General features: G+C 36.3%; 1 pseudogene; it reads right to left on the bottom strand.

Annotated features, from left to right (window-relative positions):
* Nucleotides 1-13,904: 13,904 nt before the first annotated feature.
* LOC101677893 lies at nt 13,905-14,412 on the bottom strand (annotated as a pseudogene).
* Nucleotides 14,413-60,948: the final 46,536 nt, after the last annotated feature.

Below are 60,948 nucleotides of genomic sequence, written 5' to 3'. Positions count from 1 at the left end.
GCTGCCTCATCTGTAAAATGTGAATAGTAACAGTATTTATCTTCTGGGGTGATTTTGAGGATTAAATAAGTTGATAAATGTAAGACCTTAGAATAATGTCTGATATTTAGTAAGCATTATCATAATTGTTGCTATTATTATTATTTTTATTGCCAAATCCTTTTTTTAATACAAATATTTGTTATTTGAATTTTTACTGTCATATCTCTAACTTCTTTAAAAACCCTCACAAACCTTAGTTTATGATATAAATGTGATATAAATGTATAAGTACATTTATACAAGTATTTATTTGAATTTTTACTATCATATCTTTAATTCTTTAAAAGCCCTCACAAACCTTCCCTAAACTTAATTTGCAATATTTTCTTCTCTACATAAACTAATAATTTGATTTTCTCCTTTTCCTTCTCCTACATTTTGGAAATGAGTTAGTCTATGTCCCTCATCCCTACAACTCAACTCTGCTTTGTTTTTACCCATTTTATGCTGTTTGTGCATAAATATCTGAGTTCTGGACTCAGATAAGACTTTGGGGACTTTGTAGAATCTAGAACATCAGAAGATCACATAACGGTTCTTTTGTTGTGGGCTCTGGTCTTGGCTGTGTGACGTTGTGAAAGTGTTCAAATACCTTGTGAGAGTGTTCAAATACCTTGATCCCCAGTTTTCTTCAACTATAAAATGGAACTAAGTAGTGTTACCTCATAGAGCTACCTCATAGGGCTACCAATTTAATGAATGAATGAATGAATTAAATTTAGATCTAATTGACATATAACATTATATTAACTTCAGGTGTACAATATAGTGGCTTGATATTTGTGCTTATAGCAAAATGATCACCATCATAAGTCTAGTTAACATCTATCACCACACAGAGTTACCACAATTTTCTTCTGATGAGAATGCTTAAGATATACAGTCTAAGCAACTTGCAAATGTATGGTATGGTATTGTTAACTATACCATGTTGTACATTGTATTCCCTATTTATTTGTTTATTTATTATTTATTTTTTTAATAACTGGAAGTCTGTACTTTTTAACCCTCTTCAACAAGTTCACTTACCCCACCACCTCCAGTTCTTACAACTACCAATCTATTTTCTGTATTCATGAACTCATTTATTTGTTTTTGTTTTTTGGTTTTTTTTTTTTTAGATTCCACTCATAAGTGGGATCAAGTGAGATTTTTCTTTTTCTTGTCCAACTTATTTCACCAAACATAATGTTTTTAAGTTCTATCCAAGTTGTTGCAAATGGCAAGATTTAACATTCTTTTTTGTGGCTGAGTAATATTCCATTGCATGTATATAACACACCTCCTTTATCCATTCATCTAACAATGAACACTGAGCTGTTTCCATATCTTGGCTATGATAAATAATGTTGCAATGAACATGGCGGTGAATAGGTCTTTTCAAATTACTGTTTTCATTTTCTTCAGTTAAATACCCAGAAGTGGAATTGTTGGATCATATGGTATTTTGTTTTTTAACTTTTTGAGGAAACTCCATACTGTTTTCTACAGTGGCTGCTCTAATTTACATTCCCATCAAAAGTACACAAGGGTTCCCTTTTCTCCACATCCTTGCCAATAGTTGTTATTTCTTATCTTTTTGATGATAGCCATTCTAACTTGTGTGAGGTGACATCTCACTGTAGTTTTGACTTACATTTCTCTGATGATGAGTGATGTTAAGCACTTTTTATGTACCTGTCAGCTATCTGGATGTCTTCTCTGGAAAAAGACCTATTCAGATCTTCTGTTCATTCTTTCTTTCTTTCTTTTTTTTTTTTTTTTTAAGATTTATTTATTTATTTATTTGACAGAGAGATGGAGAGCACAAGTAAGCAGAGCAGCAGGCAGAGAGAGAGAGAGAGAGATAAGCAGGCTCTCTGCTGAGCAGGCAGCCCGATGCGGGGCTCGATCCCAGGACCCTGGAATGATGACCTGAGCCGAAGGCAGCTGCTTAACCACCAACCCAGCTGCTTAACCAATTGAGCCACCCAGGCACCCCTCTTCTGTTCATTTTTAAATTGGACTGGTTTTTTGCTATTGATTTGTATGAGTTCTTTACGTATTTCAGACATTAACTCCATATCAGATATATGATTTGCACATATTTTCTCCCATTTAGTGGTTGCTCTTTCAGTTTGTTGGTGGTTTCCTTTAGTGTGCAGAACTTTTTAGTTTATTTTTACTTTTATTGCTTTGCTTTTGATTTCAAATCTAAAAAATCATTGCCAAGATCAGTATCAAGGAGCTTACTGCCTATATTTTTTTGTAGGATTTTTATGTTTTCATGTTTAAGATTAAATCTTTGATCCATTTTGAGTTAGTTTTTATTTATGGTGTAAGATAGTAGTTTGCTTTCATTCTTTTGCATGTGGCTCTCCAGTTTTCCCGACAACATTTATTGATGACTGTCCTTTCTTCTTTGTTATAAATTAATTTGCTATATATATATGGATTTATTTCCAGCCTTGCTATTCTATTCCATTGATCTGTGTGTGTTATGTGTCATTTAAATGAGACAATTTCTTAGAACACTTAGCACAATGCCCAAAAAATGTTAGTTATGATTATGATTATGATACAAAACTGGAGGGGTTGATTCTAGCTTCCTCTCTTTTAACTTTCTTCTCTCCCTCAGATGTTTTTCTTCCAGATCTTAAATAGTAGTTCTAATGCTGAGAAAAATGACTATATGCAGCTTCAAAAAGTTAGTGTTTGTGGAGAAAAAACTACAATATTGGATGTTTTAGAGGGATATGTGAATTTAGGATTGTGGAGTCCATGACTGACAACTACTGAGAGCCAGTATAATGTTTTTAGGAGGGTAGAATCTGGAGCCATACAGCCTGGGTTTTAATCCTTGTTTTTCTGCTCCCTAGTTTGTGTGATCTTGGGCAAGTTACTTAACCTCTCTGTGCATCAGTTTCTTTATGTATAAAGTGGGTTTGAAATATCAGAATATTTAATAAATAGTTATTTTGTAAGACTGTTGTGAGAATTCAATAAGTTAAAATACGTAAAAGAATTAAGATGGGGGCCTAGCCTTTAGTAAGCACTGTACACATGTAAGTTCTTCAACTACTGATCTTTAATGGCTTTTCCATCAGCATGGGAGGTTTTCCTGTGACCACAATCAAAGTGTTCTTATTTCCTTTATACTCAAAATGTTCTTTTCCTTTACACTTAGAAAGTTAAATTTTTATAGTATATGAATTATGTATATATTATAATGACATACATATTACACAATTATATTATTTATATAATAATTTTTTTACTTATCCATTTTACTGACACAATATGATTGATTGTGGTATAGGAGAAACTTTTTCTCTTTAGCCTCTATCTGTATGAATAAGTGAGATGGGAATAGAACCAAAGCACATCTCTGATGTGATTCATTGGGGAATGTCTAGATGGCTGAGAAGCAGTGATCGATGTTTCCCTTTTTCCTCCACGTGACTCAGATGCTTAAACAGGCATGGAGAACTGAGTCAACTGAATGTTTTGGCTCAGTCCATTTTGTTTGTGGCATAAAATCCCACACAGTCTCTTAAATCTCTGGTGCTGTTTTCTTCTGTTTAGTGCACCTGAGGTTAAAGTTTTATATTTTAGACTGAAAGTCACTAGCAAAAGAGATTTTTTTGAATGGGTTTCAAACTGTTTTCATATAATACCTTTTTTTTTTTTTGCAAAGTTTTTTGTTTATTTTAGATAAATTAGGCTTTGGATATAATCACTTTTTAAAACATAGATTATAATTAATATCTGTTCAGATTTATTATTATTATTAATTTTTTATTAACATGTAATATGTTATTTTCCCCAGGGGTACAGGTCTGTGAGTCATCAGGCTTACACATTTCACAGCACTCACCATATTATATATCCTTCTCAATGTCCAACACCCAACTACCCTCTCCATACCCATCCTCCTCCCAGCAAACCATAAGAGACTCTTAATCTCAAAAAACAATCTGAGTATTCAGATTCTTTTTAAGAGACAGCATGGAATAATAAAAAAATTCATTTATTAAACAAATGTATTTTAAGCTTCTAATAAATGTCAGCCAACTGTGCTGGGTGAAGAAAGTATATGTGCATACACACATTGCTGCCCCCTCCCGCTCTTGATGAAAAGATATTTCTTCTCTTATAACGTCTGGTGGAGAGACAGATATTAATTTAAGAGTCATGTAGATAGAAGCATAATTATAATTGGGGTAATAACATGGTATTGGAGAATATATAATTGTATATTAGGAGAAGCCAAAGAAGTCTTCCTGGAGGCGGTGGCCCTTGAGCTGAGATCTGAAGGATGAACAGATAATAACACTGAAGAGGAGTCAGGGACTTAAGGAAGGAGATTATTGCAGACGGGGCATCTATATGCAAAAGTTTTTGGCAGGAGGGAGCATGGACTGGGTTCTGGAGAGCCCAAAGAAGGTGAGAATTGCCAGAGTTCAGAGGCAAGAAGGAGTGTCGTGAAATAATGAGGCTATAGAAGGAGTGTCGTGAAATAATGAGGCTATAGAATTAATTTAGACAGGAGCCCAGAGCAATTAGGGCCTTGTGGGCCATATTAAGTACCCATGTTATCCCAAGTTCCCTGGGAAGGGACCCCTCAGATATTGAGAGAAGCTTAGGCCTTGGATTCTAGTAGATGGAAAGAAATGAAGAAATGCTAAAAACAAAAAAAAAAACAAAAAAAAAAACCCCCAAAGTCCCCTAATAATTAGGGCTATAATATTTATACTCTCAAAATATAAAAAATGCAATTCAGTATAAGCATTATATTCACAAGAAAGTTACAGAATTTACCAAAGATCAGTTTAAAGTATACCTCAGATGGTATGGGTTGGTAAAAGGACACCAGTTTAAAGTTGTATGATGAGCTATCTTCTCTCAATCCTGGCACTATGTCTCTGTGACTATATATAGATCCTCATTTGGAGGTAGGGCCAAACTTTCAATCTGTGGCTTTTTATGAATGTGAGGCCATGTGGTCTCTGTGACAGGTTGTGAATAAGTAACTATTGACATGTCCCGCACAACGGAAAGGGATGCAGCCAGATGTGTGTATTAAAAAAACCCTCTAATTAGTACTGTATGTTGGCTACTTGAATTTAAACAAAACAAAACAAAAGTGCTCGATAAAAATGGACCCGATTTTAGAGGGACCAGCAAGAATCCAGAGTTCTCATTTAGGAGACTATGGCAGTGGTCCTGACAGGAAAGGCATGTTGTGGCTGATGGTTGTGGAGTTGTAAAGACACAGATAGCTTAGTTAGGTCTTTGTTTAGGATGAATGATAGTGAGCAACCACGATTTTGGACTTCATGGAACCAAATCCCCAAATTAGAACTAGAATTAGGGAAATTGACTGAAAGGTAAACAAAAATCACTAAATGACACCAACATAGTGATTCTTTTTTTTCTCCATATAAAAAAATCTTTTTATGTTTATATATCTGGATATATTTTAAACTTTTCATTTTCCAGACAACTATTTGTATGTATAAATAATCACCTGAGTATGGAAATAACACAATTTACACACGTCAGTCCTAACACAGACTAACTCTTTGGTTTTGTTTTCAATGCAGAAATTTAACAGAATTTGCCAACAAATATTTATTGAGCACCTACTATGCACCAGGTAATAACAGATTTTAGCTTATGATCTGTAAATTTTTATCCCCACCCCCATACCTTTATAACATGAGTGGTAATTCTGAAAAAATTTAAACCACTTCAACTTCATTTTGAATAACTTGGAAGTTAAAAGTATTAAAAACATGAAAGGAAAAAGAAGTTACTTTTTTTAGTTTTTGAATATTGTATGCCAGCTGTCCTAAATGTTTTAAGAATCCTTTTAGCCTTTTCACCCTGCCTTCCCTCTGTGTGCCCAGAATAATTGATTATCCGTGTGTGATCCTACAAGCATTGCAGCAAAAAGGACAGAAAACAATGAACAAAGATAATGGGTTCTCACATTTTGCCCTGCCTACCTTTTTCTTTCAAACTAACTTAAGTTAATAAAACTTCCCATGAAAGCCTTTGAAATTTCATCATGGGTTTTGTGAAAGAGGTGAAAGTTGACCTAGAAGGGCCTGACCTATAACTTGACAGCTACTGGAAGTCTAGCCTCATAATTCAGAGGTCCAGGGACAGCTTTGCCTATAAACTCAAGTCTTCATTTCACTGACATTTTCAGGTTTAGTCTCCTTGAAAATGCTAACAAAAGTGAAGCATATCATTTCTCTGCTTGGGATAGCAATGGTGATGTTTATGGAACCATTTGCTGTCTCAGGGGTAATCTCCCGGATAATTTGGATTAACCTTATCGGGTCTCTAGATACCACATTACTCAGGGTGGATGATCTCCAGAATAACCTTTCCAGATCCTAAAGTTTTAACCCCAGCACCATGTTTTATCAAAAAACTTTCAACAGAAATCCATTGAAAACTACCCACCCAGGCTTACTTCAACCCTTTTGGTCTGAAGTGGCCTTCAGGCAGGCAAGAAAACATAATGTTTTCTGTGAGTAATTCTAATTAGAAAGTAGGGCAACCTGACATTTTCCTCTATTGACTTTTTCCATGAGACAGTTGTTATGTATCAATGTGCCTCACTCCTCCTATTTGTCTGGGTTTTGAAATTGATTACCTGCAAAAGGGGGATGTAGTACTTTTGTTAGTTTATTAGCTGGTGGAGAGAATTTACTTAAAGGAGTGAAGAATTTTCCCCAAGGAAGAATTTGTCTTTTGGAGAGGCAAGTGAGAGAATCTTTTACGTGTATTGATCAAAAGTCCTTCTGGACTTTTTTGTTGTTGTTGTTAAGGAAAGAGAGAGGTTAGATGCCTTCTGAAGCTGGGATCAACCCTGAAATTCTGTCACAGTCAAGACTTCTACATCCTAATTAAGCTTGCTTTTGTGAAATCTAATTATGTTCATAATTACTTTCTAGTCTTATAAAGCTAGAGCTTAGAGTTCCAGTGTAAGACTATGAATTTCACTATCTCAAAACTGAAAAATAGTAATTACAACAATGAATTTATTTTATTTTTCTGTTTTTTAGAAAGTGCAGGCCCAGGTGAATCACTACAGTTTTTCAGGAAAATATTCATCCCATTTGAATCAGTTTAAAGAGGGAGAGCAGAATAGCAGCAGCTAATAAAATTAATGTCATATCTGTAATTGATAAGAGTACTTACGGTCTCAATTGAATGGGATAATAGAAGGAAAAAAATCACTTTGCATTCTTTATATTGAAACTTGTCCTTCTGAAAGTGAGATTGTATATATACATTTACCCGATGCTCATTATTTTCTAAAATTAATCTGATTAGGGTCCATTTAAACATAGGGCGAAGGAAAGTATTAAGGTTGTCTGTGCTCAAAAAACAAGATCCTATTGCTGATTTACTTTATAAAATAGCTTGAACTGACAAAGTTATGAGATCCAACAGTTTAACCTTAGAAGGGACAGACAAAACACTTTTTTCAAAATAATGATAGTTTCTATTTCCCTTTGTGCTTGAGGGTTTGCATGTATAGTCTCATCAATCCTGACAACATTGTAAACTATATATTATCATCTCCATTTTGTAAAGGAGAAAAACTGAGACTCAGACTCAGGAAACCAAGACACCTGCCTGGGTTCACCTATCTGGGTTGAAATTCTGCAGTGGAGGAACTGCCATTGTAACCTTGTCTGTCTCTGATGCTCATATTCTTTCCACTATGCACCACGCCTACAAAATGCTTGGTTGCTTTCTGCTGTATCTACTTGAGAAGAAAACTAGAGAGGTTCACGGGAAAGGCCAAAATATGGGGATGGGAAATGGAAATGATTATGGGTGCAGTGGTGTTTTCACTGGAGAGTTACATATTTGGATAATAATGTGTAGAGCTTTAGCCAGGCAATTAGAGGATGAACCACTTAAGCTAGCTAAAGGAATTTCCATTGAGCTTGGGAGTACAATTTATTAGAAAGATTAAAGACTGGTTGGACCATTTCCTTGTCTCAGACCAATGGAATAATGGAAAGAAATTTTGCATTCCAACAACAGAACAATTCCCTGCTAAAACTGGAGTGTGATATTTAAATAAATAATAAGAATGATAGTTCTCATTTATGGGACTCATCCTAAGTATGAAGCTTTTTAGAAATGCAATATTTTTAACCTTACAACATCCTTGTTTTATTATTTCTGTTTTACAGTTGGGAGAAAAACAAAGAAATCAAGTATCCAGGAGTTTCCCTTAGGCTGACAAATATGTTCATCTTGATCTTGAGTCTGCATTCTTTTTCTCCAAAGAGAATATTTGATATACTTCCTTACCCATTGCAGGTTAATATATCTGAGAAGAAAAGCTTTAAAACTATATTTTAAGAGTAACAAGTTTTGCATATCATATTGGAGGTACTGGCAAGGTCACCAGCATGTTAGGTGGGATAGAGTAGATCTTAGAGAGGAGAAAACTTTTCTGATTTTACTTTTGTATCTTAAGCTAGTATGGTCCAGAAACAGTGGTGGAAACTTTGGAGGACCACTTTTGCTTTGAGGTAGGCAAATGGTCTTAGACAAGTCATGTAACTTTGCTGGGCCCCAATTTTCTTTGCCTACTTCAGTGCTTGGCATATAGCAGGAATGAAAATGATACATGATATAATTAAGCTCAGATTGCTAATTTTTGGAGTTTCTTTGAGTTCTAAATTCTGTTACTCAGGCATAGTAGCTTTGGTTTCTTTATTCTTTCAAAGAGGAAAATTGTGCCAACCTATTTGGCAAGGTTATCATGGGAATTAACTAGTGTATTTTCCAAGTTATGGAGGTCCTACAGAAAAAGATAAGAAGAGCACATCTTCTTTCCTTTTAAATAGTTATGATAACTTTTATTTTTTTATTTTTATTTTTTTAAAATTTTTTATTTCTTTTCAGCATAACAGTATTCATTGTTTTTGTACCACACCCAGTGCTCCATGCAATCCGTGCCCTCTCTAGTGCCCACCACCTGGTTCCCCCAATCTCCCACCCCCGCCCCTTCAAAACCCTCAGATTGTTTTTCAGAATCCATAGTCTCTCATGGTTCACCTCCCCTTCCAATTTCCCCCAACTCCCTTCTCTTCTCTATCTCCCCTTGTCCTCCATGTTATTTGTTATGCTCTACAAATAAGTGAAACCATATGATAATTAACTCTCTCTGCTTGACTTATTTCACTCAGCATAATCTTTTCCAGTCCCATCCATGTTGCTGCAAAAGTTGGGTATTCATCCTTTCTGATGGAGGCATAATACTCCATAGCGTATATGGACCACATATACATTTGTCTGCTGAAGGGCATCTTGGTTCTTTCCACAGTTTGGCGACCGTGGCCATTGCAGCTATAAACATTGGGGTACAGATGGCCCTTCTTTTCACTACATCTGTATCTTTGGGGTAAATACCCAGGAGTGCAATTGCAGGGTCATAGGGAAGTTCTATTTTTTAAATTCTTGAGGAATCTCCACACTGTTCTCCAAAGAGGCTGCACCAACTTGCATTTCCACCAACAGTGTAAGAGGGTTCCCCTTTCTCCACATCCTCTCCAACACATGTTGTTTTCTGTCTTGCTACTTTTGGCCATTCTAACTGGTATAGGTGATATCTCAATGTGGTTTTAATTTGAATCTCCCTGATGGCTAGTGATGATGAACATTTTTTCATGTGTCTGATAGCCATTTGTGTGTCTTCATTGGAGAAGTGTCTGTTCATATCTTTTTTAAAGATATGAGCATTTTAAAAATATGACTGTCTGTTTTGTGTGTGTTGAGATTGAGGAGTTCTTTATAGATCCTGGATATCAACCTTTTGTCTGTACTGTCATTTGCAAATATCTTCTCCCATTCCGTGGGTTGCCTCTTTATTTTGTTGACTATTTCCTTTGCTGTGCAGAAGCTTTTGATCTTGATGAAGTTATGATAACTTTTATTAATATTTTGCATTGATCAGATGTTACAAATGTGTCAGGTTAACTATAGAGAAAATAGAACCTTCCCAGCAAGTTCAAAATCTGAATACTCTAGTAATGACACTAGTATTAGTAACCGAGTTTATTATTTTTTAAAAATTTATTTATTTAATTTGAGAGAGAGCAGAGTAAACAAGAACACAAGTAGGGGGAGAGAGGCAGAGGGAGAGGGAGAAGCAGGATCTCTACTAAGCAGGATCTCTACTAAACAGGCAGCCCAATGTGGGGCTCAATCCCAGGACCCTCATGACCTGAACCAAAGGCAGATGCTTAACTGACTGAGACACCCAGGTGCCCAGTGACTGAGTGTAAAATGTGACTTCATGCCAATGTTTGAGAGAATCTGGTCACATATATTGTAGCACAGGAAAGAATCAGACTGGCATCAGCCCAGACACGGCTAGAAGGAAGAGAATTCTCGGAAACCTTGTTCTATTAGTGGGATTTTCATACTGCTCCTTGTCTTTGTGGTTTGGGATGATAGCCATTGTTGCATGGTCTCATAAAAGATGGAAGTCAGATGTTTTGTGCACTAGGCTTGTAGTTTGCTGTATGAAGGTCAATCATCCATCTTGCTTCCCATTTTATTAATTTTTTGAAAAGTTGATAACTTTTCAAACTACCATCTGTTTATTGTGGAGATTGATAATGACTATACAATCATCTGAGAAAGTTCTATTTCTAAGACAACTATATGGAAATTACATATTTGCTAAGCCTCTGAAAGATCAAAATAAATTAGAGGCTCATATTAATAAAATGTTCCAAGTGGAACTTATATGATTTTATCACTCTTTTCTTTCCTAAAAGCCTTATGAACAAAAGAAAAGAAAAGAGAAATAAGGAGAAGACTGTTTCTCTGTTGGCAATGAGAAGTGTGTCATTTGCAAAATCTCCTGAAAACATGGTATTTTCTTAAACCACGAGAGTGGACTTTTGTAGAAGTGTTAGTGGATTTCCCAGATTTGTACTAATAACATGCAGTGATTCCAAATTATCATTATACATTTACATGTAGAGAAAATGAATCAACAAAAACAATGTTATATGGGAAAAATACAATAGTCAGATATTGGGTGATGATTTTCCATTAATTAAATATTCATTTATTCATCAATGCATTTATTCATTCAACCAGTAGTAAGCTCCTAGTACTGAGCTAGGTGATGAGGATAAAAAGATAACTAGTTTCATGTTTTTTCATTTAATTTGTTCCTAATTAAAATTTATAAAATTTACTTTGATAAATAACTTACAAAAGTTAAAAATAAGCTATCCCTATATTTCTGTTAATATGCACATTTCTCTTTATTTATGAATTTATTCTCTGCCAGAAATCCCTATGAATGGGGGAGAACCTTGAGTACTCTGAAGTATCTATAATGAGAAATATACATAAATTAAGAAATAATAAGATACTAACACAAAAGCATGGTGCTTGCTAGAGACTCTCCCCATTGCAAATGCAAGAATATTTTAATATTGAAACATGAGCTATGTGACTGTAGTATTGACTCTCCTCAAATATTTAAAAGGGTAAACCATGAGTGTATCTTAGATTAATACTTTAGAAAAAAACTTTCTTTTATTTAAGAACTGGCTTAAGAAAAAAGAAAAAGAGAGGATTGGCTCCATATCTGAAAAGTCAAGACCTTCACTCACATGGTCTGATCCAGGGACTCAAATGACTCAAAGGTTATCTTTCTTTCTTGGGTCTGCTTCTGTGTATTGGCCCCATTTTTTGAGCAGGTGCCTCCCTCATGGTGATAAAATAGCTATCAGTAGTTCTAGATTTAGGTCCTATTGTGCCAACAATTCAAGTGTAAGGGATTTTTTTTTTTTCCAGTAGTTCCAACCAAAGTGTAAGGATTGAGTTTCAGTGGCTCTGGTTTATCTGTCTTGGGTCACATGCCCATCCATGGAGCTGGTTAGTGTCAGTCTCATCCAAACTACACGAGGATGAGGAATATCAGACTTCTATTACTAGAAGGAGAAGGCAGTAATACCATGTCCATTATCTTATTTTTAGCAATATGTAGTATCTAGAAAGAGCCTATCTGTTCTCTGCCTTACATCACAGCAGAGGATTCCACGGTCAGCTGCCTCTCTCTCACCCCAGTGCATTAATTTTTCGCTATCTTACACATTTGGGTTTGCTCATTAGTCTCTTTATGAGACCATGGTTTACAACCAGGGATTTTCAGGACTGTGAAATCCTTAAGTAGAGAATGTTTCCATTTATAGAAGAAAAATTGGTCTGTGCTATTTGGCCATATGGACTGCCTTAGTGAAAGACATATATTATGTCATCAAAATCCCTTGATATTGATATAAAATCAACTTATATAGAGCAGGATATATATTTTGCATCCTCTTTATAAAGAACATTTAATACTATGTATCCTCAAAGAAAAAGCATCATGAAGTTGTATAAACTACATTAGAAATCATTTTTCATTTGGAAATTAAATTTTGCATCCAACTGGGTGGTTATACTTAATCTAATGATTTCTGAGTGTTTAAAATAGTAACATCTGCCAGTGGACTCATAAAGGAATCTATACATCATAAGAATCAGAGCAGTATGAAACTTTTAAATTTAACTTCCCATGAGGATGCAAGATTGGTATACTCCATTAAATAATATATATAAGGAATTATTCAATGAAGTTTCATTATATTGGTGACCACCCACTACTATTTTATTTTTGCATGAGTTTCTGAAGTCTGAAAGATTAAAACTCTTTATTTAAACTAGCCCTTGTTATAATGTGAGACCCTCAGGATTAAAAAAAACCCATTATTTAATATTAACTATAAAATGCTTATTGGGGGTAGTAGAAACTAAGCTAGATTCCTAGTATATCAATAAACCATTAACATATAGGAAGAAAAACTCAGGAGGACTTAAATAGAGCATAGGAGGCACAAAAACACCTCAAAATATATAACACAGGAATAGTTACAACACAATATAAAAGCAATACTCTTAGAGTGGTATGAATTCCATACTCTGAAATAAAGCTAAATTATCTGAAAGCATTCATACTACCTGAACTTTTAGAATTACTGGGGAGTAATTGGAAGTAGGAGCCTCAGAAAGTTTACTATTGTTTATCAGAATATTTATTCTTAGCAAGCGGGTGGGTGGGTAAATACCCTTTTTTTTGATTCTCACGTAGATTTGGGTTTTAGTTTAATCTCTCTAGCATGAAAAATGGTCCCTAGTTTATATCAATAAAAATTTCTGCTTTGAAGTAATCTGGACAACCTTACTATAAAAACTCCCTAAAACAAAGAAATCCTTTAAGCAACACAAATTCCAGAAGACTGCTTGGAACTTTCAGGAATGAGAACTGCGATTTAAGAAAAGCCATGAGTAACAACTTCACTAGGAAACTTTGATTTCGTGAGTCTGAAACTATGTCTTGCATTGGATTGTCTTACAGGGACAACTTTGTCAGCAGAATTTGTCTCAAATTCATTGTGATGTTTTCCATTTTGTTTTTCAATGGAGTTGATTTTAGGAAGTGACTGCTAGTTCTCATTATCATAAAGAATGATCAGTCATAGGATATTATTTCCCTTTTCCAGTTTTATTTCCTATTTGTTTGACTTTTTAAAAATTATCTTGTGCTTTTTACAATGTGTGCTCTGTGTGTGTGTGTAGTGTGTGATAATACTGCAGCTATTCTGAGTTCTGGACTATGCAGCATTCCAACCAATAATGCAGAATTGATATATGATGAATACAAATTTTATTATTATTGCATATATAATAATTATTATTTTCACCATTTTTTTCAGTATGAAAGTAGTCATTTATTAAATGACCAGATTATAAAAATAATCATGGTAGATACTTTAGTTCATCCTTCTAATATGCCTATTGATCTGGTCTTCCCTGTTACCAGCATGTCTACCTTCTGTAAAATGGGTGGTCTTTTTCCTTCATTCCCTTTTGAGGAGAAGATAGCTTGAAGGTCAATAAAAAGTTGTTTGCTTCTTCGAAATATTTTCCAGCCGTACGGATCTGCTGAATCAGATCCTCCATGCAGATGATGCCATACTTACCAAGATATTGAGCAATCACTGTATCACCTGTCAGGGCAACTCACTTGTTGATTTTGCCTTCACCACACTCTTAGATCAATTCATTTACCACTTCAGGGGTGGGTCCCCCCATGCTATATATGGTTCCACAGTTCTGAGCATGTTAACTGAAGCTTTGTTGAGCTTAACAAAGGTGCCATTGAAGAAGCTGCAACACCTCTGGAACCTTTGGGCTCACACCACTGCTACCTCTGATCCTGATGACAAGCACCAATATGGGTTCTGCAGGTACATAGGAGTTTCCAACTTTTCTTGCCATCCTGACCTTTTGAATCTCAGTTCTCTAGATCTGCCTATATTCTTTGTGGTAATGCTTAGCTTTTTGATAAATAGGGTTTCTCCTTGCTTTTCTTTTCTTTTTTTCTCCTTTTCTCTCTCTCTGTCTCTCTCTCTCTTTCTTTCTTTTTCTTTTTCTTTTTTTTTTTTTTAAGATTTTGTTTATTTATTTGACACAGAGAGAGAGAGAGACAGCGAGAGAGAGAACACAAGCACAGGGAGTGTGAAAGTGAAACAGGCTTCCTGATGAGCTGGAAGCCCAATGTGGGGCTATATCCCGGGACCCCAGGACCATGACCTGAGCCAAAGGCAGACACTTAACAATGGAGCCACCCAGGTGCCCCTCTCCTTGCTTTTCGAAGCATTTTTTGAGCAAACTACTTTCTCAGACATTTGATCTTCAACTCTGAGAAATTGCTTTGCTTTTTTCTTAAGGATTTCTGGCACCATAGAAATCCTCTTTTTCTTCTCTTCTGCATCCTCTGTGGTTCCAGCTGGAAAAGACTATTTTTACCATTTAAAAAAAGATTTTATTTATTTATTTAATTTTCAGAGAGAGAGAGAGAGAGAGAGCGAGCACACAAGCAGGCAGAGTGTCAGGCAGAGGCAGAGAGAGAAACAGGCTCCCTGCCAAGCAAGGAACCTCATGCGGGACTCGATCCCAGGACCCTGGGATCAGGACCTGAGCCGAAAGCAGCAGCTTAACTGACTGAGCCACCCAGGCATCCCTATTTTCACCATTCTTAATGCACTATGCTAATAACTTTAACTTTCATAATAAATCTAAAAGGCAAATATTTATATCCTCATTTTACAGACTAGATAATTAAGACTTGGATAATTTGGATTAAAACTTGGGTAAGTATTATGTTAGCTACAGATTTTTTGTAGATGTCCTTTATCAGGTAGAGGACATTCTCTTCTGTTCCCACTTTGCAGAGAATTTTTATCATGAGTGGATGTTGACTCCTGTAAAAGTATTCCTTTTTTCATTGAGATTATCTATGTTTAAAAAAATTCTTAATAATGAATTACATTGATTGATTTTAAATATTGAACCAGCTTTCTATTCCTTGAATAAACCCCAGTTTGTTTATAATGTATTATATTTTTATATATTACTGAATATGATTTGTTAGAATTTTGTTGATGATTTAGGCATTTGTGGTCACATGGATATTGGTCTGTAGTTTCTTATAATGTCTTATTTCTAGTTTTGGTATCATTGTGATGGCAGCTCTTAAAATAAGTTGGGAAGTGTTTTCTCAATTCATTTTCTGGAAGAGATAACATAAAATTGATATTTTTTCCTAGAAATGTTTGATAAATATGTTAGGTAGAAATCTCCCGTGAAACCATCTGGGCCAGGAGTTTCCTTTGTGGGAAGGTTTTCAATTTCTTTAATAATATAGGAATATTCAGGTTATTTATTTCTTTTTCAGTGAGTTCTGTTCATTAAAGTCCTGGCCCATTTGATTTAAGTTCTTGAAATCACGAGCATAGAATTGTTTGTTGTATTTCCTTATTATCCTTTTAATGTCTGTAGGATCTCTTATGCCTGCTACTGGTGATTTATATCTTCTCTTTTTTCTTGGTCAGTCTGTCGAGAGGTTTACAAATATTATTGATCTTTTCAAAGAACCATATTTTAGTTTCATCAAATTTCTGATTAAAATTTTGTTGATTTTTGTTCTTAGATTTGGCTTTTTCTAGTCTCTATTTGGTTTGGGTTTACTTTTTTCTTCCTTTTCCACTTTCATTATCGAGACCTTTTTGTTTCTTTCTTTTCAAAGACTTTATTTATTTGGAAGAGAGAGATCACAAGCAGGCAGAGCAGCAGGCAGAGGGAGAGCGAGAAGCGGGTTCCCACTCAGCTGGGAGCAGGTTCAGTCCTGGGACCCCAGGATCATGACCTGAACAGAAGGCAGATGCTTAACCAACTAGACCACCCAGGTGCCCTGAGACCTTTTTTTTCTAACATAAGATTTAATGTTATACATATCCCTTTAAGAACTCTTAGCTGCATGCTGTAATAGTTTTGATATTTTATCTTTTCATTTTCATTCAGTCAAAATATTTTCTAATTTCCCCTGAGACTTCCTCTTTCACCCATGGTTTATTTAGAAGTGTGTTGTCTACATTTTACAAATTGAGGGTTTTCTGTTTTTTTTAATTAAAAATCCTATTTACTTATTTGTTGGAGGGGTGGGGAACAATCAGGGGAGCCCCAAGCAGAGGAATAAGCAGGCTCCCCACTAAGTAAGGACTTCAGTGCAGGACTTTAATGTTAGGACCCTGTGATCACAACCTGAGCTGAATTCAGGCAGATGCTTAACGGACTGAACCACCCAGGAATTCCTATTTCTCTTTAGATTATACAGTTTAATATCTAGTTAATCATAGTTCAAGAACATACATTGTAAGATTTCTATCCTTTTAAAGTTGTTATTGTTTTAGATTATCATTTTTTCTTTAGCTAAGAATGTCCTTATTTTGTCATCATTCGTGAAGGGTATTTTTGCTGGATGTAGAACTCAACAGTTCTTTTCTTTCTATGCTTTAAAGATGTCCTGCTTTAAGGATGTCTTAGCTTCTTTGTCTTTTAAGGAGAATTCTGAAGTCAAAATTTTGTTCTCCTATATGTAATATATCATTTTTCTGTGGCTGCTTTCAAGATTTTAAAATTTATCTTTGTCATACAGTTACTTGGTTGCTATTTGTGCAAGCTTTTCTTTGAGTTTATGCTGTTTAGGGTCTGCTGAGCTTCATGAATCTCTAAATATATGGCTTTCAACAAATTTCTTCAAATTTTTCTTTCTGCATCAATCTCTTTCTTCTCTCCTCCAGGGAGTTTAATGACATAAAACAAGAGAAAAACAAGTAAGAATAAATGGGTGTCTCTCATACTCTTCAACTCACTGTGATCCCTTTTCCCAGTCTTCTCCCCAGAAAGATAGGTTTTCTCAGAGGTTTTGCTGCCTGTATCCATCCTCAGTTTTGCATTGGCGGTCACTCTTGGGTCAAAGCTGGATGATAAAGGAGGAAATAAGATGGCAAAACTTACTCCTATTATAGATCATTCTTTAAGCCTTGGTTCCCTTGTATAATTTTTCACAGTTGCCTTCTAGTTGCTTTTTAATTCATATAGAGTTTTTAGTTACACTAGTGGGAGAGAGAGCTGTAGTAGGGTTACTCCATTTTGGCTGGAGTTGTCATCTTTGATTTCTAAAAATTTACATCTTGCAGATGCTTCTATATCAACACATACCAGTTTGCTTATTTATTTTAAAGTGACAGAATACTCCAATTTATAAATGTGTCATAGTTTATTTAAGAAGTTGTTTATATATATTTTTTGTTATTAACAAAAATGAGACAACTTTTTATCCATGTGTTTTGGAATATTTTGGGGAGTATATCTGTAAGGAAAATTGCTAGTTAGGGAATACCTTCACCTTGACAAACAGTTGGAGAATGCCCATTTCTGCACAGTCATGCTCAACTAGAAACCTAAAAATTTTTGCAGTTTGATAAGTGAAAAAGCTATCTTGTTTTGATTTACATTTCTTTGTATAATGGTCCAAGTTGAACATTCTTTCATAAGAACAATAAAGCCACTGTGTGCCTTTTTCTAATAACTGCTTGAGGTTTCTGTTTAGTTAGAAGGGTCAGTTCCTCCCCACCCTCAACCCCACCCAGATTTTAAATAAAGCCACTCAGACCTTCCTCTGGTTTATTTATGATTTTATTTAGTGTACATTTTTCACCATTGGCAGCCAATGGAAAAATGGTGTATTAAGGGTGTATTGGCTCATGCACCCTTCAGTAGAGTTTTCCTACCTGTCTGACAGGACTAAGTATAATTCTGGAATAGAAAGAACTTGATTATGTGATTCCCAGACTTGAGCATGTTATTAAACTGTATAGAATATTCCATGAGGACTGACAAAGTGAGATGAAAAAAAAAAAAATCCCACATCACATTAACTTCTGTGCATGCATGTAGTCACCTTTCAGTTCTGGGACTAAAAGAAGGGACACTGGGGGGTGTATTTTCAAGGCCATGCTGCTCTCTCCATTTGCTGACCTGAGGTGATTTCTGAACCTACTTGATGGCTACAGTGAATATTGGCTACACAAGCCATTGGTTGAAAAGTAAACACTTATCTACATAAATTATCTACCATTAACCTTAAATGGTGAATTGAGGAAAGTAGAGAAGATGGGTTTGTTTCTCCTTTCTGGTTCCTTCTGAAATGTTAGCTCAAGAAAAATGGGGAGAATAAATGTGTTCCCTTTAATAGACATGATTTTCTGTAGTGATGTCTATATAAAGGGTATATCCCTTTCTCTGATGAATGTAAGAAAACTTAGAAAGTTTTCTAAGATATTAGATTTATAAGTATACAGTATTTAAGATTTCTTATTTTAAAATTTACATACAGTAGGTTGGTTTATTTACCTTAGACTTTTTGAGTGATTGCAGAATCTTGGCATTAAATATTCCTTTTTTTTTTTTAAGATTTTATTTATTTATTTGACAGAGAGAAATCACAAGTAGATGGAGAGGCAGGCAGAGAGAGAGAGAGGGAAGCAGGCTCCCTGCTGAGCAGAGAGCCTGATGCGGGCCTCGATCCCAGGACCCTGAGATCATGACCTGAGCCGAAGGCAGCAGCTTAACCCACTGAGCCACCCAGGCGCCCGGCATTAAATATTCTTGACTGAAACTGAAGTCTCAGCCTCCAACAGAACTGCATTTCTTAGTTAACTTTTTATAACAAAGATTTTTTTTGTTCAATTACTTTTGCCATCAAAATTGTCTTCAAAACTTGCTTCCTTTTGTATACTTCATTTTGATATTACCTGTTTTTTTCTTTTACCCTATATATTCTCTGTGTCAAGTATTCTTAATTTTTACTTCTTCTAAGGGTCCTATTTAGCTTTCATTTGTACATTTAATCAAAAAGAGTGCATTTCATTTGGCAGTTAGAGCTTTGAGTTAACAATTAGAAAACAACATGGATTATCTTTATGTAATATTAGGAAGTTACTACTGATCTAACCAAGTCTTATCTTCTTGTCAGTTCTGTATGTCAACCCAGTTTATTCTAAAAATGATTAACTATTAATATTTTAAAAGGTTTACATGCAATAAAATGAGCTCTTTTTGGTGCACAGCTCAAAGAGTTTGACAAATGTATAATTTTGTAGTTCTGTCACCCCCCTCAAGTTTCTCTGTGCTGTCCCTTAGTTGTCAATCCTTTCCCCATTTTCAACCTAAACAACTGATGATCTGTTGTCTTACAGCTTTGCCTTTGTCAGAATCATGTGCAACATTTAAAAACTAAGATGTGAAGCATGCTAACACGTTTCAGTCACCATTTCCCATCAAAGTCACTATGCTCTGTCTACTTGAGACCTATAAGGTTTCTAGTTGGAGTTCCACAGATTGTTTCATCTCTGGCCAATCTCTGTGGACTCAAATGCTTTCTCAAGAAGTCAGCCATCTTAGATCTTTGATCAAAGCATTGTCATTATGTTGTTTTGTATAAAAGTTGAAGCGGCTAAAAACCATTAATAGTAATAGAATAGGTTGCACTTCTTATTTTACATTGCTTTTCCAAAATCAGATATGCCTTTATGGCAGTCTAGGCTGACACCATACCCATTGCCATGACTAAGGATTTTCTATAGAGTAATGTACCCATATATGGAGAATTCCTCCCATTTTCTCCACCTTCCCTTTTTCTTCTTGTCTCCACAACAGCATATGTACCCTGAAGAAAGGTAGAAAATATTGATGAGCATAGCAGAGTTGGGAGGGGAACATAATCTCATTAGTATCAACTCTTGAACAGTATAGGAATAGTTACTTGTCTGTGATTGATATCTAGATTTACTTTAGGCACCACAGTAATAATTTGGGAATGGTTGTTGCTTTTTCTTATACATAAACATGACCTCTAACTTAAGTCTATTTTGATCTTTATCACTTATTTAAAAGATCACATCATATTTATTCTTTGCTTTGTAAGTTTTGCAGACCCTTAGCCAAAAATATAATATTCTGATATAACTTCATTTGACTATTTGAATTAGCTTAAATGCTAAAAATAGATTTATAAAATAATTTCTGCCAGAGTTAAAAGGAAGCTATTATTTCAGAAAATTGCGTAACTAAAAATTGACTTTTAATGGCAATTGTCTTGTAATTTATTTATAATTTTCTCTTAATTTTTTGTAATATTATTAATCTCTGGAGGTCCAGTTGAAGTGAAACCTACATTTTGGTGCAAGTAGATGAGGCCCATTTTTCAAAAGTTTTCTGTGGCACTGAAATGAACATAAACTATTTCTCAAGTACCTTGTATGGAGACTGCTTCAATGAGGAGTACTTAGTCATGCATTTATACAGTAAACTGTTACTGAATATCTTTATGGCATCAGGTTTAATACTAGGTACTGGGGATATGGAAAGATTTCATTCATTGCCTTCAAGGAGTTCATAATAATAACAATTCTAAAATCCGTGTTTTTAAATCCATATAATCTTTCTTTCCTTCACCAATCACACCTAAACATCCCAATAGTTTATTTTTGCTTTTGTTTCCCTTGCCTCTGGAGATGTATCTAGAAGGAATTTGCTATGGCCCATATCAAAGTGGTTACTGCCTGTGTTCTGTTCTAGGATTTTTATGGGTTCATTCAGATCTTTAATCCATTTTAAATTTCTTTTTGTGTTTGGTATAAATTTCTAATTTGTGTTTAGTGTAAAAAAGTGTTTTGTGTTTTGTGTTTGGTCCAGTTTCATTCTTTTGCATGTTTCTGTCCAGGTTTTCCAACACCATTTGTTGAAGAGATTGACTTTTTTCTATTGTGTACTCTTCCATGCTATGTTGGAGGTTAATTGACCATATAGTTATGGGTTCATTTCTGGGTTTTCTATTCTGTTGTGTTGAGCTGTGGGTTTACCTTTGTGTTAGTATCATACTGTTTTGATTACTACAGCTTTGTAGTATATCTTGAAATCTAGGATTGTAATACTTTTAGTCTTGTTCATTCTCAAGTTTGCTTTGACTATTTGAGATCTTTTGTGGTTCCAAACAAACTTCAGGATTGCTTGTTCTAGGTGTATAAAAAATGCTGTTCATATTTTGATAGGGGTTGCATTAAATCTGTAGACTGCTTTGGGTAGTATAGACATTTTAACAATATTTGTTTTTCCAATTCATGAGCATGGAATGTCTTTCCATCTCTTTGTGTCATCTTTAATTTCTATCATCAATATTTTATAGTTTATAGAGTACAGGTTTCTCACCTCTTTGGTTAGGTTTGTTCCTAGGTATCTTACTGCTTTTGGTGAAACTATAAATAGGATTGTTTTCTTAATTATTTTTGCTTCTTCATTATGTTGTACAAAAATTCAGTGGATTTCTGTACGTTGATTTTGAATCCTAAGCCTTTACTGAATTTATCAGTTCTAGCAGCTTCTTAGTAGTTTTTGGATATTTTATATAGCGTGTCATGTCTTCTACAAAGAGTGAAAATTTGAATTCTTTCTTAACCATTTGGATACCTTTTATTTCTTTTTGTTGTGTGATTGCTGAGGTTAGGACTTACAGTAAATACTATGTTAACTAACAGTGGTGGGATTGGACATCCCTGTCTTGTTCCTGATTGTAGAGGAAAAGCCCTCAGTTTTTGACCATTCAGGATGATATTTGCTGTGGGCTCTTCATAGCTGGCCTATATTATGTTGAGGTATATTCCTTCTAAACCTATTTTGTTAAGGGTTTCTATCATGAATGATATTGTATTTGGTTAAATTTTCTCTGCATCTATTGAAATGATCATATGGTTCTTAACACTTTCTTTTAGTAATATGGTATATCACATTGATTGATTTGTAAATATTGAACTGTTTTTTGCAATCCAGGAATAAATCCAGGCTATTGTGGTGAGTGATTTTTTTAAATGTATTGTTAGATTTGGTTTACTAGTATTTTATTGATAGTTTCTGCATCCATGTTTATCAGGGATATTGGCTTATAGTTCTCATTCTTGGTAGAGTCTTTATCTGGTTTTGGTATCAGGCTAATGTAGGCCTCAGAATAAGTTTGGAAGTTTTCCATCCTTTTCTATTTTTTAGAATAGTTTGAGAAGAATAGTTAGCTTTAAATGTTTGGTAGACTTCATCTGTGAAGCTATCTGGCCTTGGACTTATGGTTTTTGGGAACTTTTTGATTACTGATTCAATTTCTTTGGTGGTTATTGGTCTGTTCAAGATTTCTATTCCTTCCTGTTTCAGTTTTGGTAGTGTACACATGTTTAAGAATTTGTCCATTTCTTCCAGGTTGTCTAAGTCCAACTATGTTGGCATATAGTTTTCATATTTTATATTTTCATATTTATATTTCCACAGTTTATATTTCTGTGGCATTGGTTGTTATTTCTCCTCTCTCATTTGTGACTTCATTTATTTAGGTACTTTCTCTTTTTTTTTTTGATAAGTCTGGTTAGAACTTTATCAATTTTATTATTTTTTTCAAAGAACCAGCTCCTGGTTTCCTCAATCTGTTCTGTTGCTCTGTTTTTTAGTTTCTATATCACTTATTTCTGTGCTGATCTTTATTATTTCTTTCCTTCTGCTGGCTTTAGGCTTCATTTGTTATTCTTTTTCTACCTTTTTTTTTTTTTTTTGGGTGTAAGGTTAGGTTGTTTATTTGAGGTTTTTCTTGCTTCTTGAAATAACATCTGCAATGTCTTTTCACAACAGTGCCTTGAATAGTATGTGATTGAATAGCCAGGGAATGAGAATCTTGAGGGAGATCTTTAGAATTGTGCCTACCTAAGGCCCAAATTACCTGATTTTTAAACAAAAGTGCTATTCATCATTATTTATTTCCTAATACAAGTTTGTTTTTCTTGGTATTAAGTAATTTTTAACACATCCCTTTTTTACATAACTTACAAACATACCACACACACACCTCATATATGAGATAATACATATTTAACATATCTTTTTGGTAGAAGAGTTATTAGGGCCATCTCTGTTAATTCATCACATGTTTATTAGATATATACATTGTGCCAATAATTCTAGTTCTGAGTGCTGAGGACACAGTGATGTAAAAGTTGGAAATTTTACATACAAAGGACACATACTTTTGTCTGTCTATCACATATTTATCTAAGACTTATGTGTTAGGGACTCTTCTAGGTTATTGAAATACAATGGTGAAATAAGACACATTGCTGTCATGGAGTGTATATCATATGTGGGAAATCTGAAACTAAACATGAACAAATGAATAGAACATACTTTTTTGGGTGATTATTAATACCATGAGAAAAAGTAAAGCAGAGTAAAAGAAGAGAAAGTGATAAGGTCAGGGAGTGCTGTTTTAGGTAGGATAGCAAGGGAAGGTTTTTAAAGGTAGAGACTTGAGTAAAGTTAGAAAATTTTAGTGAAGACAGAAAATAGGCCAATGGTGACCACACAGTGAGATAAAAGCTATGAGAGAAGTGAAGATATATATGAGAGAGTAGGGGCATGCAGGGCGCTAGCATCTACATCAGAGGCCAGGGAAGCCTGAAGGAGGAGTTGATACCTAGGTCAACAACTGAAAGATGGGTGTGAATTAGTAAGACACTTGGATAGAGGAAAAGCATTTTCAAGGCAAGTGAGCAGCACATGGGAAAGCATATATGTTAGAAGAGGCAGAAAGAAAATTGTATATGGTTCAGAATGACTGTGCTTGTAGAGGTTTTATAAGATTACTGGAAGCAGTGTGAAATATGAATATGCAAATGGAAAGACTAAAGGAAGGGAGAAGAACTACAGCCACACTATATGAAGACTAGACCAAGGTGGCTCTGATGGGGATAGAAGGAGGGGCAGAATCTTGAGATAATATGGACATGCAATCAATAGGATTTAAAAGTCTTCTGGATGTGGACACTGAAAGGAATGGAATCAGTTGTCTGTCATGGGTGACTTGTTATAGTAATTCATGGAGATAGGAAATATTGGAGGAAGAATAGACTTGGGGTAAAAGTTAAGGAGTTTGGTTTTTGACATCTTGAATCGGGTTCTCAAGGAATAAAATTTTTAAAAGATTTTATTTATTTAATAGAGAGAGCAAGAGAGTGAGTGCACAAACAGGGTAGGTGGCAGAGGTAGAGGGAGAAGCAGATTCTCTGCTAAGTGAGGAGCCTGACATGGGACTCCATCCCAGGGGCCTGGATTCATGACCTAAGCTGAAGGCAAACACTTAACCAACTGAGTCACCCAGGTGGCCCTCTTGAGGGCTAATTTAATGAACATTTTCAACAGGCAATTGGATATTCTTGTTTGGAGCTCAGACTAAAAAATTAGAGATTGTCATCATATTAATGGTAGTTGAAACCACAGGCATAAATGAGATCACCCAGGGAAAATGAACAGAACAGGGAGAGAAAATGGGTTAAAAAGAGGGGTGAGGGATGAGACCCTGAAAGGGAAGCTAAGAATTGACTTAAGAGGTAAGTAGTATCACAGAAGCCAAGAAAATTCCCTAATTATTTCCTTTTAATACCTTAAAAAATCTACTATATCTTCTGACATGACAAAGTAATTAAACAAAAAGATTAAGCAATTAAATGCAAGTAACAAACAATACCATTCTTGCCCTGACTTCTCACTCCACTGTCCCAAAATAATATAGATCAGTGGAAAGTTTTGTAGCACACACAAAACATAAGAACTCATGGAAAATTAAAAATCACCAAAATGAATGTATCATGAGTGTTTTCTCAAGAGTGATAGAAGATCAATTGCATTACAACCAGTTGAGGTATCTGTGAAAATGAACATTCCCAATATTTATCCCAAGTCTGCTGAGCCAGAATTTTTGCTGTGAGCAAGAAGTTTTAATCAAGTTTCTCATGTGATGTTTATGTACATTTTTGTTTTTCAATTGAGAACCAATGGTCTTCAAGAAACAACTTTTCAAATGTTGAAAACCTTCTGGGGCACCTGAGTGGCTCAGTTGTTTAAACCTCCATCTCTTGATTTAGGTTCAGGTAATGAATTCAAGGTGATGAGATAAATCCCCTTGTGGGGCTCTAGGCTGTGTGCAGTCTGCTGGGGATTTTCTCTCTCCCTCTACCCTTCCCCCTCTCATGATCTGTCTCTGTCTCTCTCTCTAAATAAATAAAATCTTAAAAAAAAAAAAAGAAAATCTCAGAGAATAGAGGGAAAAACAAAATAGATATTGAGGTTAGCTGCAATTGGTAATTATTAGAAGTAAGAACATCACTGAAGTGGAATATAAATCTGATATATAATTATATACCTAATAGGTTTATATAACAATGCATAATAATAACACATATTTTAGAAGAAGAAAAATGACATGGAATTTATGAAAAATGTAGGAGAGAAAAATTTCCAGTAATCAAAAAACTATTAACTACGGATAGAAGGGTCGTAGAATCTTTGTTCATACTATTTTTTTGCATTTTTTATTGAGTTCAGCATACATGAAAAACACTAATAACAAAGACACAACTCAATGAATTGTTACAAAGTGATACACCTGTTGTCAGATCATGAAAGAAAGATCAGGAAAGAAAATATTACCAGCTCCCAAATCTTCTACATAGGGTCATCCCTAGTCCCAAGTTTTTCTCCTCCACAAAGGTAACTACTTTGACTTCTAAAACCATGGGCTATTTTGCTTATTTTGGAACTGCATATAGATGGTATCATATAGTATGCATTCTTTTATTGTACATATTCTCTTATGTCTGTTTTCTGACATTCATCATTATTTTTGAATTTTATCTATGTTGTGTATAATAATAGTTTCATAGCTGATAGTATTACTTGTATCAGTATACTATAATTTATTATGCCGTTGGTAGACACATGAGTTTTTTTCAGTTTTCGATAACTATTACACTCTGACATTTAAAAACATATTTTGGTGATCATATGTACATATTTTTCTTGACATATACGAGGCAGTAGGAGTACTGAGTCATAGAATATACATGTATTTAGTTTTAGTAGATACTGACAATTTTTCAAAGTGGCTATACCAATTTATACTTCTATTAGTAATATATATAAATTCCAGTTGTTTTGGATACTAGTTAATATTTACAGGGGCGTCTGGGTGGCTCAGTGAGTTAAAGCCTCTGCCTTCAGCTCAGGTCATGATCTCGGGGTCCTAGGATCAAGCCCTGCATCAGGCTCTCTGCTCAGCGGGGGGCCTGCTTCCTCCTCCCTCTCTACCTGCCTCTCTGCCTACTTGTGATCTCTGTCAAATAAATAAATAAAATCTTTAAGAAATTTTTTTTTTTACATTGTCAGCCTTTTTTTTTTTTTTAAGTGAATGAGATGGAGGAGTGTGGGGAGAGGCAGAAAGAGGTGGACAGAGAATCTTAAGCCGACTTCATGCCTAATGTAGAACCTGATGCGGGGCTTGATCATCTCACAACCCTGATATCATGAGCTGAGCCAAAATCAAAAGTCAGACACTTAAACTACTGAGGCACCTAGGTGCCCCTACATTGTCAGTTTTTAATTTTAAGATCTGGTGGGTGGTATCTGTTCGGTTGTTATCTTATTGTGGCTTTGATTTTTGTTTCCCTTTTGATTTATGAAGTTTATTGGCCATTTGGATATCCTGTTTTGTGAAGTGGATTACACAAATCTTTTGCCCACTTTCTGTTGGATTGTTTTGCTTCTACTGATTTTTAGGAACTCTTTTTATGTTAGGAATATCTACCTTTGATTGGATACATGTATTACAAATGTCTTATCTCATTTACTAGCTTGCCTTTTTACTATCTTAATGGTGTCTTTTAATAAAAAGAAATCCCGGGGCACCTGGTTGGCTCACTGGGTTAAAGCCTCTGTCTTCGGCTCAGGTCATGATCCCAGGGTCTTGGGATCGAGCCCTGCATCGGGCTCTCTGCTCAGTGGGGAGTCGGCTTCCTCCTCTCTCTCTCTGCCTGCCTCTCTGCCTACTTGTTATCTGTCAAATAAATAAATAAAAATATATTTAAAAAAATAAAAAGAAATCCCAATTTCAATTAAGTCAAATTTATAAATCTTTTCTCTCATGGTTACCGTTTCTGTAACTAGTATAAAAAGTGTTTTCCTGTCTTGAGGACATGAAGGTATTTTCTAGTATTACCTTTTAAAAGACTGATTTTTATTGTCTTTTACACTATTCTACATTCCATTTAGAATGGTTTTTCTGTATAGTGTGAAGTAGGGATACTCATTTCTTTTTAAATTAATATTTAATTGATTTAGCACATTCACCATCCATTCTTTATTGCACCACAGCACCAGTTTAGAAAAATCAAGTGATTACATAGTTATGAGCTTTTTCTGTATTCTTTATTCTGTTCCCTTGATTTATTTTTTGAGCATGGATGGGAAACTGCCTGGGAATACCAAGTAGTGTAGGTTTAAAAATTGACTCTATTTTAATTATTGTAGCTTTATAATAAGCCTTGATATATGATAGTATAAATCCTCCAACATCATTTTCCTTCTTCAAGATTATCTTGGTCATCCTTGGCTTTTGGAATTTCTATAAAAATTTTAGAATCATTTCCACAAAATATCTTGTTGGATTTTGAATTGGCATTGTAGTCATTTAATAGATAAATTTGTTAACTAACCTTTTTTTTTTTTTTTTTTTATAACATTGAGACTTCCAATCCATGAACGGGATATATCCTTCAATTTATTTAAATCTTTTTCTTTCTTTCCTTCTTTCTTCCTTGCTTTCCTTCCTTTCTCCCTCTTCTCTTTCTTTTTATTTCTTTTTTAATTTAAGTATAATTAACTTTCAGAGTTACACTAGTTTCAGGTACAGAGTATAATGATTCAACAATCCTACACATTTCTCAAGGCTCAGCAAGATGAATGTACTTGTAACCCCCTTTATTTCTTTCACTTATCCTCTCACCCACCTGCCCTCTGGCAAACACCAGTTTGTTCTCTGTAATTAAGTCTGTTATTTTGTTTGTTCTCTCTTTTTTTTTTCATTTTTGTTTCTTAAAATTCCATATATGAGGGAAATCACATGGTATTTGTCTTTCTCAGACTGGCTTGTTTTCCCGAGCATTATACCCTGTAGCTCCATCCACCTTGTTGTAAATGGCATGATCTCATTCATTTTTATGGCTGAGTAATATTCCATTATATATTTATACAAATAAATCACATCTTGTTCATCCTTTCATCTATAGATAGGCACTTGTGTTGCTTCCACACCTTGGCTAATGTAAATAATGCTGCAATAAATATAGGGGTCCACACAACCTTTTTTTAATTAGTCTTACTGTTTTCTTTGAGTAAATACTAGATAGTAGAATTTACTTGATCATATGATAATTCTATGTTTACGTTTTTGAGAAATATTTATACTATTTGCTATGGTGATGCACCAATTTGCATTCACACCAGTCATGTATGAAGGTTCCTTTCTCTCTACATCCTTACCAACACTTGTTATTTCTTGTGTTTTTTTTTTTAATTTTAGCTATTCTGACAAGCATAAATTAATATCTCATTGTGCTTTCAATTTGCATTTCCCTGATGGTTAGTGATATTGAGCATCTTTCCAGATTTCTGTCGACCATCTGTATATCATTTTTGGAGAAATATCCTTTCAGGTCTTCTGCACAAGACCTGTGCAGATAAATAAATAATCTGGTTATTTATTTATTAAAATACTTTTTATTATTTATTTATTTATTTATTTTTATCTTTACCATTTTGAGTTGTGTAAGTTATTTATATTTTGATGTTAACTTTAATTGTATATATCATTTGCCCACATCTTCTCCCATCCAGTAGATAGTCTTTTTTTTTTTTTTTTGTATTTTTCCTTCACCATACAAAAGCTTTATTTTGGTGTAGTCCTAATAGTTTAATTTTACTTTTTTTTTCCTTGCTAGAGGAGACATATCTAGAGAAAATGTTTCTATGGCTGATGTCAAAGAAGTTACGTTTTCTCCTAGGACTCATGGTTTCCGGTCTCACGTGTGGGTCTTTAATCCATTTTAAGTTTATTTTTGCATGTAGTGTAAGAAAGTGGTCCAGTTTCATTTTTTGCCTATAGCTGCCCAGTTTCCCCAGCACTACTTATTGAAGAGACTGTCATTTTCCCATTGTATATTCTTGCTTCCTTTGTCATAGATAAATTGACCATAAAAGTATGAGGTTATTTCTGGACTCTCTATTCTGTTCCATTGATCTTTGTATCTATTTTTTGTGCTAGTACCATACTGTTTTGATTACTACAGCTTTGTAGTGCATCTTGAAATCTGGGATTGTGATACCTCCAGCTTTGTTTTTCTTAAGATTTCTTTTGTTATTTGGGGTCTTTTGTGGTTGCATAAAATTTTAGTATTATTCTAGTTTTATGAAAAATGTTGGTATTTTGATACGGATTGCATTAAACTTGTAGATTGTTTTGGGCAGTATGGACTTTTTAACAATACTCATTCTTCTAATCCATGAGAATGGAATATCTTTCCATTTTTTAGTGTCATCTTTAGTTTCTTTCATCAATGTTTTATAGTTCTCAGAGTACAGATCTTTCACCTCTTTGCTTAAGTTTATTACTAGGTGTTTCATTATTTTTGGTGCAGTTGTAAGTGGGATTGTTTTCTTAATTTCCCTTTCTGCTACTTCATTATTAATATATAGAAATATAACAAATTTCTCTATATTAATTTTGTATCCTATGACTTTACTGAATTTATTTTTCAGTTTTGGTAATTTTTTGTTCTAGTCTTTAGAGTTTTTGCTATATAATATCATGTCATCAGCAAATGGTGGACAATTTTACTTCTTCTTTACTAACTTGGATGTCTTTTTGTTGTCTGATTCCTGTGCCTAGGACTTCCAGTAACATGTTGAATAAAAGTGGTGAGAGTTGACATCCTCGTTTCTGATCTTAGAAGAAATGTTCTCAGTTTTTTACCATTAAGTATGATGTTAGTTATGAGATTTTCACATACGGTCTTTATTATGTTGAGATATGTTCTATCTAAACCTACTTTGTTGAGAGTCTTTATTATGAATGGATGTCGTACTTTGTCAAATGCTTTTTCAGCATCTATTGAGATGATCCTATGGCTTTTATCCTCTCTTTTGTTAAAGTGATGTATCACATTGACTGATTTGTGAATATTGAACCCAACTCTTGCATCCCTGAAATAAATACCACTTGATTGTGGTGAATTATTTCTTATAATGTATTGTTGTATTCAGTTTGCTAATATTTTGTTGTGGATTTTTGCATTTATGTTCATTGGAGATACTGGCCTGTAGTTTTCTTTCCTTTTGCTTTCTTTCTTTCTTTCTTTTTTTTTAAATTGCATCCAAGGTTGGTGTTCTTTTTTTTAAAAATTAAATTTATTTATTTTCAGCATAACAGTATTCATTATTTTTTCACCACACTCAGTGCTCCATGCAATCCGTGTCCTCTATAATACCCACCACCTGGTACCCCAACCTCCCACCCCCCCCCCCGCCCCTTCAAAACCCTCAGGTTGTTTTTCAGAGTCCATAGTCTCTCATGGTTCACCTCCCCTTCCAATTTCCCCCAACTCCCTTCTCCTCTCTAACTCCCCATGTCCTCCATGCTATTTGTTATGCTCCACAAATAAGTGAAACCATATGACAATTGACTCTCTCTGCTTGACTTATTTTCACTCAGCATAATCTCTTCCAGTCCCATCCATGTTGCTACAAAAGTTGGGTATTCGTCCTTTCTGATGGAGGCATAATACTCCATAGTGTATATGGACCACATCTTCCTTATCCATTCGTCCGTTGAAGGGCATCTTGGTTCTTTCCATAGTTTGGCGACCGTGGCCATTGTTGCTATAAATATTGGGGTACAGATGGCTCTTCTTTTCACTACATCTGTATCTTTGGGGTAAATACCCAGGAGTGCAATTGCAGGGTCATAGGGAAGTTCTATTTTTAATTTCTTGAGGAATCTCCACACTGTTCTCCAAAGAGGCTGCACCAACCTGCATTCCCACCAACAGTGTAAGAGGGTTCCCCTTTCTCCACATCCCCTCCAACACATGTTGTTTCCTGTCTTGTTAATTTTGGCCATTCTAACTGGTGTAAGGTGATATCTCAATGTGGTTTTAATTTGAATCTCCCTGATGGCTAGTGATGAACATTTTTTCATGTGTCTGATAGCCATTTATTTGTTTGCTTGTTTCTTTCTTTCTTTCATTTTTCTTCCTTTCTTTTAGTGTCTTTATCTGGTTTTGGTATCGGGGTAATGCTGATCTCATAGAAGGAATTTTGAAGTTTTCCTTCCTCTTCTGTTTTTTGGAATAGTTTGAGAATAATAGGTATTAACTCTTCTTTAAATGTTTGATAGAATTCACCTGTCAACCTATCTCCATCCTGGAGTTTTGTTTGTTGGGAATTTTTGGACTGCTGATTAAATTTCATTTCTAGTAATCAGTCTGTTCAATTTTCTATTTCTTCCTGTTTCAATTTTTGAAAGTTCTATGTTTCTAGATGTATCCATTTCTTCTAGGCTATCCAATTTTTTTTTGTATATAATTTTTCATAATATTATCTTATAATTCTTTGTATTTCTATGGTGTCAGTTGTTATCTCTCTTCCTTTACTTCTGATTTAGTTTATTTTAGTCCTCCTTTAATATTGGTTTATCAATTTTGTTGATCTTTCAAAGAACCAACTTCTGGTTTCATTGATCAGTTCTCTTTGTTTTTATGAGTCTGTATTTCATTTATTTCTGTTCTAATCTCTATTATTTCCTTTTTTCTGCTGGTTTTGGTCTTGTTTGTTCTTCTTTTTCTAGGTCTTTTAGGTATAAAGTTAGGTTGTTCATTTGAGATTTTTCTTGCTTCTTGAGGTAGGCCTATATTGTTACAATCTTCCTTCTTAGAACAGCTTTTGCTGCATCCCAGAATTTTTGAACCATTGTATTTTAATTTTAATTTGTCGCTATGTATTTTTTATTCCTCTTTGATTCTTTGGTTGAACTATTCATTGTTTAGTAGCATGTTATTTAACCTCCATGTATTTGTGTCCTTTCCAGATTTTTTCTTATGACTATTTCCAGTTTCATACCCATTCTAAAAGCATTATATTTCCCCCCACCATGTTTCAGGTATATGATAGCATATTTTACATCTTTTAATTTTGTGAATCCCTTGATTGATTTCTATAGCTATAACTGATTTTGCTGCTTTTGTGCTTTAATCTCCATACTGTTTTTTTTTAAAAGATTTTATTTATTTATTTGACAGAGAGAGATCACAAGTAGATGGAGAGGCAGGCAGAGAGAGAGAGAGAGAGGGAAGCAGGCTCCCTGCTGAGCAGAGAGCCTGATGCGGGACTCGATCCCAGGACCCTGAGATCATGACCTGAGCTGAAGGCAGTGGCTTAACCCACTGAGCCACCCAGGCACCCTCCATACTGGTTTTATATCTACTATTTTTATTATGTTTGTATTTACCCATGAAATTTTTGCCTTCCATAATTTTCTTACTGCTGATAATAGCCTTTTCTTTCCAGTCCAGGAATGCCCTTTAATGTTTTTTGTAAGACTGGTTTAGTGTTGATGAACTACTTTAGATTTTATTTATCTGGGAAACTCTTTATCTTTTCTTCTATTCCTAATGATAGACTTGCTGGATAGAGTATTCTCAGTTATAGGTATTTTTCCTTTCAGCATTTTGAATACATCACGCCAATCTCTCCTGGTTTACAAAATTTCTGCTAAAAATGAGCTGATATCACTTCTATGTAACTATTTTCTTTTCTATCATGCCTTTAAAAGTTCTTTCATTACTTTTTGCTATTTTAATTATTATGTGTCTTGGTATGGACCTCTTTGGGTTGATTTTATTGGGGGCTGTCTGTGCATCCTGGATTTGGATGACTATTTCCTTCCCTGAATTAGGGAAGTTTTCAGCTGTTTTTCTTTTTTTTTTTTTTATTTTTAACTTAATTCTTAATTTTTAAAAAAGATTTTATTTATTTATTTGACATAGATCACAAGTAGGCAGAGAGGCAGGTAGAGAGAGGGAGAAGCAGGCAGAAAGCCCAGTGTGGGGCTTGTTCCCAGGACCCTGAGATCATGATCTGAGCTGAAGGCAGAGGCTTAACCCACTGAGCCACCCAGGCCTCCCTGTGTTTTTTTTTTTTTTTTTTTTTTTTTTTTTTTAATAAACTTGCTATCCCTTTTTCTCTCTCTTCTTCTGGGATCTCTATAATGTGAATGTTATTATGTTTGATGATGTCACTGAGTTCCTCTAACCTATTTTCATTTCTTATTATTCTTTTTTAGTTTTGCTGTTCAGCTCTGTCTTCCAGGTCTTCAGCTTCCTCTAAACTACTATTGATTCCCCCTAGTGCATTTTTAATTTTAATTTTAAATTGAATTCTTTATCACTGATTTGTTCTTTTTTATATTTTCTATGTCTTTGTTGAAGGTCTCATGGAGATCCTCCAATCTTTTCTCAAGTCCAGTAAATATCTTTATGACCATTACTTTGGATTCTTTATCAGGCATATAGTTTATCTTCATTTCATTTAAATTTTATGCTATGGTTTTGTCCTGTTCTTTAATTTGAGATATATTCCCTTGTCTCCTCATTTTGTCTAAGATGCTATGTTTATTTCTACTTATTATGAAAGTCAGCTATGTCTCCTGATCTTGAAAGTAGTGGCCTTATGAATAAGAAGTCCTGTGCTGCCTTGCAGTGCAATACCTCCTCTTCACCAGAACCAGGTGCTTCAGGGGTATCTCTCCTATGTGGGTTGTGTGCACCCCAGTGTTGTGGCTGAGCCTTGTTGCCTTCAGTTCAGTCAGCTGCAGTGGCCCACTTTGCATGTTGTGGGTGCACCAGCAGAATTTGGTCCCTGTGCTGTTAAAGGGCTAGTCTGGGGCTATGTGGGCTTATATTTGAGTGGTATCAGCAGTCAGATCAGATGCCTACCCTTAGCCATGGTCACACACATCAATCTACAGATATTCTCCCTGTGCTGCCCCCTGAGAGATTTTTGTTGGTGGGCAGGGCCAGCAGTCAGATTGTATGTTTGCTCCCAGTTTGTCTTCTGGGACTTCAGTGGAACTGGTATGTGTGGTTATCTTTCCTCTCTCGGGACAAGGTTTCTTTGGAGTAGTGCTTGTCCCTAAGGGGCTGCTTATAGAATGATAGAACCCCTTTGGGGGGGGACTCACTCCTGCTAAGTGGTTGGATCTGCAGGAGAATGTGAGTACAGATAATGCAGTGTTAGCAAGATAGGAGGAGGGTGTTCATACTGGTTCTAGCAAGTGTTCCACTATCTAGGCTAGGGGTAGGGAAGAGATATGCTAATAACTCCATTTTTGGGGAGAAGTTTCCTAAAGGTTCCAGCCTCTGCTGCACATGTTCTGAAATTAATAAATAAATCTTCTCATATATCCCAGGCACTTTTTAAACTTTTGTTTCTATACATATCTCTGGCAGGGTTATTTGTTATACTGCTTTGTTAAGGACATGGACTCAGTTTCCTGTCACCCTCTGGTTCTCCTAGAATGAAGACTGTTGATTTTTAAAGTACCCAGAGTTAAACCCTGCTGATTGGAAAACCTCCTGAAGTTAAGACCCACTCATTTTAAAAGCAAAATGCTAAGGCACTCATCTTCCCATTGTAGGTCCCCCATGTCTGGGATGCCTGGCATAGATTCTGCTCCTCTCCCTTCTCTGTGCTTGTGGTATCCCTCCTGTTTGTGGTTAGTCTCTCCATGAGTTTGGTTCTGACCACATCTCCACCCCTCCTACCCTTTGCTATGTGGCTTCCTCTTTACAATTAACTGCGGAAATCCGTTTTGCAAGTCCTTGGGTATTTTCTGGGTTGGTTGCACTAATGTGGCTGTTACCTAGGTGTGTCTGTGGGATGGGGGGAGCTTAGGGTCCTTCTTTTCCACCATCTTACCAGAAATCCAGGCCTATTTAGGTCTTTCTTAATTTCCTTCAGTAACAGTTTACAGTTTCCTGTGAAGGAATTTGTTCATCTTTCATGAGACTTCTTCTTAGGTATTTGATGTTTTGGTATTACTAAAATTTTTATTTATTTCATTTTAATTATATATAACATATTTATATATACATTTATTTACACATATATTATATAAATATATAATATATAATATATGATATATAAATAATATGTAATATATAAATATACTAGATATATTTATATATCTATGTTCATTTTTGTGTGTGTGTTACCCTTATGTCCAGAAGTCTTGCTAAATCCATTTAACTCTGACCATTAATTTGTAACTTCTCTGGGATTTTTTATTTCTGCAATAGTATCATCTGTAAATAATGACAGTTTTATTTCTCTTTTTTCCCATATAAACTTTCATTTCTTTACCTTGTCCTATTTGCTTTGGTTAAGATTTAAATATACCGTTAAATGATGCTAGAGGGTCTTCTTATTTTGATGTAGATCTCAGGAGGTTTCCAACATTTCACCATTAAAGGTGATGCTTGTTACAAATTTTTTTGTAGATATACTTTATCAGATTAAGGTAATTTTATTTTAATTTTAGTTTGCTGAGAGGTTTGGAATTTTATCAGATTTCCTCTTCTTCATCTATACAAGAATTATATTTTTTTCTTCTTTTAATATAAGAAATTACATTGATTGATTTTCAAATGTTAGGCTATCTTTGAATTCCTGAAATGTAACCAGTTTTATTATGATATAATTGTCTATACAATACTGGCTTCAGTTTTCATATACATACATACATATATATTTTACCATATATACATTTAGGATTGTTCATGAAAGATTAGATCATAAATTTTAAAATTTCAGTTATGATATTAAGGTTATAGTGGTCTCTTTGCTTGGCTTTGTGTCTTATCTACTGCACTATTCCCCTTTTTGAAACTCTCTGACCTGTATTTCGCTGTCATTTTTACTTAGATGCATAAGAAGAGAGATAGTAGAGCATTCTTTGATGTTCTGATTAAGCATCAGTTTTATGCAGACACTGAGAACATAGGTTTTAGGGGTATGGCCTTCACTGGTATTCTACACCTTCTGTAGATGTGGTATTGGATGGAATCCTCTCCCCACTCCCAGGCGTAGAGCTTCTTAGCCCCCACTCTCCTTGTTTCTGTCTCTTAGATGCAGTGGGTTTCTACCAATGGTCTCTGGCCAGTGTTTATGCTCTTTCCCCTGATGTTTAAAGCTTCTGCTCTATAGGGGAGATCAGGGAGATCTGGGAGTCTGGATGTTTTGGCAGTAGCTGTTATTCCCTTCTCCAGAAATGAATATGAAGAATCAAAGGTCTCTCTCTCTCTCTCTCTTTCCCTCTCTCCCATGTAAGGATAAAGTGAGAAGGCAAGCTGTTTGCAAGGACCCAGCCATGCTGGCAACTTGATGTTGGATTTCTAGCTTCCAGAACTGTGAGAAAATAAGTTTCTGTTCATCAAACCACTCAGGCTATGGCATTTTGTTATTGAAATCCAAGATGACTAATACAGTGGCTCATATGATTATTACTTGCGTCTGCTCCAGATAAGCAAATGCTCAGCTCCAGGTACTCCCTGCAGGTGCCAGTTCTCTTACTTTGAAATTAGTTGTTCTCTGACCTCAGTTCTAGGACAGGTTCAAGAAAAATAATTAATTTTCAACTTGTCCGTCTTTTTTTCTTCTTTTAGGTGTAGGAGTGATGCTCTTTCAAGCTTCTTACTCTCTGAGCTAAACCATTAATGTTAATTAATGACCTCCCGGCCATGTTGCCCTAACCCAGTTCAGCAAGAGGCTACAATAGAAATTTATTTCAGATACAGTACTCAAATGGTAGCATTCTGCTCAAGAGATCTGCACAAGGGCAACCCATAACAGGAAGATAAAAGAAAATAAATAGAGACTGAACTGGCCTTCTCTCTCCTCTTCAATTATATGCATCACAAACATCTTTCTTTCTTTCTTTCTATTTTGGGAGAGAGAGAAAAAGAAAGAGCATGAGTGGGAGGAGATAAGGAGGGGGAGAGACAGAATCTTAACCAGGCTCCACACCCTAACAGGGGGCTCTATCTCAGGATCCTGAGATCATAATCTGAGCCCAAATCAAGAGTCAGCCACTTACCTGACTGAGCCACCCAGATGCCCCCCTGAACTAATAATGGGAATCTGTTTTCTGATACATGGTATATAATGTCACCAAATATTTATAAAGGGGCTGTCTTGGAAAATTTGTGAGGTATACGAGACATAAAGTAGAATTGTGGAGGATACTTTGCTTAAGTGCCCCTTTAAGGAAGGACTTGATGCTTAGCTGTGGAGAATGTCATCAGTAGGTTGCACTCAGACATCAGTTTTTAAAGAATCTGCTTCAACTACTGAGGGCTGCCTTGCTACAAGTCACATCCTTCCCAGGCACCTTGTGTCCTATGACTAAGAGTTGGAGGTTATTTCTGAGCAGTACTCATTCCAGGGTTCCCTACCAGGTTGGCCAAAGATTAGTCATCTTGAAATTGAAGTTCAAATTCTTCATCTGCCCAGTCCTGCTTCCTCCTCTTTTCTTTCATGGTGTGGATCCTTAATAAATATCTAGCCCTCCAAATTCCTCATCAGTATCTGCTTCCGGAGAATCCAACCTGAAATAGTGATGTATTTTAATTTTTTCCTTTGTAGTTTTGCATCTTCATATCATTCACAGAACTTAACACACTGTAATGCCCCAAAATGTATTCATTTTTGTTAACTAATTTGGTTGGTTAGAATCAATAAAAAATGGGATCGATGTCAGAAACTTATTTTGTTGTAGGATGCAGTGCACCATAGTGGTTTCTTTTTTAAAATCCTTGATTCCATCCTTGATACTCCCTTTTCCCTTATTCCCCACATCTAATCCATCCTGATGTATTTTGAAGTCCTACCTTCATATATCTAACTATTTGTTTTACATATTGTGTTCAGCACCTTAGTCCAAGTCATTGTTATCATTTGCCTGGACAACAGCTGGAGACTCCCTACTGTTCTCCCTGCTTCCATTCTTTCCTATCACCAACCAATCCTTTTTCAATTTGTCTTATCAAGATATAATTGAATCTTTTAAAATATTTTCCCAATCTATCCACTTTTTACAAAGAAACCAAAGAGATCCTTTAAGATCCCTTACACAAAACTCTTTGATGGTTTTTCATTGCTATTTGAATAAAGTCCAGACTTTAATGTGGCCAGCCACACTTTTGCATGAATTATCTAGGCTCACTTCTTTGGTTTTACCTTCTATTCTTTTTCCCTTCACTTCATGTTTTTCTGTTCCTTAACCCCACCTGTTCTGCTGCTGGACATTATCCTTACAAGCCTCTAACTAGAATGTTTCACGAGACCTTTGGCTGGGTCAGGGTTAACTTTCAGTTCAAATAACACCTTTTCTGAAGGACTTTCCCTGATCATTCTATCAAAAATAGATTTCCTCCTTTAATCATATTTCCCTTATATCATTTTTTATTATTTGAAATTTCCTGATTTGTTATTTGCCTATGTAGTATATCAGCTATAGGAGGTCAGAGCCCTTATCTATCTTGTTCACTTCTTGTCTATTTCCTTGAATATTATAGTTCTTTTTTTTCTTTAAAAGATTTTATTTATTTATTTGACAGAGAGAGATCACAAGTAGACAGGCAGGCAGAGAGATAGAGGGAAGCAGGCTCCCTGCTGATCAGAGAGCATGATGTGGACCTCGATCCCAGGACCCTGATATCATGACCTGAGCCGAAGGTAGTGGCTTAACCCACTGAGCTACGCAGGCGCCCAGAATATTATACTTCTTATTTTTAAATTTTATTATCATTATTTTAAAAGATTTTTTAAAATTTATTTGAGAGTGAGAGAGAGAGCATGAGCAGGGGTTTGGGGAGCAAAAAGAGAGGGAGAAGCAGACTCTCTTCTGAGCAGGGAGCTTCACGTGGGGCTTAATCCCAGGACTCTGAGATCATTACCTGAGCCAAAGGCAGATACTTAACTGACTGAGCCATCCAGGCACCCCTATAATTTCTGGCTTTATACATATTTATTCAAAGAATGAACAAATGGCATAGTTGAAACTGTCACATTTTTCCAAATGTTAGCATCTTGTAAATTTAGATTATCATAATCTTTAAAAGCATAGCAGTTTAACATATGGGCTTTTAAGCTAGATTGCTTGGATTCAAATACTAGCTTTATGGATTCCTAAATGGTGTGATATTGAGCAAGTTACACATCTCTCTATAAGCCTCTTTCCTCACCCTCCTCCTCTCATGGGGATAATAGTAGCTACTATCTACCTCAAGGTTTATGACGAGGATTATATCAGATAATCCCTGCAACATACTTAGAGCAAAGCCAAGTATATAGTAAGTGTTTTAAAAACATTAGTTATTAATTTTAGTATAGGGAGTTACATGGAGATCTTGCCTTAAATATAAGTAGAACCAGCAGTCCTCTTAGGGACGGTGGGAAAGTTTTCTTGCTTCAGAATCTTCTAGATGCCTGCTAAATTGCTTGACACTTCACCTTTGGGAAGTTTTTCCTTTGGATTTAGTCAGTTTGTCCCTACCAAGCAGTTAGGCAGATTGGGCAAGAAATGATTGAGAGAAGACAGAGTACCCAGAGACTGGGAGAGAACAATGTAGAAGGAAACCAAAAAAGATGGGTGCAGGTAGTAGATAGACTGTATTAGGGAGATTCAGGGAAGGTGAGAACATAGGTGAAGGACTGTACATAAGAAGGAGGGCTCCTGTCCTTGGAAAGACTTGGAGGAAATAAAGCCCTCAGATACAAAGGAACTGAATCTAAGAACCAAGTCAGAGATTAAGGCATAGATGATCTCTCGTTTCCAGACTGGAGTATATAAGATAGTTAACACAACCAGGGAACAACTGAGTCCCAACCAAAAGGTCTTAGAGACCTCTTGTAAAAAGAGCACTACTAGTCTCAGATTTAGTCATTCTATTATAATAAAAGTAGAAGTATGTAAGGGCCAGCATACAAATAGAGCATGGGATCTTTACGGTGGAAGCATGGTTGGTATAGTAACAAGGCCTTAGGCTAGAGTCAGACACTTACATTTCAGCTCTGCTGTTTACACCATCTGTCTTAATTTGAGTGGGTTACTGAACTCTTCTGAGCCTCATATTCTTTACCTAATGAAAAAGAATGTAATATGTTTCTAATAGAAGCTTTTGGGGAGGATTAAGTTAGCTAACATGTGAAAACATTCTGCAGAGTTCCAGGTACAGCATAGAAGTTCAATAAATGATAGTTTCTCTTCCACTTACTGGTCATCTATGTGTTGGGATATTTTTACATTTGGTCTATTAATAATAGTTCTTTTTGTCTGCCAAAGGCAAAACATTTGTAGCATGAATGATTTGATTAGGGGAAGGTGGGGGAAAAGAAAGGAAGAAGAAATAATATTAAATGTCAGGCCTGGATGGAGTATCCAGTGGGATATCACTTATAGGCTTTAGGGTAATTCCAGGTCAGTTCTTTAGCAATGTGGGAAGAATGGATTGCATATGCTTCAGTTAATTCTGCTCATTTTACCCTTTGCTTCCACAAGGAAGTATTCTCTCTTTTTATTTCCTTCCTATATTAACAGTGATTACAGAGTATACCTTTATTCTTGCAATTGCTTGCCAGCTGTCTTCCTCACTGGGCTGTTTCCTTCATGCGGTCCAGCAAAGCATTTGTATGGAGTGTGCCCACAGTATTCAAAATAACCATGATAGAACTTAGCAGGTAGGCGGGAGGGGGATACCGGGATTAGGAAGGGGAACATTCAAATACTGAAAGTGTTGAGATAACGGAACTTTTCTTTCTTTACAGTTTTTTTCTAGGACTTTCAGAATTGTTAAAATGCTGTATGGATATTATGATTCACTTGAGAGATGTTGGAGATGTACAAACTATTATTATTATTATTATTATTATCTTATTATTATCCACATCATGGGTACCACTTTCTTTCTGGATGATCTTGATATAGTTACTTATAAAATGTCTGCTGGTATCGACAAGAAACCCATCAAAAAAGAGAATTACAGACCAGTACCTCTGATGAACACAGATGTGAAAATTCTCACCAAAATACTAACCAATAAGATCCAACAATACATTAAAAGGATTATTCACCACGACAAAGTGGGATTTATTCCAGGGCTGCAATGTTGGTTCAATATCCACATACCAATCAATGTGATACAATATACTAATAAAAGAAAGAAAAAAAAACCATATGATACTCTCAGTAGATGCTGAAAAAGCATTTGACAAAGTACAGCATCCCTTCCTGATCAAAACTCCTCAAAGTGTAGGGATAGAGGGCACATACCTCAATATCATCAAAGCCATCTATGAAAAACCCACCGCAAATATCATTCTCAATGGAGAAAAACAGAGCTTTTCCGCTAAGGTCAGGAACATGGCAAGGATGTCCGTTATCACCACTGCTATTCAACATAGTACTAGAAGTCCTAGCCTCATCAATCAGACAACAAAAAGAAATTAAAGGCATCCAAATCAGCAAAGAAGAAGTCAAACTATCACTCTTTGCAGATGATACTATATGTGGAAAACCCAAAAAGCTCCACTCCATATCTGCTAGAACTTGCACAGGAATTCAGTAAAGTGTCAGGATATAAAATCAATGCACAGAAATCAGTTGCATTTCTTTATACCAACAACAAGACAGAAGAAAGAGAAATTAAGGAGTCAATCCCATTTACAATTGTACCCAAAACCATAAGATACCTAGGAATAAACCTTACCAAAGAGGCAAATAATCTATACTCAGAAAACTATAAAGTACTCATGAAAGAAATTGAGGAAGTCACAAAGAAATGGAAAAATGTTCCATGCTCTTGGACTGAAAAAACAAATATTGTGAAAACGTCTATGCTACCTAAAGCTTTCTACACATTTAATGCAATCCCTATCAAATTCCCATCCATTTTTTCAAAGAAATGGAACAAATAATCCTAAAATTTATATGGAACCAGAGAAGACCTCGAATAGCCAAAAGAATATTGAAAAAGAAAGCCAAAGTTGGTGGCATCACAATTCTGGACTCTATTAAAAAGCTGTCATCATCAAGACAGCATGGTACTGGCACAAAAACAGACACATAGATCAATGGAACAGAACAGAGAGCCCAGAAATAGACCCTCAACTCTATGGTCAACTAATCTTTGACAAAGCAGGAAAGAATGTCCAATGGAAAAAAGACAGCCTCTTCAATAAATGGTGCTGGGAAAATTGGACAGCCACATGCAGAAAAATGAAATTGGACCATTTCCTTACACCACACACAAAAATAGACTCAAAATGGATGAAGGACCTCAATGTGCGAAAGGAATCCATCAAAATCCTTGAGGAGAACACAGGCAGCAACCTCTTCAACCTCAGCCACAGCAACATCTTCCTAGGAACATTGCCAAAGGCAAGGGAAGCAAGGGCAAAAATGAACTATTGGGATTTCATCAAGATCAAAAGCTTTTGCACAGCAAAGGAAACAGTTCTAACAAAACCAAAAGACAACTGACAGAATGGGAGAAGATATTTGCAAATGACATATCAGATAAAGGGCTAGTATCCAAAATCTATAAAGAACTCAACAACCAAAGAACAAATAATTCAATCAAGAAATGGGCAGAGGACATGAACAGACATTTCTGCAAAGAAGACATCCAGATGGCCAACAGACACATGGAAAAGTGCTCCATATCACTCGGCATCAGGAAAATACAAATCAAAACCACCTCACACCAGTCAGAATGGCTAAAATTAACAAGTCAGGAAATGACAGATGCTTGCAAGGGTTCAGAGAAAGGGGAACCCTCTTACACTATTGGTGGGAATGCAAGCTGGTGCAACCACTCTGGAAAACAGCATGGAGGTTCCTCAAAATGTTGAAAATAGAGCTACCCAATGACCCAGCAATTGCACTACTGGGTATTTACCCTAAAGTTACAAACATAGTGATCTAAAGGGGCACATGTACTCGAATGTTTATTGCAGCAATGTCTACAATAGCCAAACTATGGAAAGAACCTAGATGTCCATCAACAGATGAATGGATCAAGAAGATGTGGTATATATACACAATGGAATACTATTCAGCCATCAAAAGAAATGAAATCTTGCCATTTGCGACGACATGGATGGAACTAGAGGGTATCATGCTTAGCGAAATAAGTCAATCGGAGGAAGACAACTATCATATGATCTCCCTGATATGAGGAAGTGGAGATGCAACATGGGGGGGTGAAGGGGGTAGGAGAAGAATAAATGAAACAAGATAGGATTGGGAGGGAGGCAAACCATAAGTGACTCGTAATCTCACAAAACAAACTGAGGGGGAGGAGGGTTGGGAGAGGGTGGTGGGGTTATGGACATTGGGGAGGGTAGGTGCTATGGTGAGTGCTGTGAAGTGTATAAACCTGGTGATTCAAAGACCTGTACCCCTGGGGCTAAAAATATATTATATGTTTATAAAAAATAAATATTTTTTAAAAAAGAAATTACATTGAACCTTAAAAAAAAAAAAGAAATGAAATTCCGCCATTTGCGACAACATGTATGGAATTAGAGGGTATTATGCTTAGTGAAATAAGCAATCGGAGAAAGACAACTATCATATGATCTCCCTGATATGAGGAAGTGGAGATGCAACGTGGGGGGTTTGGGGGGTAGGAAAAGAATAAATAAAATAAGATGGGATCGGGAGGGAGACAAACCATAATAGACTCTTAATGTCACAAAACAAACTGAGGGTTGCTGGGGGAAGGAGGTAGGGAGAGAGTGGTGGGGTTATGGACATTGGGTAGGGTATGTGCTCTGCTGAGTGCTGTGAAGTGGGTAAACCTGGCGATTCACAGGTCTGTACCCCTGGGACTAATAATACATTATATGTTTATAAAAAAGTAAAAATAATTACTTAAAAAATGTCTGCTGGTATCAGCATCAGTGCGTGTAATGCCTATGAGGCAACAACTATTTATTATGGCTGTTTCAGGTGTTTCAAAGAAGAGAATGAATTATTAAGATTATTTATTTATTATATTTATTTATTATGTATTTGTAAATTTTTGGAAAATATATATTAATAATAATTATTTTCCCCACCTATTTTTAGGAATACATGTGGATTTTTTCCCCATTAATGAAAAAATGTTCATTACAGTAAGTAAGAGTAGAATTTCATTGTGAAATTACATTAATGTTAAATATTACACTAATGGTGGATATTACATTAATGATAAAATTTTGTCTTAAAATATTAAGTATGAGAAATTGAAAAATGAAAAGATAAATTCCCACATAAAAAGTATACTGACAATAAATTATGTTCCCATATTAAATTTTATTAAGATTTTTTTATTTGATCATGAAAAATAATCTGAATGTTAAACAACACTTTACATACCAGAACTTTTTTTTTGGCATTTGCACAAAAATGAAGGTTGTTAAACTTGAATAGCTAAAGGTTTTTCTTGGAGAGTGGATATGAAATATGACATCTTCTTTTTTGGTAGAACACCAAAAATAATGATGTGGAATTAAATGAGTTCACTAGTTTTCAAATGAAAATAATTCAGAGAAAAGAATGCATGAGAGGTTGTCACTTAAGGAAAATTTTTGCACTTATCTTTCTCAATTGTTAGGATATGATTGTGATGTTTTCCTAGTAACCTGTCTACATTTTTGAGTAATTGTTTCCATTATTTTGAAGAGAAGCAAGCAAGAAAAAATATTTAACTTCTCTTACCAGATTAAATGAAATAAGCATTTTCTACGTGCTTTCCTTAGCTACCATTTAAAATTTGACCCTCTACTGTGCATCAGGCATTGGCCAAGTCCTTTAAATACGTTCCCACTGTCTTCACAACAGTTCCAGATATTATTATTCCTATTTTTATATTGCAAAAAATGATGCTTGCCCAAGCTCACCAACTGAGTAGGAACAGCCTGAATTTTTCACTCAGATCTAAGTTTCCATTAAAATACATTATATCCTCCAAATAAAGATTCTAAAAATGTTAACATGAAAAATACAACTTTCAGTACTAAACAGAAATCAAAGAATCCAATAAAACCAAGCAACTTCTTTTCAAAGCTGTTCAATTAGTAATAGTGGCTTATATGAAAATATTTTTATATAAATCTTTTTATATCAATCTCAGATAATGTGTCAGTGTAGATAATATTACAGATTTCTAATCCCCTTATTGGGAATAATTACCTATTGAGGTAATCATAGTGATGACATTTTTTCTTGAATAGAAAGGAGAATGAATACATTTATCAATGTAAACCTTTATCCATTTAAAATCTTTCCCCAGTGGATTATGGGGTATTATTTTTGTCGATGTAATAAAGAGGCCGAGATAAATACATTCCCCCCACCACCACCACTATGCAGGCTGCTAGGTGAATAAATATCTTATCTGTCAGAGAGAGGATATGCAGTCCCTCAAACCAACAATGACAGGATACTCTCAGGGACAGCAGGCTCTCTCTCTCCCCTCTTGCCTTGCATTGCACATGACAAACAGTAGTGAAAAATTAGCAATTATTGGCATTTGTCAAGTCTGGTTCTGTGCCAGGAAAATGGAAACAGCAGCAATCATGCTCAATTTAATTCTCCTGTGATGTCAGGCTTTTCACGGACTCACATGGACATCTGAAGAGACTCGAAAAGGTTTACAGATGTGCAGTCAGCTATGACAGTGATGCTGCCAACGTGGCTCATGGATCAACTAACGATTAAGATATCAAAAGCGATCCCTGTAGCTGCTGACAGCTAGTTCAATTGTTTGCACCTGTTTCCCCTGCATTACACATGTGTCTGGAATGGATTATTCTGGTTTGTGTTAGAAACATTTCACCTTTCCTCACTGTGACTGTCTTCCAGGACCATCACTGCTGGAGACCAGGTGTCTCTCTACAAGGGTCCACAGAGGGAAGAAATCTGTGTAGTTCTGAAAAGGGCTCTGAGATGTTGGGCCTGACAAGGTTATCAGTTAAGGTTAGTCCTTGTTAACAGTTAACAATGATAATATAAACAATTTTTGTTTCCAACAGGAATAAAGGAGAGAGCTCTGTGATCCCACAGGGATAGACAACCCCCATCTCTTCTTCAGATAATAGCGTCACCATCCATCCAGCCATCTTGAATCTGTGGTAGAACCAGGCAAAAGTACAAGTAAGTAAATCATTGAGCCATTCCCCAGGTCCCCTGGTCTTCCTGTTGCCCAGGATACCTCCTTCACTCTCAGAGCCAAACTTTCCGTGAAGCTGAGGAAGCTCCGGCTGCAAATTCTTGCAGTTGCATGGGCTCTTTTCCAGGTTCTGAGAGTTGCCCTCACAAGGGGTTCACATGGTTACATATTTTTGTAAAATGTGCAAAAGTAAGACATTTTAACCACAGTGGGTTCAGACTGCTATTTGTTTCCACTTTGACTTCTCCTCTGACATACTTCCCATCATGTGATGTGGTGTTGGGATGGTTGTGGGCACTTTTAGTGTCTGGCTAAGGGGAAGCTGAGTTGGGGACACATTTAGTTTGGGTTTAGTGGGATATTTTTATGTGGTTTGCAGTCACTTCCATGTATACTTAAGTTATTGCTGACTTCCAGGAATACTCCTATTGTCCATTATTTATGCCTAATTTTGAATTCATAATTCTATATTCATAAGGAGGATCCTCTATATTATAAAAGTTGCTAGCCCCCCAAACCCTGATATCTCCCACTTGCTCCTCATATTTAGTCACTAAGTCCTGTCTGTTCCATCTAGTGGTATGCTGGTCCACTGGTTCTCAAAAAATAAAAAGCCCTGATCTATAGGGTGTGCTAATTTCTGTGGCCAATGTCTATCACAGCTACCAAGCTGCCAATGGTTTAACAATCAGCTCATGGTATTTCTTTTCTTTTCTTTTCTTCTCTTCTTCTTCTTCTTTTTTTTTTTTTTTAGATTTATTTATTTATTTTCAGAAAGAGAGAGAGAATGTGTGAGTGAACAGGGCAGGGGAGGGGCAGAAGCAGCTGGAGAGAGAATCCTCAAGCAGATTCCCCACTGAGCAGAGCTTGTTGTGAGTATCCATCTAAGGCCCTGAAATAATAACCTGAGCCAAATTCAAGAGCAGGATGTTTACCCACAGAGCCACCCAGGTGCCTCACGGTATTTCTGAATGTGTAACTACTGACCATTGCAAGCTGGTACAACATGGCTCCAAATGCCACTTATACTCCCTCAGAAATAATTTTATGAACTGGACTCTCTTCTTCATTTTGAATTACTTTAGTTCAGACTTTCATCTTTCCTCAACCTCATCATCCCAAGACCATGCTTAACAGATTCTTATCCTGTTTTCACTTACCTGGCTATTGTGAATGCAGTCTACCTTCTAGAATACCACAGATTTACTTCTTAAAATGCAAATTTGACCATGTGACCCTCTCACTTTAATCCTCTTCTGGCTTCTCCATTATCAACAGCGGAAAAATTTAAATTCCCAAGCTTGTTTACAAGTTCCTTCATGTTCTGGTTCTTACACATCATCTGGCCTCATCTCCCACCATAGCACTGGAGCTTCCTGAGTGAACTCAACAATTCCCAAACATGCTGAAACCATCACTTTTCTGGGCTTTTGTTCATGCTGTGTCTCTGCTTGGATTCTGCTTCTTTCCTTTCTCTGCTTGGCAAATTCTTATGCATGCACACGTCTATCCACTGGTCTGTTTTTCAGACTGTGCAAAAGTCTGTCTGCATGATGGCTACCTCAAGGATGTCCTCTGCAGAGACTTGTTAAATTCACAAAAGTTCACTTGAAAACCCGGGACAGAAGGAGGAAAAAAAGAATGAAATATCTCCCTATCAGAAGTTACATTTTCCCAAATTCCCTATGTATCTCACCAAACAATACCAAACATAGCATTGTCCCACTAAATGAGACCACTCTTTCATTGTTGACTCTAAAACATACCATTTACTATTTCAGATCAAAGAAAAGGAATTTGGATTTGGGAATCCCAGACCAGGAGTGTGAAAAGCTAACTTTGGGTTTTCTGCCCACACCAGCTTCCAGAGATAGTCATTAAAATAATATTCTCTGCCTGTTGAACTGATAACCTGTATCATATTGTCACATTCCAAAACCATTCTGTATCTCTTGTACTTCCAGTTGCATTCCCTGTGAAGGTTACTCAACTTCATAAGGTTCTTGGGTCCTCCAGCAGGATTCTTTCCATACTTTTTATAGCACTCATGAGGATATACATAACCATCTGTTTATATGCCTATCTCCTATGGCTTGACTACACACCCTTCAAGAATAGGAACCAGATCTTGTTAAACCTGATATCCTCAATGCCTGACAAAATGGACCCTCAACAGCATGTGGAAATCCTCAAAAAGTATGTGCTGAATAAAAAAATGGATGGATGGATATTTGAATGAAAGGATGAAGTAGGCGAGGCAGTGGTCAAGGTAGGAGAGATAAATTTTTCCATGTTCATATGAGTGGCATCTGGGGAAATTGAAATACACCCAACATGATAGAATCAAATGCCAACTCTGGAAATAAATAGTGGAAACTCTTGATTTTGTGGCAATTAATGTTTACAAGTATAATGTTTTTATGAAATTAATCCTTCTTCTTGATATAATAATTCCTTTTAAATTATTTATTTATTTATTTGAGAAAAAGAGTATGTGGAAGAGAGTGAGCCTGAGTGGGGGTGAAGGGCAGAGGGAGAAGGAGAAGCAGGCTCCCTGCTGAGCAGGAAGTCCAACTCTGCTCAATCCCAGGGCCCTGAGATCGTGATCTGAGCCAAAGGCAGATGTTGAATGGACTGAGCCACCCAAGAACCCTTTGATCTGATAAATTTTAAGCATTAAAAAAAGAGATTTAATTAGGGGGGCCCTGGATGGCTCTGTCAATTGAATGTTCAACTCTTGATTTCAGCTCAGGTCATGATCTCAGGGTCATGAGGTTGGGTTCCATGCTAAGAGCAGAGTCTGGCTTGTAATTCTCTCTCCCTCCAACTCTGTTCCTCCCCCTGCTCACACACACTCTCTCTCAAATAAATAAATAAATAAAATCCATTAAAAAATTAGAAAAAAAGATATATAGTTGGGATAATAAGAGAAACTACTAGACTTAAAGCTCAGCTCATGCCTGTAGTGAGTACATGATGAACACTTAATGAATACGAGTGTTGTTTAAGAAAAGGGGATACACAGGACCAACAGGGGGAAGAGATGGTAAGCCAAGAGAGGAGAGACCAAAAAACAGCATGGAAAAGAAATGCAGAGGAAGCTATCATGATAATAAAGAAACTTGCTATTGGCTTTCTAGGAGGAAATTAGGGGGGGACACAGGAATATAGGAAGGAACAAATACCTTAGACAGAACAGTATCTATTACACTAAGTGAAAAAAAAATGATAGGAATTTCTGAAGTGGGGGATTAGATGGCTTCAGACACCAATTTCAATAGAGCACTTTCTCATACATTATAAATACACATCATATAATTGATGTTTCTAAACTTTATGACAGCGTTTCCCAAACTATGTTTTGTGGAACACATTAGTGTTCCACAACAGAGATCATTGTTGTCTCATTGGAAAAATACTCCACATAGCTTATAATCAATCTTTGCTCTCTTCGATATTAAAGGCTCTGGGAATTAAACAAAAAAAAATTTATCAGCCCCCTTTGTTTGTTTTAATTTATCTCCTTTGTAACCCAACTTTTCCCAAACAGTTCTAACCACTAAACACTTCTTTCATAAAACATCCACTGAGACAGCAAAGGATGAGTTTTCTTCAGAACATAGTTTAATAAATATACATGTTTCATCTAATTCACTTTAAGGAGGCCCCGGAGTATGACATTGAGGGAAACTGTTTATTTCAACCAATCTTAATTTTTAGTAACCACAGCAACAAAATATGCACAAGTAACTTATTATTTGAAGCTCAGTTTTCATCTCTGTGGTATTTTCTTCTCTACCCCACCAACTCATGAAGATGATGGGAACAGCACCTTTGAAAATGCTTTGGAAAGGTTTAGAACAGCTGCTGGAAGGCAGCATGACCAAACCACTGGACTAGGAGTCGGGAGACCTGGCATGACTGGCTTTGGCAGTTAATCTTCCATTAAGTGTGTGGGTTTACAAAAGTTATACGAACTGCCAGGATTTTCCTTTCACATGTATATTGCATACATGTATGCAAAGGACTTGGTCTAAAAGCTAAAAGTTCCTGAGCTGAGATTGTTTGACAGTAAGCTGAAAACAAGATGGCACACAGGGTAAGTGTCCAGTCCAGGTTGAGAAGTAGTAACAGCTAGGAGTGCTACAAGATAGACATGGGAGTTAGCAAAGGGGAAAGGAAGGATAGATCAGCTTTTGCTGCGTGAGGAACGTCTCTGGATGCTTGGCAACAAAACCAGGGGTGGAGGGCCATCAACTCATACCTCCTTTCCTGGCTCTATCCATGTACTTACCGTCCCTATGTCAGCTTGAGCCTATCTTGGGTGTCTGTAATATCTATACCTTCTGCCTTAGGCCATGGGCCAGTGGATGCTGGATGTGTGGGGTACATAGGAAATCCTCTCTACTCTTTTACAAGAATGGTCTGGGAATGGTCTAGAAATCATCTGCTATCCACCTGAGAGCTCCTTCCAGAAATTAGCACCCAGCAAATATAGTTATACTTTATTGAGAGGTTGAGCTGAGCTTTAAAAACTTGAAAAACAATTTTCAAGCCTTTCAAACAGAAGCATCAACTTATGTGTTGGAAATAGTAAACCTATATTTTCATAATTTTATATGTATTTTTATTTTGAATAAACTGAAAGAAGTTAAAAAAAAAAAAAAGCCTGCCCTGAGTGGCAGGGCCCATTTGAACCTGGAGCTATAGACTTCCTGACCCTTAATACATGTTTGTGGCCTTCTGTGCACTATGTATAGGTATAGAGCCCTGATTTCATCTGTTGTACATAGTTTCTCTACTTCCCTATCTTCCCAGGGTCCAGGTATGTGGTTTTCCTTCCATCTTCCTGGAAGGAGTTGAGTCTAAATTTGGCCTTTTGTCTAATTCCTGTATTTTCCTGTTCTCCCAGGGCTTAAATGAAATTCCGATTTCCAGGTTTCTATTAGGACATTTTGGCATTTCACTGTGTAGTCTTCCCACAGCCTTGGAGACATTCTTAAGCATACCCATGGGATGAAGTCAGCTGTTGCAAAATTTTTTAATAAGGCTTAAAATGTGAGCTTTGTTGTTGTTATTCATGAACTATATGTAAATGACAAAAATGTCTGATACAATACTGACAAAAATCTTATCACATTTTAAGAAAACAATTTTGTGGCCTACAATTTACACTTTGATGGATATCTAGAATCACTGCTGCCTCAAAGCCTGGGTGCTCTTCCTTTGTCTATGTCTCAGTATTATCCCTACACCATTAGCCCAGGTCGTACCTCCCTGACTTGGTCTTACATTGCCAAAGTATGCTTCCTGCCAAGCTGGTCCAAAATCAGTCCCAGCTGTTCTTGTTCCCAGATGACCCAGACATGTGATTGCTGGCCTGGTATCAAGAGGGAGTAGGAAGGGTCTTAGAATGACATCATGTGCACATTTAACTAAAACATGTCCAACTATAGGAGTTCAGTGGGATTGGGTGGAGATAATAGCATAGGTTCTACCCACCATTTCACAAATTGATTATGCATCTGGGCACGAGCAGGAAATGGAAGGCAGAAATCAGTTTCCCTTGATCGGTTTTAGTTACCTTTTGTTTCTCCATGGTGTGAGTGTCTCATTGGGCTGAGTATGATTACAGTATTAAAGTTATGAATTTTACTTACCACATGATCCTTTAGTTCAACCCTATTATATTATTTGCTGCTCAAAAAAAGAAATAATCACCTGGGCCAAAGCTGTAAGAAAACTGGTTCTTTTGGATCTTCTAGAGCAATGCTGTCCAATCGACCTATAGGCAATGCTGGAAAAGTTCTACAGTTTATAGTGTCCAATATGGAAGCAAGTAGCAACATGTGGCTATGGAGTACATGTGACTTGTGTGACAGAAAAATTGGAGCTAATAAAAATTCATTTCAATAGAATAGCCTCATGCTACAGTATTGAATGGTATTAGTTTTCTATTTCTGTATAGCGGATTGTCACAATCTGAGCAGTTTACTTACCCTTTGATCACCTCACAGTTCTTTAGGTCAAAAGTCTGGGATACTTTGAGTTCCCAGTTAGAAGCTCAAAGGACTGAAAGGAAGGTATTGGCAGGGCTGGGCTCTTACCTGGAGACTTGGGACAAATCTGCGTATAGGCCCATTTAGTTTCTGATCGTTATAGGTCCAAGGCTCTTGTTTTCTGGCTGGCTGTTGCCCAGGAGTCCCTCTCAGCAGCTAGTTAGTGGCCAGTCTCTGGTCTTTCCATGTGGTGCCTTTCATCTGCAAGCCAGCAAATGGCTTATCGATTTCTTTCAGTGCTTTTGAATCACTCTGACTTCTTTTGCTACCAGCCTGAGAAAACAGTCTGCTTTTAAAGTGCTCACTTGATAGGGTCAGCCTCATCAAGTTAATCTTCCATCTATTTTATTTTAAGGCCAACAGACTAGGGACTTTGCATCTGTGAAATCCCTTCACAGTGGTACTTAGATTTGAGTTTGACTGAATAAGCGGGATGGGAATCTCAGGAGACCCGCTTTAGAATTCTGCCTATCACAGTCACCTTCTTCTTAAGATTTCTAATGCTAATTTTCACCAGGCTTGATTTTTGTATTTCACATTAACTTTAGAACCCAACTTCCAAGTAAAATATGATCTCACAATAGACAGAGTGACCTTCATTGCTTGGGATTTTAAATTCTTTTTTAGGGGCACCTGAGTGGCTCAGTTGGTTGGATGTCTGCCTCTGGCTCAGGTCATGATCTCAGATCCTGGGATCTAGCCCCATGTTGGGCTTCCTGCTCAGCGGGGAGTCTGTTTCTTCCTCTACCCCTCCCTTCTACTCATGATCTCTCTCCTGTTTTCATTCTCTCTCAAATAAAATAAATAAATTCTTTTCTGTTCTTGAGAATTACTTTACAAATGTAGAAACCTAGGACACCTGGGTGGCTCAGATGGTTAAGCGACTGCTTTGGCTCAGATCATGATCCTGGCATCTCAGGATCGAGTGCTGCATCGGGCTCCCTGCTCAGCAGGGAAGTCTGTTTCTCCCTTTGACCCTCCCCCTTATCATGCTCTAACTCTCTCAAATAAATAAATAAAATCTTTAAAAAAAATTTAGAAACCTAGAAGTTAGTGGCTGGAAGTTGTTGGGGGAGTGGTAGAATAGGAGAATGTGTGCCTGGATCTACTAAGATTTTAGCTTTTTTTTTTTTTTTTTAAAGTTTTATTTATTTATTTTTTTGACACATAAACACAGAGAACAAACTAGGGGTGTGGCAGGCAGAAGGAGAAGCGGAGTCCCTGCTGAGCAGTGAGCCCAGTGCGGGACTCGATCCCAGGAAACTGGGGTCATGACCCCAGGTGAAGGCAGATGCTTAACTGACTGAGCCACCCAAGTGTCCCTAAGACTTTAACTTTTAAGTCTTGTTAAGATGAGGTAATGTCTGAATGAGATGCACTAGGTGAATTGTGGGGAAGGAGGATGGTGGACCAACTGAGGTGGGCCTGGAGGAGGGGACAAATGGAAGGACTTAATGACTACTGAAGGCCAACTTCATTTCTCTCAAAACCATCTACCACTTTGGCATTTGAGCTATAGGTTGCCACTCCATCACTTAGCAGAATTTGAGAGCTGTCAAGGTCAACAAAACAGCATGAGAAGTTAAAAAAGAAAAGATCTCTCAAATCCTATCAGAGTGATATCAGTCTGTGTTAATGGAAGCATTATGTTCTAAACCAGCAAAAAAAAAAAAAGAAATTATTTCCAGTGACTTGGCACTAGTCTTGCCTGAACATATTTCAACTGCTTTTAGTTTGGGATACCACATGTTGAAAAAGAGACAAATTAGAGAAAATTCAGATAGCAGCAACCAACATGATAAAATGTCTAGTTAAAGGTCCATGGTGTGGCTCAGGGGACTGGTAATGGGATGTAAATCCTCTCTCGTCAGCACTTCATTTTTAGCAATGTCTATCTAATGGCTGTCGTCACTGCTTATATTCAGAGACCAGCATGGGAAGAAATGATGGTTGGTATATGGTTCAGAATGTTGTAGTTCATGTTGCAAGTAGCATCGCTGTTAGAGCCTTTATCACCTTTCTAGTGAAGAAGTAAAGAGTTTAGACACAAATGCCAAATCATGTATTCACTCTGACTTGAGCCAGTTGGTTCCGAGTTTGGTGGGATGTGCGCTAATTACTTTGAGCAGGAGACTTTGCTGTATTTGAACTAGGAGTGAGAGAGATTTTTTTTCTTCAGTTTAAATGAATATCCACAGTAATTGAACTATTTCCAAGAACTTTGCAATCTGCTTCAAGTTTAAGTTAAGAAAACAAATGTCAATTTACTTAACTACAATGAGAGATAAAGCAATAATCTAGACTAGAGTGCTCGTGTAGATGAGATCTGTGCATTCTCTCCTTCTAAGAAGACCTCCAGTGGAAGCCAGGTCATAATCTGAAGGTTGTTCTGTGTCAGCAAAGTGTTCTTTAGACGATTCTAAAATACCTGGATCAGTCTGTCCTTCTATGGCTTTTGATCAAGTCTGCATGACTGTCCAGATTGCTTGGTGGGATGAGGTCTAGAATTCATGATACTTCTGTTTTAGTCATGGATCTGATACTAACTCACTGAGTGATGCTTGGTAAGTTGATAAAATAAGAAACTGGAAATAGATGGCCTCAAAGACCTTCTTAATTATAAAATTCTTTAATTTTATATATATTCTCTATAGGCAGCTAGGTAGATAGATAATTAACTGTCATATTCCATTTGCTAAAGACCTCAAGGCATTTTACAACTATCAGTCCATTTAATAAACATTTGTTGGAGTACCTGGGTAGCTCAGTTGGTCTGACTCTTTATTTCAGCTTAGGCCATGATCTCATAACCATGTGTTGAGATCCAGGTGTTGGGCTCGATGCTGGGTATGGAACATACTTAATATTTTTTCTCTCCCTCTCCCTCAGCTTTTCCTCTCCTCCTCTTTCTCTCTCTCTCCCTCTCTAAAAAACAAAGAAATAGCAGCACCTGGGTGGATCAGTCAGTTAAGTGTCTGCCTTCAGCTCAGGTTATGACCTCAGGGTCCTGGGATCGAGCCTGGTTTTGGGCTCCCTGCTCAGCAGGGAGTCTGTTTCTCTCTCTCTCAAATAAATAAATAAAATCTTAAAATAAACAAATAAAGACAAGTGAATAAACATTTGTTGATGGCTTCCTGTGTACAAATATTGTATCAGACATGGAATTAGACATAGTTGCTTCCCACAGGGAATTTAAATGATCAATTAAAATAGGAATGTTATCTTACAAATTAATGTAAATATTAATGAATATGAATGATAACATGAATATGACAAAATAATATGAATAATGACTGATAACAATATAAGAGAATTAAACAGTACCAGCAAAAGAGGTACAGAAAGAACACTTGTGGCATAGGATATGGGGTAGGGAAAATATATATTTAAAGTACAGAGATTAGAGAAGAGCATACTATTTGAACTGGATTTTTAAGCATGGGTGCATTCAACACAATGAAAACCACTGGTGTGGAGTCAGCGTGGAAACTGCTGTAATGGTGATACGAAATTCAGTTTGGCTGGTAGGAGAGGAGGATACAGGGAGAGCTTAAGGGCCTCTCAACTGCATGGATCACTTCTGTAGAATTCTACTAGGGCTGCCATAACAAAATTTGTCAGACTGGGTGGTTTAGTATATGTGCTGCCGAAGCGAGCGCAGACTGGGTGGTTTAACAGAAATTGATTTTCTCACAGTTTGGGAAGTTGGAAATCCAAGATCCAGGTGTCAGCAGGGCTGATTTCTCCTGAGGCCCCTGTCCTTGTCTTGTAATCGGCCACCTTTCCTCTGTGCCCTCACATGGGCTTTTTTTCCTGTGTATGTACATCCCTGGTTTCTCTGTTGATTTTTAGAAGGACACTAGTTGTATTGGATCAGGCCCCTACCCCTATGACCACATTAAACCTTAATGATCCCGTAAAAGGCCCTATCTTCAGTTACAGTCACACTGGGGATTGGGGCTTTAACATATGAATTGGGGCAAGAGGACACAAAATAATTTATAATGATTCTAAGGATCTTAGAGGGGACCTGGCCTTGGATTCATGTGATATCCCAAATAGGACAGGCTTTAGGCCCCATGAAACGTGTGTCCACCTTCTGCCGAGAGCAAGATATTCATTAGGTCCTCTGTTCAGCAGGAGAGGTAGACCTGAGATGTGATATTGTGTGGGGGATGCGGACAAGCGCGAGATTCCTCCATCATTTGACATGGAGGACATGGGGGCTGATGTGAAAATCCCAGGTTCCGATGGAGGTATGGAAACTTTCAGACCAGGGGATCAATATGTAGGAATTAAATATGCAGGTCTACAGCAATCATTTTAATCTTGCAATCCTATACCACTAGTGTCGAAAGGAATCAACACGAACAGGAATCCAAAGGAACAAAACCTAATGGAGCATGAAGGACATTTAGGGATTGGAGGAATGTGCTGTTACAGTCGGGAGGAAATGTAGTCCGAGTCAGTGGAGATGAAGTGAGAGACCCATTCTGATTCTTTTTTTTTTCCCCCGGCATGACATAAATACAAATTAGATTTAGGAGACGATCTCTTGGTCTGAGAGTCAGAAAAAAACAGTTAATGTTAGTAGAAGAGTGAAGAACTTTCAGGATGGGGGGTCATGAACTGTATTCTTCTCTCCTTCCTTCTGCTACTTCCCAAGGCCCTTTGCTGTTCCCCCGTCTCCAGCTTCTTGTCACAATCACTTGGGGTGCTTGTGAAAAACGAAGATTCCCAGTTACCATCCCTACTCCCAGATGGAATGACTCAGAATCTTTGGTGGGGGGGTGGAATCCCCAGCTCTTCATTTTGAAAGTTTAGATTTGACTTTTTTCCTCTCTAGAGATTGGGATTTAGAGCCCTAAGGATAGAGCAGAGTACCGCTCTTGGATCTTGCACCATTAATATCTATGGATTACAACAAGAAACTCCTATTTTTGGAGCAGTTATTTTAAGCTATGCAGTTTTCTAAACAACATAGTCACTTGATTTTCACAGTAAACCTTTATGGTCATACTATTACTCCCATCATGCGGATGAGAAACCAAAGCTCAGAAAAGTTAAAACAGATTTTCCAAGGCCATGGAAAGCAGCAGTGTCCAGAAGAGTGAAGGGGAAAGAGGAGAAGGAAGATTTGGTAAGCATATTAATTTGCACATTTTTCTGTTACGTAAAAAAACGACGTTAGTGTTATAGAGTCCTTTAATTGTGTGGATGGTGTAATAAACATGAATTCCTCAGACTCCAGCCTGCTCGGGCGCTGCTGAGCTATACTGCTCAGCTGACACTCCGATGAAATGGAATGCCAGGAAATTCCAGGCACTTGCGGCAGAAGAAATAGATTTCATGCACTTTTCTTGCCAATACTAACATCCCTCTATGACACGAGGCTGTGGAGACTCGTGTGCTTGGCTAATGTTCACATTTTTGGTTTGATAAGAAATTTTGGCAGCTTTAGAAATAAGGTGTGTGGCTTTGGAGAATAGAAACTGTGTGAAAATATTACTGTGTGATAATCTCTTTTCTTTCAGTAGGCTCTGAATTGGTAAATAGGTGTTTTTATGTTTGTTTTTAATGAAGCAAAATGAAACAACTCCTAATCAAAATACTTATTGGAAACATAGTAATACTTCATCCCTTAGTCCTCCACAGTTTCATTTAGAAGAAGATAATTCGCATTCATTGGACTCAACAACATAATAAAGCTTCTTGAGGCAACTCTTGCAATAGCCACGGGAATTTATAACACAAGCAATGTGTGTATTCCTTCAACAAATTTACTTTTAAAGTATACAGAAAGAAATAAAATATCCATGTTTGTTATATTTAGACTGACTGGATATCAGCTATAAGAGATGGCAATGGAAGAGAGTCCAAGTTGATACAACTCATTTTAACAAATGTAGTTCTTTTGAAATTATGAGGTTAATTATTTCATAGATGTTTTATTTCTGCAGATGATAAGAATAAATATTGACTTCTTTTAATATTTAAATATAGGTTTCTGGTTTCTAAACAGTTTTAGAGTTTAAACATTTTTGAAATACACTTCAAAATCAAAATAAATAGAATTCACCTGTTGTCTATGTTTGGCTTTTATTAAATAAGGAGCTAAAGACCCCTTCCATCCATACATTTTCTCCTCTCAGGGTTAAAAACAATCAGCAAGCTATTTGATGTATATTCTTTCTTTTTCCTAGGTTTATACTTTATGTGCATTTATACGCTGGATACCCTAAATTAGAATATTACTAAATATGCTTATCTAGAATCAGTTTTATTTACTAGAATATAAACATTTTTCCAGGTCACTTCATGCAGGATTTTTTTTTTAACATTTTAATGTCTGTATTGTTACTATTGACCATTCCCCTATTTAATTTTTAAATTTTTGCCCCCTGTTTAGGCTTTTTTTCCCTTCTTTTTTCCTATTGTAAACAATTTTTCAATGAATAGTCTTGCCAGGTATGAACGTTTCAAATTTCAATAGATATTGCCAACCAGATTACTTTCCACAAAATTTGTCTATTTTCCCCATGATTTATATTTGTATATTTATATTTGTATACTCTCCCCATGGTTGCTGGAACTGGCTGTTAGCCGTCTTTTAGATCACTAACAATTTGGGGAGGGCAAATTGTATTTTGTTTTACTTTGCAATGAAGAACTGGTTGATTCTGAATGTTGCATATGCTTAAATTTTTTCTGGTATAATTCTAAAAGGTAGATTTACTCTAGAGTTAAGAATAAGAAAAATAGGTGCTTAGTTGGGACTAAATACCACTTAAAATGATTACTATTCACATCATTAGTCTCAGATTTAAAACACTTTTTATTTGCCAGGATGGGTAATTAATTCAAAATGTTTTCCAACATTAGCCTCAATTTTTGCTCCTTCTGTAAGGGAACTAGATGAGGAATAAGCAATTCTGCTTGTTTGAGACATTCAGACAGTTTTTGTTTTGTTTTTCCCATCTCTACTTTGTTATTGGGAATAATCTTCATGTTTATTGCCCCATGTTACAAATTATATTTTTCACTTTGAAATATGTACAAAACACCAAAGTTTATGATCTTGGAAAGTTTCTGACCAATGTTAATTTTTTGGAGTCTTTTCTCTATGTGTTCTCATAAATTAAAACTTTCTTTTTCTTTAAAATAAGTTATTGGATCTTGGTGGATAAGAAACTGAAATGAGATGCCTTTTCCTCAATCAAACCAGCAAATACCTCTGCAGGCTTAGTCATAAAACCCAGCACGGAAATAATACTTGTCTCACAATCAGGTCAGAAATGATAACTGAAACCATGGACGCCTCGAGATAAGCTACCTGTGTAAGCAGGGAAAATGGCTGGAAGACTAATAGAAGGCTTTGTGTTGGAGGACAGTGATTGAAGTTCGAAAGGCTTAGCAGAGGTCAAGTTGGCAATGTCAGGTATTTCCCCAAGTTTACTTCATTCAATTAAGTTGAAACAATCTGCTCCTGTGAGAGTTAGTGACTTTCCTTACACTGGGGGGCCCAGGCAAAGGGATGCTCGGTTTCCTCTGCGCCAGAAGCCATGTCTGGCGTAATTTTTAGAAGGAGATTGAGTCGATTTTCAGGAACTCTCTGCAGGGAACTTGTGCTGTACAATGCTTGTAAATCTGGTGAATTTACCGGATACATTTGAAAGGGATGAACGAGGCAGTTATTTATCTGCTTGTACTGGCCAACTCTCAGCAACCCAGTTCTTCTCAAACTTCTCTTGTTCCTAAATGGGATGACTCTTCCTGTGTCTGTCACATTAATTGAGCTGGTTTTCTTCCTTGGTCTAAACTACTGTTGATTGCCTTGACCTCTGCCCAGCTGAGGGACTAAATGCCTCAGACGAGGGCTTTCTTAGGAGTGCCTGTACTCTCTGCTCAAGGCTGCTGGATGCCGGCAGATTTTAGGGTAGCAAAGTGCCCAAAACTGCTTTTCTAAAAAATTTAATTTCACTGCTTAGGATTTTGTCTTTTTCCTGGGTATGTTACTTTTCTTGCTCTTTTTGAAATATACTGTCTAATTTCTTAGTTTGAGTAATTATTTTACAAACATGAGTGAACTTTGTGGAGGACTAGAAATGGGACATACCCTCACTGCAGCAAATGATCAGATTACAGAGATAAATTGATAT

Source organism: Mustela putorius, unplaced genomic scaffold (genome assembly GCF_011764305.1).
Source record: "Mustela putorius furo isolate JIRA1106 unplaced genomic scaffold, ASM1176430v1.1 tig00003846_pilon_pilon_pilon, whole genome shotgun sequence".
NCBI lineage: Eukaryota > Metazoa > Chordata > Mammalia > Carnivora > Mustelidae > Mustela > Mustela putorius.
This window is presented reverse-complemented; position numbering and strand designations above follow the sequence as displayed.